This window comes from Hylobates moloch, unplaced genomic scaffold (genome assembly GCF_009828535.3).
Source record: "Hylobates moloch isolate HMO894 unplaced genomic scaffold, HMol_V3 SCAFFOLD_7, whole genome shotgun sequence".
In the NCBI taxonomy this organism is placed as follows: Eukaryota; Metazoa; Chordata; class Mammalia; order Primates; family Hylobatidae; genus Hylobates; species Hylobates moloch.
In genome coordinates, this window is record NW_026652282.1 from 48,076,610 (window position 1) to 48,130,875 (window position 54,266).

Genomic DNA, 54,266 nt, shown 5'->3' on the forward strand with positions numbered 1-54,266 from the left:
TTTTTTTTTTTTTTTTTTTTCTGAGACGGAGTCTCATTCTGTCACCCAGGCTGGAGTGTGCTGGTGTGATCTCAGTTCACTGCAACCTCCGCCTCCCAGGTTCAAGTGATTTTCCTGCTTCAGCCTCCTGAGTAGCTGGGATCACAGGCATGCACCACCACGCCCAGCTAATTTTTGTATTTGTAGTAGAGACGAGGTTTCACCATGTTGGCCAGGCTGGTGTCGAACTCCTGACCTCAAGTGATCTGCCTGCCTCAGCCTCCAAACCTGCTGGGTGTGAGGCACCGAACCCTGCCTGTTTCTAAATTTCTATGTGTTCCAGAATTTCTGTCTTTTCTGTTTTCCTTTCAATTTCCCTTGGCTCCTTGGCCTCTTTTATGTCTTTCCAGAAGTCTCCATCACTCTGTCCCAATTTATCCTATTTCTGGCTGTCTCTCTCAGTCCTCATCTCTTTGTGTTGCTGCATTCATCTGTCTCTGCTTCCCGCTACCACTGTCTTTCTCTATTCTCACCTTTCTGTTCCAATCTCTGTATCTCTGTCTTCATTTTTTCCCTCTTAACATTTACATTCTTGTTTCTGTCTTTCCCTCTCTCACACACACCCCTATGTTGGTCTTCTTGCCTCCTTCTCCCTGTCTGATTCTCTCTCATCACTCTATATCCAATTTTTACCTCTATTTCTCTGTCACCATCTCTCTTGTTGGGCTGTTTTCCTCATGTGTCTGACTCTTGTCCCCATCTCTCTGTCGCTAGGTGTGCTTCATCTGCTATCTTGTCCCCAGCTCCATGTCCTTTTGTCTCTACCTGTGTCACTGACAAAGTAGTCAAGAGTATGGACTCTGGTATTTGACTATTTATTTGGATTCCAGTCCTAGATGTGCCATTGACTTGCTGTGCCTCAGTGTCCTCATCTGTAAAATAGGGCTGATAATAGTACCTGTGCTTCATAGTGTTATTGTGAGGATTAAATGAGTTAACACATGTACACCTCTTAGAAGATGTTTCAGACAGAACAAACGCTCAAACATGTAGACTTTGACATCATTGACATTTTCCTCCCCATTGTCATCACCATTTCTGTTTCCATCTTTGTTTATCTAATCCTAGTCATTCCCCCTCCATCTACCTGGCTATTACTATTGCTTTGTTTTTCTCTCTGCCCACAATTGTTTTGTTTATAATTAATTTTATTTATTTATTTATTTAGAGATGGAGCCTCATTCTGTTGCCCAGGCTGGAGTGCGGTGGTGCGAGCTTGGTTCACTGCAACCTCTGCCTCCTGGGTTCAAGTGATTCTCCTGCCTCAGCCTCCCAGGTAGCTGGGATTACAGACACACACCACCATGCCAGGCTAATTTTTTTTATTTTTAGTAGAGATGGGGTTTCACCATGTTGGCCAGGCTGGTCTTGAACTCCTGACCTCAGGCGATCTGCCCACCTCGGCCTCCCAAAGTGCTGGGATTACAGGCGTGAGTCACCGTACCCAGCCTAATTAATTTTATTTTAAAACAATTTTTAATTGAGGCATAATACATGTACATATTTTGGGGATACATATGATTTTTTTTCTTTTTTTTTTTTGAGACGGAGTCTCGCTCTGTCACCCAGGCTGGAGTGCAGTGGCGCGATCTCGGCTCACTGCAAGCTCCACCTCCCAGGTTCACGCCATTCTCCTGCCTCAGCCTCCCAAGTAGCTGGGACTACAGGCAGCCGCCACCATGCCCAGCTAATTTTTTGTATTTTTTAGTAGAGATGGGGTTTCACCATGTTAGCCAGGATGGTCTCGATCTCCTGACCTCATGATTCACCCGCCTTGGCCTCCCAAAGTGCTGGGATTACAGGACTGAGCCACCGTGCCCGGCCTGATTTTTCTTTTTAAGATGGAGTTTCACTCTGTCCCCCAGGCTGGAGTGCAGTGCTGTGTTCTCCACTCACTGCAACCCCTCTGCCTCCCAGGTTCAAGCGATTCTCATGCCTCAGCCTCCAGAGAAGCTGGGATTACAAGTGCGTCACCATGCCTGGCTAATTCTGTTTTTTTTTTTTTTTTTTTTTTTTTTTTTTTTCCTGAGACTGAGTCTTGCTCTATCACCCAGGCTGGAGTACAGTGGCGCGATCTTGGCTCACTGAAACTTCTGCCTCCCTGGTTCAAGCGATTCTACTGCCTCAGCCTCCCAGGTAGCTGGGATTACAGGCGCCCGCCACCATGCCCAGTTAATTTTTGTATTTTTAGTAGAGAAGGGGTTTCACCATGTTGGCCAGGCTGGTCTCAAACTCCTGACCTTGTTGATCCACTTGCCTCGGCTCCCAAAGTGCAGGGATTACAGGCATGAGCCACCGTGCCCAGCCTAATTTTTGTATTTTTAGTAAAGATGGTATTTCACCATGTTGGGCAGGCTGATCTCGAACTCCTGACCTCAAGTGATCCATCCACCTTGGTGTCCCAAAGTGGTGGGATTACAGGTGTCAGCCACCACGCCTGGCTGGGGTACATATGATTTTTAACAATGTTTATTATTTTTTCAGATAGGGTCTCACTCTTTTGCCCAGGCTGGAGTGCAGTGGCGTGATCTTGGCTCCTACAGCCTCTACCTCCTAGGCTCACGCCTTCCTCCCACCTCAGTCTACCAAGTAGCTGGGACTATAGGTGGGCACCACCATGTCTGGCTAATTTTTTGTTATTTATTGTGGAGATAGGGTCTTGCTACGTTGCCCTTGCTGGACTCCAACTCCTGGACTCAAGCAATCTACCCACCTTGGCCTCGGCCTTCCAAAGTAGTGGGATTACAGGCCTGTGCCACTGCGCCCATTCACATATGATATTTTAATACATTTATACAATTTGTAAAAATCAATCAGTGTGATTGGGATATCCATCACCTTAAATATTTGTCTTTATGCTAGAAACATTTGAATTATTCTCTTCTAGCTATTTTGAAATGTGTAATAGGTTACTGTAAGCTATAGTCACCCTACTGATCTATCGAACACTAGGTCTTATTTCTTCTATCAAATAGTATATTTGTACCCATTAATCTCTCCCTCATTTTTAATGTAGCTGCTTCTCTGAACCCAATCTCTTTCTCTGTCCTCATCTCTTTATATCTCTCCCTACATTCCTGCCTCATTTCAGCCAGTCCCTCGTTCTCCATTTTGCTCACTTCATCTTTCCGTATATCTGTCTCCATCCTTCTGTTTCTTCATATTTATACAAAGAAATATTTGAGACAGGGTCTTACTCTGTTGCCCAGGTGGGAGTGCAGTGGCACAATCTCGGCTGACTGCAGCCTCAACCTCCCAGGCTCAAGTGATCCTCCTACATCAGCCTCACAAGTAGCTGGGGCTACAGGCATGTGCCACCACACCCAGCTAAGTTTGTCTTTATTTTTGTAGAGACAAAGTCTCACTATGTTGCCCAGGCTGGTCTTGAACTCCTGGGATCAAGTGATCTTTCCACCTTGGCCTCCAAAAGTGCTGGGATTACAGGCGTGAGCCACTGTGCCTGGCTTATTTTTAAAAAAATTTTTTGAGAGATGTGGTCTCATTATGTTGCCCAGCTTGGTCTCAAACTCCTAGGCTCAAGCGATCCTCCCACCTCAGCCTTCAGCCTCCCAAAGTGCTGGGATTACAAGCGTGAGCTACAGCACCCAGCCTCCTTCTATTTTTTTTTTTTTTTTTTTGACCCAAGGTCTAACTTTGTCACCCAGGCTGGAGTGCAGTGGCGTGGTCGTGGCTCACTGCAGCCTGGACCTCCTGGGCTCAAGTGATCCTCCTGCCTCAGCCCTCTTAAGTAGCTGGGAACTACAGGTGCACACAAACACGCCTGTCTAATTTTTTGTATTTTGTAGAAATGGGTTTTGCCATGTTGCTGAGGCTGGTCTCGAACTCCTGGGTTCAAGTGATCTGCCCACCTTGGCTTCCTAAAATGTTGGGATTGCAGGCATGAGCCACTGCACCTGGCCCTCCTTCTGTTTCTTTATTCTCACCCTTCAAACCCTATTTCTTGGTCTCTGTTTGTCTTTCTGTCCCTCTATATATCTTTATTTATTTACTTAATCTTATGCTGTTTCTTTGTCCCCATCTCCTTGTGTTTTCCTCTGGCTGCTCTGGACAATTTAGATTGGAATTGTTTTGGTAGATAATGTGGAGCTATAAAAGGGTTCAAGAGGAAGAAGTAGGCCTGGCAAGAGGTGAGTGGCAGGGTGTGGAATTTCATGGGTCTGCCAAATCCTCCTGAAAGACATGGCCTCTGAGGTCAAGGTTAGCATAAACCCCCTCAACTCAGTCTCTTGAAAGACAAAGAATGCTTGCATTTATTGGGAAGACCAGGAAGGGGTACTTTTCTGAGTGAAATTCCATCCGGAAGCTGGAATCCAGAGCATTTCCTGTTGTAATGTTTCTTCCAGACTTGGAGAGTCTGAACTTACCACGTAGCATGTGCACTCCATGCATATGCTTCTACAGCAAAAGACAGGGATGCATACAGAATCCTCTACCCTTAGAGACCCAGATGTGTGCAGAGACATAGAGACACACATAGAATCAGACTCTCACAGATGCAGATACTCAGAGACATGGAAAAGCGCACAGAATGAATCACCCGCTGGCAGAGATGGAGACATACATAAGGACATTGAGAGACCCACGGAATTACCCCCTCTCAGCTCAGGGACCTGTGTGAACAGATACAGAAGAATAGCTACACAGAGGATAATTTAACTAATTCCCTTTCGAAAAATTGTTCTTGCCGGGCGTGGTGGCTCATGCCTGTAATCCCAGCACTTTGAGAGGCAGAGGTGGGTGAATCACCCAAAGTCAGGAGTTTGAGACCAGCCTGACCAACATGGTGAAACCCTGTCTCTACTAAATATACAAAATTAGCCGGGCGTGGTGGCACATGCCTGTAATCCCAGCTACTAGGGAGGCTGAGGCAGGAGAATCACTTGAACCCGGGAGGCGGAGTTTGCAGTGAGCCAAGATCGCGCCATTGCACTCCAGCCTGGGCAATAAGAGCAAAGCTCCGTCTGAAAAAAAAATTGTTCTCTTTCAGTCTTATATTTTCATATAAACAGAAGCACAGTAGAGCATCATGTACAAACATACACATTCCTTGAAGTATGCACAATCACATACAGTCACAAATATCCAAAGTCACAGAGAATCCCATTCCTTTGCTGGAAGTACAAATGTAGGCAAACTCCCTCTGTTCCCCAAATGACAGGCATGCTGCTCCTCTGCTGCCCTCCTCTCTGTGAAGCCACCATCAGACACTCAAGTCAGAAACCTGACCATTAGGAACTAGACGGGCTGGGTGCGGTGGCTCACGCCTGTAATCCTAGCACTTTGGGAGGCCAAGGAGATGGGGGATCACTTAAGGTCAGGAGTTCAAGACCAGCCTGGCCAACGTGGTAAAACCCTGTCTACTAAAAATACAAAAATTAGCTGGGCGTGGTGGTGCTGTAGTCCCAGCTACTTGGGAGGCTGAGGCAGGAGAATTGCTTGAACCCAGGAGGAGGAGGTTGCAGTGAGCCGAGATTGTGCCACTGTACTCCAGCCTGGGTGACAGAGTGAGAGTATGTCTGAGAAAAAAAAAAAAAGAGAGAGAGAAATATAAAATAAGAAAAATGGGATCTGAAGAAATAGAGAATTTGAATAGACTGCTAAGTATTAATGAAATTAAAATCGGCTGAGCATGGTGGCTCATGCCTGAAATCCCAGCATTTTGGGAGGCTGAGGCAGGTGGATCACCTGAGGTCAGGAGTTTGAGACCAGTATGGCCAATATGGCGAAACCCCATCTCTACTAAAATTACAGCAAATTAGCTGGGCGTGGTGGTGCTTGTCTGTAGTCCAAGATACTTGAGAGGCTGAGGCAGGAAAATTGCTTGAGCCCAGGAGGCAGAGGTTGCAGTGAGCCGAGATTGCACCATTGCACTCCAGCCTCTGTGACAGAGCTCCATTTAAAAAAAAAGAAAAAAGAAAGAAAATAAATGAAAATGGTAGACAAGGATGTCCCCCCAAATTCAGGCCCAGATGGTTTACAGGTGTATTGTGCCAGATTCTTAAGAGAACCATTAATTCTCTTCTTGCAGAAATTATTCCAGAAAATAGAAAAGGAGAGAAAGCTTCCTGGCTCACTTTATCAGTTTAGTACAATCTTGAAATCTTGATTCTAAAACCCGATAAGGACAACAGAAGAAAAGAAAATTTTAGGCTCATTTCACTTATACATATAGATGCACAACTTTTTTTTTTTTTTTTTTTTGAGACGGAGTCTCGCTCTGTCGCCCAGGCTGGAGTGCAGTGGCACAGTCTCGGCTCACTGCAAGCTCTGCCTCCTGGGTTCACACCATTCTCCTGTCTCAGCCTCCCGAGTAGCTGGAACTACAGGCGCCCGCCACCACAGCCGGCTAATTTCTGTATTTTTAGTAGAGACGGGGCTTCACCATGTTAGCCAGGATGGTCTCGATCTCCTGACCTGGTGATCTACCTGCCTCGGACTCCCAAAGTGCTGGGATTACAGGCGTGAGCCACCATGCCGGGCCAGATGCACAACTCTTAACTGCCTGGGCAACATGGTGAAACCCCACCTCTACAAAAAATAATAATAAGGCTGGGCACAGTGGCTCACGCCTGTAATCCCAGCACTTTGGGAGGCCAAGGCGGGCGGATGATCAAGTCAGGAGATTGAGACCACGGTGAAACCCTGTCTCTACTAAAAATACAAAAAATTAGCCGGGTGCGGGGGTGGGCACCTGTAGTCCCAGTTACTTGGGAGGCTGAGGCAGGAGAATGGCGTGAACTTGGGAGTCGCAGCTTGCAGTGAGCCGAGATTACACCACTGTACTCCAGCCTGGGCGACAGAGCGAGACTCCGTCTCAAAAAAAAAAACAAAAAACAAAAAAAACAAAAATTAGCCAGGTGTGGTAGTGGGCACTTGTAATCCCAGCTACTCGGGAGGCTGAGGCATGATAATTGTTTGAACCTGGGAAGCAAAGGTTGCAGTGAGCTGAGATTGCACCACTGCACTCCAGCCTGGGCAACGGAGCAAGACTCTGTCTTAAAATAATAATAATAATAATAATAAAAATTAGCCAGGCATGGTTGTGTCTACAGTCCCAGCTACTTAGGAGGCTGAGGTGGGAGGATCATTTGAGCCCAGGAGGTCAAGGCTGCAGTGAGCCGAGGTGATGCCACTGTACTCCGACCTGGGAGACAAGAGTGAGACCCTGTCTCAAAAACCAAAACAAAACAAAACAAAAACAAAAACAAAAACAAAAACAAACAAACAAAAAAAGAAAATACAGGCCAGGAACAGTGGCTAACACTTGTAACCCCAGCACTTTGGGATGCTGAAGTGGGAGGATCACTTGAGCCCATGAGTTCAAGAGCAGCCTGGGCAACAAAGCGAGACTCTGTCTCTATAAAAAAAAAACAAAAAATTAGCCAGGCGTGGTGGCATGCCTCTGCAGTCCCAGCTACTCCAGAGGCTGAAGTGGGAAGATTCCTTGAGCCCAGGAGGTCAAGGTTGCAGTGAGTTGTGATCATGCCACTGCACTCTAGCCTGGGTGACAGAGTGGAAACCTTGTCTCAAAAAAATAAAAAAGAAAAAGGTAATTAAAAAAAGATACTTAAAATTAATCAGCAGACCAAAATATAAGCTTTTCTAAATGTCAGGATAATTACAAAAACAAGCAAACAAAACAGACTATATAGTGAAATGCTTTTAATATATAAACATATAGAAAGACATTAAAATAATATGACAGGCCGGGTGCTGTGGCTCACGCCTGTAATCCCAGCACTTTGGGAGGCCGAGGCGGGCAGATCACGAGGTCAGGAGTTTGAGGCCAGCCTGGCCAACATGGTGCAACCCCATCTCTATTAAAAATACAAAAATTAGCCAGCTGTGGTGGCAGGCACCTGTAATCCCAGTTACTCAGGAGGCTGAGGCAGGAGAATTGCTTGAATCAGGGAGGTGGAGGTTGCGGTGAGCCAAGATCATGCCACCGCACTCCAGCCTGGGTGAAAGAGCAAGACTCCGTCTCGAAAAAGTAAAATAAAATAAAATAAAATAATATGGCAATACTAACACTAAACATCTTTCATATATATAAATACAAACTGACTTAGCTCAAGTGTTTAAGGAAAAATATTTTTATATTGGATCACTGAGCAAAACTCAACGCTATATTCAAGAGAGTCAACTAAAACAAATTGACTCAGAAAGGCTAAAAATACAAGAAAGGGCAAAGGCATACCAATAAAAGGCAAATAAGCAAAAATGTTGCATCTTAATTTTCGACAAGTTAGGAACTCATAACAAAAAGCATCGACAAGGTCATTAGAAACAAGGGAAGACTGGGAAACTGTCACAGATTGGAGGAGATATGGTGACTAAATGCAATGTCATATCTGAATTGAAGTCTAGGATAGACAAAGGATATCTAGTGGAAAACTGGTGAAATCTGAATAAAGTTTGGATGTTAGTTAATAGTAACATACCAATGTTAATCTCTCAGTTAGCTCAGACGAAGGTAGTCATACAAGATGTTAACATGAGGGGCAACTAGGTAAAGGGTGTATGGAAAACCTGTACTATCTTTGCAACCTTTCTGTGAATCCAAAATTAATAAAAAATAAAAAGTTTATTACAAAGAAGCATTAATTGAGACAAAAAAGGCCACTGATATGGTTTGGCTGTGTCCCCACCCAAATCTCAACTTGAATTGTATCTCTCAGAATTCCCATGTGTTGTGGCTGGGACCCGGGGGAGGTAATTGAATCAAGGGGGCCGGTAGTTCCAGTGCTATTCTTGTGACAGTGAATAAGTTTCACAAGATCTGATGGGTTTATCAGGGGTTTCCACTTTTGCTTCTTCCTCATTTTCTCTTGCCGCTGCCATGTAAGAAATAAATGCCTTTTGCCTCCTGCCGTGATTCTGAGGCCTCCCCAGCCATGTGCAACTGTAAGTCCAATTAAACCTCTTTTTCTCCCCAGTTTCAGGTATGTCTTTATCAGCAGCGTGAAAATGGACTAATACAGCCACAATTCACAATGAAGATATACAGTTACTAATATTTTTGTACCACACGAAATAGCAATTTTCACAAAGCTGAAATAATGAGATACAAGGAGAAATAGATTATAAATTGAAACACACTAAGAACAGGAGAAATTAAACTTACCTTTCTCATTCCAGAACAGAGCAAAGGATCAAAAAACCTTGTAAGAACCAGAAAACCTAAACAGCACACTCAATATTAGGACAAGAAGAGAATCTCAATAAATCCCAAAAAGTAAAACTAATATAGACAATGTTCTCTGATCACAACTGGATAAAACTAGAGATCAGTGTAAAATGGATCTGAATACTTGAAAACTCTCAAACTGTTACTCTTGGGTCAAGGGGAAACTCGAGCTGGTTTCAGTGGCTCATGCCTGTAGTCTCAGCACTTTGAGAAGCTGAGATGGGGGGATCACTTGAGGCCAGGAGTTTGAGACCAGCCTGGGTAACACAGTGAGATCCCTGTCTCTACAAAAAATAAAAAAGTAGCTGGGTGTCGTGATGTATGTCTGTAGTCCCAGCTACTTGGGAGGTTGAGGTAGGAGGATCCCTTGAACCCAGGAGCTTGAGGCTACAGTGAGCTGCGACTGCACCACTGCACTCTAGCTAGGGCAATAGAACAAGACCCTGTCTCAAAACAAACAAATAAACAAACAAAAAACAAACCAAAATTGCTGAATTTCTAGACAATAATGGCAATAAAAACATTCCGTATCAGAATCTATGGATACAGCTAAAGCAGTGGTCAGTGGAAAGTTCATAGCCTTAAAATACTTACATTACAAACAAAAAAACTAAATGAATAAGCATCAGATTGAAAAAGTTAGAGAAGGCTGGGCGCGGTGGCTCACGCTTGTAATCCTAGCACTTTGGGAGGCTGAGGCGGGCGGATCACGAGGTCAGGAGATCGAGACCACAGTGAAACCCCGTCTCTACTAAAAATACAAAAAATTAGCCGGGCGTGGTGGCGGGCGCCTGTAGTCCCAGCTACTCGGAGAGGCTGAGGCAGGAGAATGGCGTGAACCCGGGAGGTGGAGCTTGCAGTGAGCCGAGATTGCGCCACTGCACTCCAGCCTGGGCAACAGAGCGAGACTCCGTCTCAAAAAAAAAAAAAAAAAAAAAAGAAAAAGTTAGAGAAAGACAAAACAAATACAGGGAAGCAGAAGGAATGAATTAACAAAAATAAAAGTTAAAATAAAGGAGTTAGAAAATAGATAACAGTAGGACTAATAAATGAGTGGGTTGATTCTGTAAAAAAGAATTATATAAGCTATTAGATAACATAATCAGGAAAAGGAGAAAGCACAAATATACAAAATAAATGAAAAGTTGCACATAACTATAGTAAGAAGACGTTTTAAAAATCACAAAACACAACTCTATAGAAATTGTTTAAAAAACTGGAAGAAATGGATAATGTCCTACGAAAATATAATTTACAAACTGACCCTAAAAGATAAGTCCATGTAGATCAATTTTCTTTTCTTTCTTTTTTTTTTTTTTTTGAGATGGCATTTCACTCTTGTTGCCCAGGCTGGAGTGCAATGGCACGATCTCGGCTCACCGCAACCCCCGCCTCCTGGATTCAAGCGATTCTCCTGCCTCAGCTTCCTGAGTAGCTGGGATTATAGGCATGCGCCACCAAGCCTGGATAATTTTGTATTTTTAATAGAGACAGGGTTTCTCCATGTTGGTCAGGCTGGTCTCGAACTCCTGACCTCAGGTGATCCACTAGCCTCAGCCTCCGAAAGTTCTGGGATTACAGGCGTAAGCCACCGCGCCTGGCCTTGTAGATCAACTTTCACGGAAATAGAGAAAGTTATAAAGAGCTCCCCAATTCCTCAAAGCACCAGATAGACCAAGATCCTTTCACAACGGGAAGTCTTTTCACACTAAAAAGTAGATAATTCAAATACTATTCTTTATTTTCCTGAGCCTAAGGAAGGAACACTTTAAAAATGTTTTTATCAAGTGAATAATAACACTGATACCAAGATCTGACAAAGATTCCACAAGAAAAAGAAAACCATATAGACTAATTCTCACTTAGGAATATCGGCACAATATCCTAATTATTAACAAATAGAATCCATGACTGTGTGGGTTTTATTGCAGGAATGCAAGAATTGTTCAATATTAGGAAATCCATTAATATAATCTAACCTATTATTAGATCTAAGTAAAAAAATCCTATCGTTTTATTCAGAGATACCAAAGAGTTGTTTGTCAAAACTCAATACCCATTCTTTTATTTTTCTTCTCCTTCAGTAACTTTGGTATCAATACCCATTCTTTATAAAAACATTCAATAAAAGAGGAATATGTGGTTTCTTCCCTGATATATTTTTTATCTCATTCTCTATAGATAGATAGATCCCCCAAATCCAGCATTTCACTTAACCAGGAAATACCACCAGTATTTATATGCTAAAATCAGAAACCAACTAAGGGTACCTACTCTCTCCACTACAATTTAGCATTTTATTGGAGGTTGTCTGGGCACTGTGGCTCACACCTGTAGTCCTAGCACTTTGGCAGGCCAAGGCAGGTGGATTGCTTGAGGCCAGGAGTTTGAGACCAGCCTGGCCAACATGGTAAAACCCCATCTCTACTAAAGTTACAAAAATTAGCTGGGTGTGGTAGTGCACACCTGTAATCCCAGCTACTCAGGAGGCTGGGGCATGAGAATCACTTGAGCCTGGGAAGTGCAGGTTGCAGTAAGCCAAGATCCTGTCACTGCCCTGTGGCCTGGGTGAGAGAGGGAGACTCTGTCTTAAAAACAAAAAACAAAAAAAAATTGCATTGCAGGTAGTAATCATTACAATTAGAAAAGAGAAATAAATTATGTATACAATTGAAATGGAAGAAGTAAAACTATCACCATTTATAGATGATCAGATTGTATAGCCACAAAACCCAAACAAACCAATAGAGAAACTACTACAAACAAGAGAATTCCATAAGGTAGCAGGATATAAAATTAATATATAGAAATCATTCAGTTGGAAGATATATGGAAGAGAAGGCTCCATTTATTAGAGCAACAAAAAAGATAAAATACCTACAAACAACCTTCACAAGCAATGTCTAAAACCTTAATGAGAAACATTCATAACACTCTGAACTAATGGAAAGACATGCCATGTTCTCAGATGGGAAGACTTAAAATCACAAAGATGTCAAATTAATTTATAAATTTAGTATAAGCCCATTATCATTTTTTGGCTGTGCACGGTGGCTCACGCCTGTAATTCCAGCACTTTGGGAGGCTGAGGTGGGCAGATCACGTGGTCAGGAGTTCGAGACCAGCCTGGCCAATATGGTGAAACCCTGCATGTATTAAAAATACAAAAATTAGCTGGGTGTGGTGGTGGGCGCCTGTAATCCCAGCTACTTGGGAGGCTGAGGCAGAAGAATCGCTTGAAGCCGGCAGGTGGAGGTTGCAGAGAGCCGAGATCGCACCACTGCACTCCAGCCTGGGCGACAGAGCGAGACTCTGTTTCAAAAAAAAGCATATCATTTTTTTTTCTTTTTCTGAAGCTAGACAAGCTGATTCTAAGTTCATATGGAAAAATAACAAGCAAGCATAGCCAGCATATCTCTGAAAACAAAGAACGATGATGGGGGACTACTGCCACAATAATGCTCTGTTGTAAACCAAAGCGAATAATTATGTACCAAAACTTAGAGTCTATGGATCAGCTGGGAGGTTCTATGATCTGGACTAGGCTGTGTTAATCTCAACTGGGCTAGCTTATGTGTCTGCACCCAGTTGGTGGCTTGGCTGGAGGTTGGTTGGCTGCTATAGGACACATTGGCTGGGATGACCAAGCTCATTTCTACTTGTCTCTCACATCTCTCCAGGAGGCTAGTCTGAATATGTTCTCACAGCTGTGGCAGGGGTCCAAGAGAGGAAGCAGAATATGCAAGAGCTTTTTCAAGTCTCTGCTTATATCAAGTTTGCTACTATCCCATCGATTAAAGCAAGTTGTATGGCTAAACTCAAGAGTCAGTGTGGGAAGGTACTACCTTTACCAAAGTTAGATAAAGAGACACATGAAAAATTGGGGTCATTAATGCAATCTATCACAAAACTATGACTCAGTATCTAGAATCCATGAAAGAAAACATATATTTATATAAATATAAAATTTGCAGCTGGGTGCGGTGGCTAAGGCCTGTAAGTTCCAGCACTTTGGGAGGCCAAGGTAGGCAGATCACCTGAGGTCAGGAGTTCGAGACCAGCCTGGCTAACATGACGAAACCCCATCTCTACTAAAAATACAGAGGCCAGATGCGGTGGCTCACGCCTGTAATCCCTGCACTTTGGGAGGCAGAGGCGGGCGGATTGCCTGAGGTCAGGAGTTCTAGACCAGCCTGGCCAATATAGTGAAGCTCCATCTCTACTAAAAATACAAAAAATTAGTCGGGCATGGTGGCAGGCATTTGTAATCCCAGCTACTCGGGAGGCTGAGGCAGGAGAATGGCGTGAACCCAGGAGGCGGAGCTTGCAGTGAGCCGAGATTGCGCCACTGCACTCCAGCCTGGGCGACAGAGTGAGACTCTGTCTCAAAAAAAAGCAAAAAAGCAAAAAACCAAAAAAAACAAAAACAGAAATTAGCTGGGCGTGGTGGCAGGCACCTGTAATCCCAGCTACTTGGGAGGCTGAGGCAGGATAATCGTTAGAACCCAAGAGGCAGAGGTTGCAGTGACCTGAGATTGCACCACTGCACTCCAGCCTGGGCGACAGAGTGAGACTCCACCTCAAAAAATAATAAATAAATAAATAAATAAAATAAAATAAAAAATAAAATAAAATTTGCTTTGGAAAAAAGTCCATTAGCGAAGTCTGAAGAATGATGAACTGGGGAAAAAATTGACAGCTGAGATCATTGACAAAGGTCTATCTCTCTATTTAGTTTTTTTTTTGAGACGGAGTCTCGCTCTGTCGCCCAGGCTGGAGTGCAGTGGCGCAATCTTGGCTCACTGCAAGCTCCGACCCCCCAGGTTCACGCCATTCTCCTGCCTCAGCCTCCTGAGTAGCTGGGACTACGGCGCCCGCCACCACGCCTGGCTAATTTTTTGTATTTTTAGTAGAGACAGGGTTTCACTGTGTTAGCCAGGATGGTCTCGATCTCCTGACCTTGTGATCCACCCGCCTCGGCCTCCCAAAGTGTTGGGATTACAGGCGTGAGCCATTGTGCCCGGCCTATTTATTTAATTTTTAAAACTTGTATTTAAAGGAGTAGAGTTTATGACCTCTCTAATTATATAACAAAGTTCTGAAATGAATGAAAGGCCAGAGACCAAACAGAAAAAGAGACAGAGGATATAAATAGACAATTAATAGAAAAACACATAAAAAGTCCCTTAAACACATGAAAAAATTATCATCACTCATAATAAATGAAAAGCAAAACTACACTGAGATACCATTTTTTTTCTTTTTTTCCTTTTTTTTTTTTTTTTTTTTTTGAGATGGTTTTACTCTTGTTACCCAGGCTGGAGTGTAGTGGCTCTATCTCAGCTCACTGCAACCTCTCCCTCCTGGTTCAAGCAATTCTCCTGCCTCAGCCTCCCAAGTAGCTGGGATTACAGGCATTCACCACCACGCCTAGCTAATTTTGTATTTTTAGTAGAGACGGGGTTTTGCCATGTTGGCCAGGGTGGTCTTGAACTCCTGACTTCAGGCGATCTGCCTGCCTCGGCCTCCCAAAGTGCAGGGATTCCAGACGTGAGCCACCATGCCTGGCCTGATACCATTTCTATCCTATCATTGTCAAAAATCCGAGAGTCTCACAATACACTCCGTTGTTTGTGAGGCTGTGGTGAAACAGATACAATCACATTTGGCTGGTAGAAATGCAAAATGATACAACACCTGTGGAGGCAATTTTGGCAATATCTCCCAAAGTTACAAATGTAATTCCTGGAATTTATCCTACAGAAATATTTGCATATGTATGAACTATCTATCCTTTCTGGCACAGTCATTAAATAAATGTGCACATAACATACATTCACATTACCTAATACTTTGAGGTAGCAGTCCTATGTGCTTTCATACAGAAAGCTTTCTACTTTCATGCTTTCTACTTACCAGAAACTCTCTAGTGCTCTGATAGGGAAAGACCTCCAGGATGTATTAATTAATTAATTAATCTATTTATTTTGAGACGGATTCTAGCTCTGTCACCCAGGCTGGAGTGCAGTGGTGCAAACTCGGCTCACTGCAGCCTCTGTCTACTGCGTTAAAGCGATTCTCCTGCCTCAGCCTCCTGAGTAGCTGGGATTACAGGCGTGTGCCACTACGCCTGGCTAATTTTTGTATTTTTAGTAGAGTCTGGGTTTCACCATGTTGGCCAGGCTGGTTTTGAACTCTTGACCTCAGGTGATCCGCCCACCTTGGCCTCTCAAAGTGCTGAAATTACAGGTGTCAGCCACCGCACCTGGCCTCCAGGATGTATTAAGTGAAAAAAGCAATATGTATAACAATATACATAGTATGGCACCTTCTGTGTAAGGCGGAAGGTGGAATACGCTATACATTTATATTTGTTTGCATCTGTATAAAGAAACACTAGAAGAAGACAAAATAAACTAACAAAACTGATACCTGTGGGGGTGCAGGGGAACTGGGTGGACTAGATGGGGATAAGAAATCTCAAAGTATAATTTTTAAATAGTTTCAATATTCAAAATGTGTGTTTTTTCTATTACAAATGACATATTCAGGCTGGGCGCGGTGGCTCATGCCTGTAACCCCAGCACTTTGGGAGGCTGAGGAGGGTGGATCACTTGAGGCCTGGAGTTCAAGACCACAGTGGCCCACATTCTGACCCCCGCCCTCCAGCCTGTGTGACAGAGCGAGACTTGATCTCAAAAAAAAAAAAAAAAAAAGTTCACAAAGTAACAAAACTCGAAGGCAATTAGAAATTTAAGAAATATACAATTCTTTTTTAAAACTTACTTGTTAATGTATTTTAATGCATAAGTAATGCCTGAATACATCTGGAGGATTTTTTTGTGTGTTTTTTTGAGACGAAGTCTTGCTCTGTTGCCCAGGCTGAAGTACAATGACGCCATCTAGGCTCACTGCAACCTCTGCCTCCTGGGTTCAAGTGATTCTCTTGCCTCAGCCTCCTGAGCAGCTGGGATTACAGGCGCCTGCCACCAAGCCCAGGTAATTTTTGTATTTTTAGTAGAGATAGGGTTTCACCATGTTGGTCAGGCTGGTCTTGAACTCCTGACCTCAGATGATCCCCCTGCCTCTGCCTTCCAAAGTGCTGGGATTACAGGCATGAGCCACCGTGCCCAGCCCTGGAGTATTTTATCGCAAATTCCAGACCTGAGGTAATCTCACACATAAAAACCATGTTTCTCTAACACACTTTTTTTTTTTAAAAAGCATAATTACAATAATGTTGACATACCCAACAGTTTTTTTTGTGTGTGAGACATTGTCTAGCTCTGTCGCCCAGGCCTGAGTGCAGTGGTACGATCTGGGCACACTGCAACCTCCGCCTCCCGGGTTCAAGCAACTCTCCTGCCAAACCCTCAGGAGTAGTTGGGATTACAGGTGTGCACCACCACGCTTGGCTAATTTTTGTATTTTTTTTTTTTTTGAGACAGAGTCTTGCTGTGTGGCCCAGGCTGGAGTGCAGTGGCGCGATCTTGGCTCACTGCAAGCTCTGACCCCTGAGGTTCACGCCATTCTCCTGCCTCAGCCTCCCAAGTAGCTGGGACTACAGGTGCCCACCACTATGCCTGGCTAATTTTTTTGTATTTTTAGTAGAGACAGGGTTTCACCGTGTTAACCAGGATGGTCTCAATCTCCTGACCTCGTGATCCACCCGCCTTGGCCTCCTGAAGTGCTGGGATTACAGGCGTGAGCCACTGTGCCCGGCCTAATTTTTGTATTTTTAGTACAGACAGAGTTTCACCATGTTGGCCAGGCTGGTTTCAAACTCCTGACCTCAGGTGATCCACCCGCCTCAGCATCCCAAAGTGCTGGGATTACAGGCATCAGCCACTGTGCCCAGTCTAACGTACCCAACATATTTAACATTTATTCCTGAATATCATCTAACACCCAGTCCATGTTCTACTGTCCTTCATTATCTCAAAAATACCTTTTTTAGCCTGGCCAACATGGTGAAACCCTGTCTCTACTAAAAATGCAAAAATTAGCTGGGCATGGTGGTGCACCCCTATAATCCCAGCTACTCGGAAGGCTGAGGTGGGAGAATCGCTTGAATCTGGGAGGCGGAGGCTGCAGTGAGCTGAGATCTTGCCACTGCACCCCAGCCTGGGTGACAGAACAAGACCTCATCTCAAAAAAAAAAAAATTTTTATACTTCATTGGAATCTGGTTGTTAACAAGATCCACACATTGCATTTGTTTGCTTTATCTCTGAAATTTCCTTACCTTTTTCTTTTTAATCTTTTTTTTTTTTTTTTTTTTTTCGAGACGAGGTCTCGTTCTGTCCGTCAGGCTGGAGTGCAGTGGTGCGATCTCGGCTCACTGCAAACTCTGCCTTCTGGGTTCAAGTGATTCTCCTGCCTCAGCCTCCCCAGTAGCTGGGATTACAGGCATGTGCCATGATGCCTAGCTAATTTTTGTATTTTTAGTAGAGATGGGGTTTCACCATGTTGGCCAGGCTGGTCTTGAACTCCTGACCTCAAGTGATCCACCCACCTTGGCCTCCCAAAGTGCAGGGATTACAGGCATGAGCCACCATGCCCAGCCTTATTTTCTTTTTAATCTGTAATTTTCCCTCTTTTCTTCCTTCCATTTATTTGTTGAATATACTGGCTCATTTGTCCTGTAAAATTTCCCAAGTTCTTGCTTTGGTGTATTGTTTCTCCCGGTATCATTTAACATGTTTCTCTTCCTATATTCCCTGAATTTTTTGTAAATGAAGTTAAATAGAGATGCTTGATTAAACTGTTTCCTTTTTCCTTCTTGTTTAAAAGTATACTTCATGAATAGCACTGTATACTTCTTATTGCACAACATAAGAAGGTGCATATATCTTGTTTTCTGTCTTTGATGATAAGTTTGATGAGTAGGGTCAGATGGTATCAGCCTAATTCCTCTGTTATAATTCCCCAAATTCACCTATGGTTTTAGCAGCCATATTTTTTCTTAAATCCATTATCTCATTAGGGATTGAATTGTAACACTGCCATTTCTCTTGCATTTGTAAGTTGTGAGTCTCCCATAAAGAAGCTCTTTCCCTAATTATCTATTTGATTAACCTGCAATATGATTCATGTGGGAAGGCAGGAATAATGTCAGATTTTTTCCATTTGTTGATTAATTATCAGCAGAATGAGCCGATGCCTTAGCAACATCCAAGGTAACCAATTCATTTTTATTTTAATTTTTTTTTTTTGAGACAGAGTCTCACTGTCACCCAGGCTGGAGTGCAGTGGCACAATCGGCTCACTGCAACTTCTGCATCCTGGGTTCAAGCGATTCTCCTGTCTCAGCCTCCCAAGTAGCTGGGACTACAGGTGCCTACCACCACACCCAGCTAATTTTTGTATTTTATTAGAGACGGGGTTTCACTATGTTGGCCAGGCTGGTCTTGAACTTCTGACCTCGTGATCTGCCCACCTCGGCCTCCCAAAATCCTGGGATTACAGGTGTGAGCCACTGTGCCTGACCTCATTTTTATTTTTTAAAATATACAATTCTTAAGAGAAAACTTTAATAAAGAACACAGAAGATGATGAACTGAAGAAATGAGGGTATATTCCATGTTGTTGGATGGAATGAGTAATTATTACAATGATGGCAGTTTCTCCAAATTAATCTATAAATTTAGTGTGATCCCAATCAAAATCCCAGTTGGATTTTTGAAGACTTTGATAGACTCATTTTAAAATTTATGTGGCAATAGATCTAAGACACCTAAAAAGAAGACTAAAGAAGAGGAAATGCTCCACGTGATATTCAGACACATTACAACATACTAAAACCAAGGTGGTATTGGCCCAAGGACAGAAAAAGACGTATGTGTATGTGTGTTTATGTGTGTATGGATAATAACATATGATAATGGTGGCATGGCAAATCAATGGGAAAAGGAGGAATTGTTCAGTATTTGATGGTGGGAAATCTGGCTCACCATGTGGAGAATAATAAAACTATATCCCCACGTATTAACACATATGAGGGTGGAATCTAGATGGATTAAAACCTATTCCACCTATTAGACTGGCAAAAATTAGCCATCTTGGCTGGGCGTGCTGACTCATGCCAGTAATCCCAGCACTTTGGGAATCTGAGGTGGGTGGATTGCTTGAGGTCAGGTGAAACCCCATCTCTACTGAAATACAAAAATTAGCAGGGCATGGTGGCGGGCACCTGTAATCCCAGCTACTAGGGAGGCTGAGGCAGCAGAATTGCTTGAACCCGGGAGGTGGAAGTAGCAGTGAGCCAAGATCGCACTACTGCATTAAGACTCTGTCTTAATATATGTGCTGCCGAGGAGAGCACAAGAGAGATCCTGTCTTAAAAACAAAAAATAGCAAGCTAGAAAATGTCGAGTGTTAGTGAAGATGTGGGGATACAGAAATCCTCACACATGGTGAAAGTGTGAACTGGTACTGCCATCCCAGAGAACCATCTAGAAGTATTGGTGTTCTTAAGTCAAACTAAGTATATGCATACTTTAGAATGTAATCATGTGGCTCTTGAGTGTATGTTCCAAAAGAAATCCTCACACAGGTCAATAAGGGAAGTACAAGGATGTTCACTGAAGTATTACCAGAGAGCTGGAGGCAATCTATGCAGTGAAGGCACAGTATGGTTACCATGAGCAGATAGAAGCAATGGATGAGGTCAGGTTGGGCACAGTGGCTCATGCCTGTAATCCCAGCACTTTGGAAAGCCGAGGTGGGTGGATCACCTGAGGCCAGGAATTCAAGACCAGCCTGGCCAATATGGCAAAACCCCGTCTCAACTAAAAATGGTGGTGGGCGCCTGTAATTCCAGCTACTCGGGACGCTGAGGCAGGAACCTGGGGGGCAGAGTTTGCAGTAAGCCCAGATAGCGCTACTGCACTCCAGCCTGGGCAACAGAGTGAGATGCCAGCTCAAAAAAAAAAAAATAAATAAAAGCAATAGATTAGATGTACACACAGCAATATGGATAGACCTTAAAAACACTAGGCTGAATGAAAAACAGAATGAGCTTTGTTTGTTTGTTTTTTTTTAGACAGAGTCTTACTCCATCACCCAGGCTGGAGTGCAGTGGTGTGATCTCAGCTCACTACAACCTCTACCTCCCAGGTTCAAGCGATTCTCGTGCTTCAGCCTCCCCAGTAGCTGGGATTACAGGTGTGCACCACCACACCCAGCTAATTTTTGCATTTTTAGTAGAGACAGGGTTTCGCCATGTTGGCCAGGCTGGTCTTGAACTCCTGGCCTCAAACAATCTGCCTGCTTTGGCCTCCCAAAGTGCTGGGATTACAGGCATGAGCCACCGCACCTGGCCAGAATGAGATATTTATGTAAAAGAAAAACAACAAATACAAAGTATGCTCAATAGTGGGACAATCTGATATCATGTGCCTCTTGAGGTGACACAATACAAAATAAAGGATATCCCCTATGTACTGTTCTTGCTAAAAATATTTATTCTGAATCTATTCATGTGAAAAGAACAAATGAATCCAGAATATGGGACATATTACAAGACAATTGGCCTGGACTCTTCAAAAACATAAATGTCATTTGAAACACAAAAAATACAGGGGTATTATTCTAGATTAAAAGAGGTTAAAGGGATATAACAACCAAATGTAATACATAAACGTCAGGCGTGGTGGCTCATGCCTGTAATCCCTGCACTTTGGGAGGCCAAGGTGGATGGATCACTTGAGGTCAGGAGTTTGAGTCCAGCCTGGCCAATGTGCAGAAATCCTGTCTCTACTAGGAATACAAAAATTAGCCGGGCATGGTGGCCAGCGCCTATAGTCCCAGCTACTCGGGAGGTGGAGGCAGGAGAATTACTTGAACCCAGGAGGTAGAGGTTGCAGTGAGCCAAGATTGTGCCACTGCAATCGAGCCCGGGCAACAGAGCGAGACTTCGCCTCAAAAAAAAAAAAAAAAAAAAAAAAGAAACGTAATACATAAACCTTGATTAGATCCTGGAATCAAAAAATGAAAGCTGCATTTTGGGGATAATTGGGTGGAAATGTGAATATGGGCTATACTTGATGGCATTATTGAATTATAGTTAAATCTTCTTAGGTTTGATAATGGTATTGTGGTTATGTAGGATGATATTTGGTGAAGTATAAGGGTATATGAGCTTTCATTACACCATTCTTTCAACTGTTCTGATTTTGGAAACAATATAAAATAAAAATTTGGCCGGGGCAGTGGCTCACACCCACAATCCCATCACTTTAGGAAGCTGAGGCAAGCAGATTGCTTGAGCCCCGAGTTCAAGACCAGTAAAAAAATCTTTTTTTTTTTTTAGAGAAGTCTCGTGCTTGTCCCCCAGGTTTGAGTGCAATGGCTTGATCTTGGCTCACTGCAACCTCCACCTCCCGGGTTCAAACGATTCTCCTGCCTCTGCCTCCCAAGTAGCTGGGATTAAGGCGCTTGCCACCACGCCCAGCTAATTTTTTTTTTCCCCTGCTTTTTTTTTTAATAAATTTTTTTTTTTTGCACACAAAACAATAAACATTTTCTAAAAATACATACAAACAAAAAGATGCATATCAAACATATTAGGAAGGTTGCACATGGGAAGATGGGGAATAGAAATGGGGGGCGGGAATTAAAGAAAATAAATGAGAGAGGGACTTTGTATGGATCAATGATAATAACTCAATCCTCTATTTGACAAAGAAGAAGGAGAAGGAAGAGGAAGAAAAAGAAAGTGGGATAAAGGATCAGAAAGGGAGGAAAATAGAAAGAGTATGACTCCAGGGTAGACCTGTTTTGTTGTTGCTGGGTTGGTTGGTTGGTTTGTCTGTTGTATTTTTCGTATGTTTCACCATGTTGGCCAGGCTGGTCTCGAACTCCTAGCCTCAAGTGATCAACTCGCCTCGGCCTCCTAGAGTGCTGGGACTACAGGCGTGAGCCACCACGTCCAGCCCCCACATTGTGTCTGGCGTCCGTGGTACACCTCCCAGACGGGGCGGCCAGGCAGAAGCGCTCCTCACTTCTTCCCAGATGGGGCGGCCGGGCAGAGACGCTCCTCACTTCTTCCCAGACGGGGCGGCCAGGCAGAGGTGCTCCTCACTTCCCAGACGATGGGCAGCCGGGCAGAGGTGCTCCTCACATCCCAGACGATGGGCGGCCGGGCAGAGGCGCTCCTCGCTTCCCAGATGATGGGCGGCCAGGCAGAGGTGCTCCTCACTTCCCAGACGGGGCGGCCGGGCAGAGGCGCTCCTCACTTCTTCCCAGATGGGGCGGCCGGGCAGAGACGCTCCTCACTTCTTCCTAGACGGGGCGGCCGGGCAGAGGTGCTCCTCACTTCCCAGACGGGGCGGCCGGGGAGAGGCACTCCTCACATCCCAGACGATGGGCAGCCAGGCAGAGGTGCTCCTCACTTCCCAGATGGGGCGGCCGGGCAGAGACTCTCCTCACTTCTTCCCAGACGGGGCGGCTGGGAGAGACGCTCCTCACTTCTTCCCAGACGGGGCCAGACAGGGCGGCTGGGCACAGGCGCTCCTCACTTCTTCCCAGACGGGGCGGCCGGGCAGAGGCGCTCCTCACATCCCAGACGATGGGCGGCTGGGCAGAGGCGCTCCTCACATCCCAGATGATGGGCGGCCGGGCAGAGGTGCTCCTCACTTCCCAGACGGGGCGGCCGGGCAGAGGCGCTCCTCACTTTCCAGATGATGGGCGGCCAGGCAGAGACGCTCCTCACTTCCTAGATGGGGTGGCGGCTGGGCAGAGGCGCTCCTCACCTCCCAGACGGGCGGCCGGGCAGAGGCCCTCCTCACATCCCAGACGGGGCGGTGGCCGGGCAGAGGCTGCAATCCTAGCACCCTGAGAGGCCAAGGCAGGCGGCTGGGAGGCAGAGGCTGCAGCGAGCCAAGACCACGCCACCGCACTCCAGCCTGGGCAACACCGAGCACCGAGTGAGCGAGACTCTGTCTGCAGTCCCAGCACCTTGGGAGGCCGAGGCGGGCAGACCACTCGAGGTCAGGAGCTGGAGACCAGGCTGGCTGACATGGCGAAACCGCGCCTCCAGCCAAAGGACAAAAACCAGGCAGGGGTGGTGGCGCGCGCCCGCAATCCCAGGCAGGCCGCAGGCCGAGGCAGGAGAATCACGGGAGCTGGAGGCAGGGAGTCTGCAGTGAGCTGACTATACTCCAGCCTGGGCCACAGAGGGAAAAAAAGAAAGAAAGAAGAAGGGAAGGAGGGAAGGAGGGAAGGAAGGAAGGCAGGCAGGCAGGCAGGCAGGCAGGCAGGCGCCCAGCTAATTTTTTGTATTTTTCTTTGTAGTAGAGACAGGGTTTCACCATGTTGGCCAGGCTGGTCTCGAACTCCTGACCTCAGGTGATCCGCCCGCCTTGGCCTCCCAAAGTGCTGGGATTACAGGTGTGAGCCACCGTGCGCAGCCGAGACCAGTAAAAACATCTTTAAAAATTAGCTGGGCATGGTGACGTGCGCCTGTAGTTCCCCAGCTACTTGGGAGGGTGAGGTGGGAGGATCCCTTGAGCCCAGGAGGCAGAGGTTGCAGTGAGTGGAGGTCATGCCACCGCACTCCAGCCTGGGCGACAGAGCAAGACTCTGGTTCAAAAAAAAAAAAAAGGAGGAAATACGCATAAAGCAATAATACGTATTTTGCAAGAATGCATATATGCAAAAATATGCATAAAACACCTTTGAATGGCTGCCTATAGGAGGGAAATGAAAGTGGGAAGTAGAGATGAAAGAGATTTTAAAAAACACAATCTCTCAATAAAGTAATATATATTCATCAAATACATGGAAAACACAGAAAAGTACAAGGAAGAAAATTAAATTCACTGATAATGTCACTTTGATTTGTTAGAAATGCAAATCCTGGGCCCTAAATCAGACTTACTGAATCAAAACTCTGGGCATGAGGCCCAGTAATTGGTGTTCTAACAAGCCCTCCCAGTGATTCTGATGCTGGGGAAAGTTAGAGAACCACTAATCTAGATTTAACTATTATTAACATTTTGTTTCAGATCCTTGTAGTCTTTTAAAAAATATGAAATATTTCAGACATACAAATAAATATAGAGAATATAACAAAAACCCACGTACCTACCACCTAGCTTAGAAAGTAAAATATTAGACAAACAGTTGAAGTTCCCTGAGTATCTCTGTCTCATTCTGTTCTTTTGTTTTCTTCCCCAGAGGTAATCAGTATTCTGGATTTGGTATTTCTCCTTAAAAATTATTGTTGACTGGGGGTGGTGGCTCACACCTGTAATCCCAGCACCTTGCGAGGTCAAGATGTGGTTAGATCACTTGAGCTCAGGAATTCGAGATTAGCCTGGGCAACACGGCGAAACCCTGTCTCTACAAAAAATACAAAAATTAGCCAGGTGTGGTGGTACATGCCTGTAGTCCCAGGTACTTGGGAGGCTGAGGTGGGAGGATGGCTTGAGTCAGGGAGGTGGAGGCTGCAGGGAGAGGAAATCAAGCCACTGCACTGCAGCCTGGATGACAGAGCAAGATCTTGTCTCAAAAAAAATTATTGTTTATATATCTATATAATCTATAAGCAACATTGTTTTCTGTTTTCTAGATTTTAAAACTTTATATAAATGGTTTCATACTTTATGTGTCCTTCTGCAATTTGTATTTTATCTCAGTATTGTGTTTTTGAAATTTAGCTGGGTCAATGCATGCAACATGATTCATTCTTTTTCATTATAGTATTCTGCATAGTATTCTGTCATATGGCTATACCATAATTTACTTATTCATTCTCCTGTTGGTGGAATTTTGGGCTGTTCACATTTTTTTCTCTATTACAAACAGTTCTGCAATGAACATTCTTCCACATGCTCATTGAGCAAATGTGTAAGAATTTCTCTAGGAGTTAAAGTTTAGGGGTGATCTCTATCTACCTACCTATCTATTAATCAATCATCTCCAATACTAGAACTGCTGGGTCCCAGGGTCATCTTCAGCTATTGTGGATACTTCCTAATTGTTTTCCAAAGTCGTAATAACTAGTTTCTACAAGATTTCATTGTATTTTTTCCCATATATCTTGTGCATTTGGGATTTTGTTTAAAAAGTCCTTCCCCCGTCACAAGTCACAAAGATATTCTCCTGCATTTATTAACTTCATAGTTTTATCTTTCACATTCACAGTCTACCCTCTTAGGTGGAATAAATAGATATCCAGTTTTATATTTCTTTTCATGGAGAGCCAAATTTCCCAATGCCATCTACTAAACAGCCCATTTCCCATTTTTTGTGGTGCAGGCCTGTAAACTCACCCATTTAACAAACATTTGTTGAAGCCTGCCTCGTACCAGTCTTGTGCTGGGTGTTGTTGAAAGCTTGAGATACATGGCCCCTGCTCTCAGGGAGTTCATCCTCCTGTGGAGACACAGTCACATAAACAACTACAGTATTGTGATAAGTGCTAGCTTAGCTGTATAGGTAAGGTGCTCTGGGTTTCTAACTCATCTGGGAAAGTCAGGGAAGGTTTCATCGAAGTGACAAGAGTTAGGTCTTAGAGAAACAGCAAAAAAATTGCAAATGCAGGGGCAAAGGTGAAAGTGGTCAGGGCTGGTTTGGGGTCCAGAGGAATTTCATGTGTCTCTAGGATGAGAGGTTAGAAGCCCTCCAACGATGTAGAGAGGTAGTGAGTCCTGTTTATGTAAGGAATAAAGGGACAGAGGGAGTCATTTTCAGCCCGTCTGTGCTTGAAGTGGAGAAACAAACCCACCCTCGGAGGCACAGAGTTCCACCTACTCTGTGCCCCACCCCAGGGTTTAGGCTTGAGGAAGAGGAGGGGCTGGAATTAAACCATCAAGAAGAAAACATTTGCAGACTAGTATTTACTATTTTGTGGGGGGAGACCTCACTTCCCAGCCAGCTCCTTGAGATGGCTTCAGAAACCCCTACTTGCCCCACTCCAGAGATATAAATTCATTCCCTTCTGCAGACGCTGCTCCGGGATTGAGGGAAGGATGGAGTAGGAGGGGAAGAAGGCAAAAGGGTGGGAGAGGCTTCTAGTTGTTCTGGCTCCTGCTCTAGCTGGGGTTGGGTATGGCCATAGATCTAAACGTATGCAGAAAAAGCTCGGAGTGCTCAGGGATGGTCTGGGGCTCAAGGACCCGGGAAGGTGGTTGGGAACAGCTAACCAATTCACTTCAGGTGGGGAATACTCGGCCAGACATGTGACCCAGGCGGCCATTTTCTCACACCCTGCTGTCGCCATCTTCCAGGCAAACAAAGACACCATCCCCCACCCTTGTCTGACTGGGCGTGGTCACTGCCTGGTTATGAGCACGCATATTTAACCCCAGACAGATGCCCGCAGACAAAATTTTGGCTTGCAAGTAAGGTATATGGCCGCACCAGTCGACCCGCCGCTTTTTCCCGGTCACTTCGCCGTCCTCCTTCTCCCTCCTCCGCTATTTCCTTACCTACGGGGCAGCCAAGAGGCGGGGCCAGCGTGGTCGCGAGGAAGGGACGGGCGGGCGCGAGCTGTCAGTCAGAAGCTCCGCCCCCCCGCGGAGACCGCACGGTGGGCGGAGACGGGCGGAGTCGGGCGCTGCCAGCCTGGGATCCGGAAGTCGGAGCCTAGCTGCGCGAGAGTTTGTGCTCGCCCAGCCGAGTTGTCGTGTTGCCCTCGCTTCTCAGATCCCCGCCGGAAGTGTGGGTAAGAAACTTCTCTCTTCTTTTCTTACAGTGTGCGCTCACCTAGACGGCCGGGCAGTTAGGATCGTCTATTGGATGTGAAACCAGAGATGCCCGCCAGCCTGGAATAGAGAGGTAAACAGCCGGATCCCTTCCTGGGTAGAAGGGCCCGGAAGAGGGACAGGGATCGCGGCACACGTGGAGAAGCGCCGAATTGCCTTTTCGCGGAGTGGAGTTTGCCGGGAGAGGAGCATTGCCCCATCCCACCTAGAAAGGTGTAGACCCGGGACACACTGTGTAGAGAGGCACAAACTTCACTTGTGTGGTGAAGCGTTGATCGTCCTCAAGATAGTGAGGCTCCATTCTGCATTCACTCTGTAGAAACAGGAGTCGACCCACCAAAGGCATGGGGGGACATCCACCCCAACCGTGTAGAGACATCTCCCTCCACCCAGATGAGCAGCGCAGACTTCTCCCGACTTAAGGCACTTCCTTGGCTTGGCTTTAGACAGCCGCCTCGAGGCACCTCCTCAGGACAGACAGAGGCTTTGATGTATCTGCTCCCATACCATTATAGAGGAGCTTGGAAACATTTAATATACAGAGGGAGGGCATCTCCTCCCCATTCGCGTAGACCTGTATCGCTCCCCAACTCACCCGTCCCCAAAGTGGTTGCAGTTACAGGCCTCAGCCTATGGACAACTAAGCCGATTGCCCCCTCCTCTTAGGTTAGAGTGAGTCCCCATTGTGGAGAATCAGACCTGATCCCTACTTCCGTAGCCCCCGTTTTACCGAATGTGTAATTTTTCGAAGCACCCAACGTGCTTCGAAGCAAACAGGAACAGACCTTAATCCATGAAGAGACAGTCAGGTCTGCCCCTTGAGGGGCCGTGGGGGTAGAGGGGCTCAGATGTGTTCCTCTCCCTTTGAGGTAGACACAGATCATCCCCCTACCTCCCCTACCTCCCCCAAATATTTAGAATCACTAAATGTAGCAAGGGAGATACCCCACAGGAGCAGATATGCAGGTCTCCCTCCCTGTAATGTTGAGAGGGAGTGACATTGCTGATTACCTGGCAGTTCAGTGCGTATGGTCTCTCCCCTTTACCCAAGGTAGTGAAGCTCAGATGTGTTTCTCTCCACCCAGGGTAGAATCACAGACGCCCCCACCCCCAAGTATTAGGGCTGATCTATTAATTTATAGCTGCATTGCGTGCCCCCTCCACACACCACCCATGCAGAGAACCAGAGCCCCTATTTCTTTCAGTGTTAGTGTGCTGCTGACTTCAACCAGCATAAAAGATGAAAGTTGTCACAGTCCACCTCCCATAGAAGGGTCCAGAATAACTCACTGCAGGTAAGGTGCAGACCCGCTTATTCAAAGCTGCATAGTTGTGGAATCAGGCATATCGATCCTGTACCACAGCCCTCTCCAGGGTAAAGAGATGCAGGACCCATCCCCACAATCTAGAGATAAACAGATCTGTGATTCTTTTCCCATGCAGCAGAGATGCACACAGCCACTTTGTGGGTTTCCCCAGTTTCTTTGCACCCCAGAGTAGAGGGACAGATGGCAATCCCCCCAACTGAAATCACCAAGGTATAGACCCCAGGCATATGCAGGCACAGATTTTTACCCCCTCCTCCAAGATTTTGTACTTATCTCAGTCCATACAGACACTCAGGTAAGAATCCCTGTTCTCAGGCCCCCTTTTCCCAGGGTAGACTCCTGGGATCTTATTTACACCCTTCCCCACCACCTCTCCCAGGGTAGATGAGATGTAGAATCCCCTACTTGGGAAAAGAGACACTATTATCACCCCATATAGAAATAGACCATCCTTGCATGTCCCTTTCCCCTCAGTGTGGCGTTGAGCACTAGTCCCCTACCTAGAATATAACACTACAGTGTGGAGGAATAAGGACCAAAGACCCCATCTGACCCCATTTGACCCCACTGGGCTCAAAGCCCAGTGGCTTTGAGCCACTTACTCCACCCGGAATGAGGTTGAGATCTATTCCTCCCTTTGGGTAGTATGACACTGCCTTCTCTGTGTGGACTCAGCCATATGAGGCTTTAGCTCCAGCTTCTCCCAGTTTTCCTAATTATTATGCCTTCCTCATAATGTTCTTTAACATTTTACCTTTAGGGGACTTAGGAGGGGGCTTGTGGCATTGTGGTTCCCAGCTGTCTTCAAATTGCTTCTTCTACCATTCTGACAGGAAGAGAGCAAGCAGATTTGAACCTATCTGCTTTCAAGCTGGTCATCACGATGAAACTTAGACACAGTGAGTTTCCTTTACCACCCCTCCCAATCCTGTGCTTTTAATGAATATTCATAGAATTTCACAGCAACTTTTTGTTTTTTTTGGTTTTTGTTTTGAGTTGGAGTCTCACTCTGTCACCTAGGCTGGAGTGCAGTGGTGCAATCTCAGTTCACTGCAACCTCCGCCTCCCAGGTTTAAGCATTTCCTGCCTCAGCCTACTGAGTAGCTGGGATTATAGGTGTGTGCCACCATGCCAGGCTACTTTTTGTATTTTTAGTAGAGATAGAGGTTCACCATGTTGGCCAGGCTGGTCTCGAACTCCTGACTGCAAGTGATCTGCCCGCGTTGGCCTCCCAAAGTGCTAGGATTATAGGCGTGAGCCACTGTGCCCGGCCTTCACAGCAACTTTTAAAAACTGTTGAATATGTTTCAGATCACTCAGTCTGGATCTTTTTCATATGGTATCATTGCTGTCCTCCTGACTTCCTTGTAAGAGAATATTTCCATTATGCCCCATTCTCAGTTTACAGATGAGGAAACTGAGGCTTAGCAAGGTTAAGTGACATGATCTGAGGTGAATTGCGGTAAACAACATATCACACTGCCTGTAACCCCGACATGTCCTAACATTTTTCTCTATCAGTTGGTACCATAAGTTGCACTAGTGGTTAAGAGTGTGCCTATAATCCCAGCTGCTTGGGAGGCTGAGGCAGAAGAATCGCTTGAGCCTGGGAAGCAGAGGTTGTGGTGAGCCAAGATCATGCCACTGCACTCCAGTCTGGGCGACAGAGTGAGACACCGTCTCAAAAAAAAAAAAAACAAAAAAAGAAAAGAAAATGATAACATTTGGATAGCACACTGGCACTGGGCAGGCTGGATGAGGATTGTGCAACCCAGTGGCTCTGTTTTCTTTGTGAATGCTGACCCTGCCAGTGGACAGCTTGGTGGGAAAAAAATACATTTTTTATATAATCATAAAAATGTCATCAAGAATCATACTGTTAATACCAAAAGCAAATAATCACACTTTTATTTTATTTTTTATGTTTTTTTGAGATGGACTCTTGCTTTGTTACCAGTAGAGACGGGGTTTTGCCATGTTGGCCAGGCTGGTCTCGAACTCCTGACCTCAAGTGATCTGCCTGCCTTGGCCTCCCAAAATGCTAGAATTGCAGGCGTGAACCACCATGCCCGACCAAATAATCATATTTATAAGTAACACAAGAAAGGTGGTAATTATACTTTATTTAGGAACATCTAATACTAGATGATAAAAATATTGATAGTGATGGAAAAGACAAAAATTACCTGGTTAAATAAAGTAGGATATATGCATCCTTAAGAATTCTGGCTGTTTAAAAGATAAAGAAGTATTCTATAGAAAGATTATATGGAAAAACTGTATTGTGTGGGAAGACTATTAGATGGAAAGATCTTCAGATTTGCTAACTGAAAGAAGTTGGCCAACAGGACTATAGTATGTTATCTTTTATGGAAGAAAATGGGAGGAAATAAGAATATATATTGGTATTTACATAAAGAAAATGATGCACAATAAACTAACAAAGTGGTTTCTTGTGGCAGTGAGGGGACTGCAATGGATAGGGACAAGCATGGGAGGGAGACCTCAAAATAACACCTTTTTGTTCTGGAATCATATGAATCTATTACCTGTTAAAAATAAAGAATAATTCTATACATCTACATTAGTGAGGAAAATGGTGAAAATTAAATAGAAAAACTTCCTTTGTGCACACAAAACCAAGACCTTCACTGGTAAATTGCAATTAATGATCAGACTAACTGGGATGATTGCTGGGAAAGTTGGGGGGAGGTAACGTGTGGTGCAGCTGTCTGCACTCTGGGCTAGGGGTATCTTGGACCCAAATGATAATGATTAAGTCTGGGAACGTTTTCTTTTTTTTTTTTTTTTTTTTTTTGAGACGGAGTCTCGCTCTGTCGACCAGGCTGGAGTGCAGTGGCGCGATCTCGGCTCACTGCAAGCTCCGCCTCCCGGGTTCACGCCATTCTCCTGCCTCAGCCTCTCCGAGTAGCTGGGACTACAGGCGCCCGCCACCACGCCCGGCTAATTTTTTGTATTTTTACTAGAGACGGGGTTTCACCGTGGTCTCGATCTCCTGACCTCGTGATCCGCCCGCCTCGGCCTCCCAAAGTGCTGGGATTACAAGCGTGAGCCACCGCGCCCGGCCAAGTCTGGGAACGTTTTCGAGGAGTGCTAAAGAGCGTTCAAATGCAGTTTTAACTGTTGTGCATTCTTTTAAATTTTTAATTTTTTTCGAGACCGAGTCTCGCTCTGTCGCCCAGGCTGGAGTACAGTGGTATGATCTGAGCTCACTGCAACCTCCGCCTCCTGGGCTCAAGTGATTTTCCAGCCTCAGCCTCCTGAGTAGCTGGGATTACAGGTGCGTACCACCACGCCTGGCCAATTTTTTTGTATTTTTAGTAGAGATGGGGTTTCGCCATGTTTGCCAGCCTGGTCTCCAACTCTTGACCTCAAGGGATCCACCCACCTTGGCCTCCCAAAGTGCTGGGATTGCAGGCATGAGCCACTGTGCCTGGCCGCTGTTGTTCATGTTTGAGTGGTTATTTTTTAAGGGGGGAGTGTTCTATCACTTAAAAAGTTTACAACTGGCTGGGCGAGGTGGCTCATGCCTGTAATCCCAGCACTTTGGGAGGCCAAGGCGGGCGGATCACGAGGTCAGGAGTTTGAGAGCAGTCTGGCCAACGTAGTGAAACCCCGTCTCTACTAAAAATACAAAAATTTAGCTGAGTGTGGTGGTGTGTGCCTGTAATCCCAGCTACTTGGGAGGCTGAGGCAGGAGAATCGCGTGAACCCGGAAGATGGAGGCTGTAGTGAGCCGAGATCACGCCATTGCACTCCAGCCTGGGTGACAGTGCGAGACTTTGTCTCAAAAAAAAAAAAAATATTGGTGTTGGTGGCACAGGTGTATACTCCATGGAACTTGCCTGCCTGCCTCCCTTGTCTGCCTGCTGGTCAGTTACCAAACACTGATAAAGATGTCATAGTAGGGCAATGGAGGGGCAAAGGAATTGCGGCTTTTTGCAGGAGCGCAATTGTAATAACAGACTGTGGGATGCTAGCTGGACAGGAAGGGAAGAAGGATGGCTGACAAATAAGGAACTGAGTAGAACATTCAAGTCTCTAGGAGGTTGGACAAATGAGCTTGAAGATAGGAGAGAGGGGTGTCGAGACTACTTTCAGAAGTCCAAGCAGTTGCAAGTGGTTCCCCCATAGGTGTAACCATAGGAATGAGTGGGTGAGTGACTATGATTGAATGGAGATCCTTGGAGATGAAGATGTCAAGGAAGTGGGAAACCTAGATTGTTGGAAGGGTTGCCCAGTGATCTCCAAAGTCACCCAGGTTGTTGGTGGCAGGAGTTGGGTCAAAAGAAAAGCAATGAACCAGGTGCTTCAATAGATGAGGAAAAGTAAGTCATAGATGACAGGCATAGCAGCCTAGTTGGGGCCTCAAAAAGAGCAGGGTTTTTTTTTTTTTTTTTTTTCTTGAGACGGAGTCTCGCTCTGTCGCCCAGGCTGGAGTGCAGTGGCGCAATCTCGGCTCACTGCAAGCTCCGCTTCCCGGGTTCACGCCATTCTCCTGCCTCAGCCTCTCCAAGTAGCTGGGACTACAGGCGCCCGCCACCACGCCCGGCTAATTTTTTGTATTTTTTAGTAGAGACGAGGTTTCACCGCGGTCTCGATCTCCTGACCTCGTGATCCGCCCGCCTCGGCCTCCCAAAGTGCTGGGATTACAAGCGTGAGCCACCGCGCCCGGCCAAGAGCAGGGTTTTTATCCTATCCCCCTCCACACATTTTTGAGATGGAGTCTCACTCTGTCACCCAGGCTGGAGTATAGTGGCGCTGTCATAGCTCATTGCAGTCTCAACCTCCTGGGCTCAAGCGATCCTCCTGCCTCAACCTTCTGAGTAGCTGGGACTACAGGCATTTGCCACTATGCCCCACTAATTTTTTTTTTCAGTAGAGATGAGGGTCTTTCTATGTTGTCCAGGCTGGTCTTGAACTGCTGAGCTCAAACAATCCTCCCATCTTGGCTTCCCAAAGTGCTGGGATTACAGGTGTGAGCTACCACACCTGGGTTTTTTTTTTTTTTTTCTTTTTAACAAGAGGGAAAAATAGTCTCAGCTTGGCACTGGTGAGTCTGGAGGACTACGTACTCTACCTACTGACCCCAGGATAAATATGTGCCAGTGAAAACAACAACCACCTTTTGAGAGGCCTGCAAGTGAAGCATTGTCCTTGGGAGAGCCAAGTATCAAGGCAAGAGCTTGGAGAATTGATCCCAGAGAGAGGTTGTTAGGGGAGTGCTGATCACCCAGGTGGGAGTTTCAGAGAATGTTGTGGGAAATTTGATGCTATGGCAGAGGAAGGATGAGGGGAATGAAGTCAGTGGGTGTACTGGGACATCTGTGGGTGACAGTATGGGAGATGAGGGATTAACGAATACAGAGATCTGCTTTTGCGTACTGATGAATTGGTGATTTTAGGCCTAGATGATGTTGGTGGATGCATTGAGGCTCAGAGAGGTTTTGAAAAATTCTTCAAGGTCATATAGCTAGGTAGTTGTTGAGCCAGAGTAAGAATATCTGCTGGTTATAAAATGGTAGCTGTTTTCTCTCTGGAGTTGTTGAAAAACCTATGAGCAGAGGCTCCTGAGTGCTGAGAGGGATGACTGACTGCACCCCCTTCTCCTTTTTCCCTCCCCCCTTCTCTTCTCCCCTCTGAAGCACATTCTTTTTCTCTCCAAGTGGTGTATTTTCTTTCATTGTGTGCTTGTATCCATTGCAGGCACTCAGTTTCCAGGGAAGTTAGGCAGATGGAAATTGTTGAGTAAAATGTCCAGACCTGGTTCATTCCAAACCTCACATTTTTTTTTGTTATTGTTGCAACATGAGTACTTTAGAAGAAAGGAGACTGGGGGTCTGTTTCGTGTTTATTTAAACTGTGTTTATTTAAATTCAACCCATTCACATTTGTTATGAGGCGTTTATGTCTGGTCAGATTTCTACCGTCTTATTTTTTATTTATTTATTTTTTGAGATGCAGTCTCGCCCTGTCACCAGGCTGGAGTGCAGTGGCGCGATCTCAGCTTACTGCAACCTCCGCCTCCTGGGTTCAAGCGATTCTCTTGCCTCAGCCTCCCGAGTAGCTGGGATTACAGGTGCCTGCCACCATACCCAGCTAATTTTTGTATTTTTAGTGGAGACGGGGTTTCACCATGTTGGCCAGGTTGGTCTCGAACTCCTGACCTCGTGATCCGCCCACCTCAGCCTCCCAAAGTGCTGGGATTACAGGTGTGAGCCACCGTGCATGGCTCTCTACCATCTTATTTTATATTTATTATTTATTTTGTTTTCTTTTATTCCCTTATTTATGTTTTGCTAACTTGATGAAGTTTTTAAACAATCCTCCATTGGTAATTAAAGTTATGTTGGTAATTGTATTCATATTTACATCAAACATAATTAATTCTGTATTTATCACTTTATCAAAGTTAAATAATGACTATTTTGTAACCTACCCTTTCAAAATGAAACCTTTAGCATGCTTTCATGCTTTTGCTTTTCCAACCCCCATTACTTGATTCCTGGATTTTGTTGAAATAATTTGATATTTCAGTTCTGAGCTATTTCCTTATGATATGCTTCTTGGATTTTAAGAATCCTTTTTTTGAGACAGGGTCTCACTCTGTTGGCCAGGCTAGAGTGCAGGTGTGATCATGGCTCACTGCAACCTCCGCCTCCTGGGCTCAAGTGGTCTTCCTGCCTCAGCCTCCTGAGTAGCTGGGACAACAGGCATGTGCCATCACACCTGGCTTTTTTTTTTTTTTTTTTGGAGACAGAGTCTTGCTATGTTGCTCAGGCTAGAGTGCAGTGGTGCGATCTTGGCTCACTGCAACCTCCACCTCCTGGGTTCAAGCAATTTTCCTGCCTCAGCCTCTTGAGTAGCTGGGATTACAGGTGCGTGCCAACACGCCCGGCTAATTTTTGTATTTTTAGTAGAGACGGGATTTCACCATGTTGGGCAGGCTGGTCTCAAACTCCTGACCTCAAGTCAGGCAGCCGGCTAATTTTTGTATTTTTAGTAGAGACGGGGTTTCACCACGTTGGGCAGGCTGGTCTCAAACTCCTAATTTTTGTATTTTTAGTAGAGATGGGGTTTCACCATGATGGCCAGGCTGGTCTTGAACTTCTGACCTCAAGTGATCCACCCGCCTTGGCCTCCCAAAGTGCAGGGATTATAGCTGTGAGCCATCGCTCCTGGCCTCAGTGATAAGTTTTAGTAGATTTCCTGCCCACCACTATTTGTTTCCTTTAGCTTGGGATCTTTATTCTGATTTAATTTTTATTTTGCCAGTAGTTTTATCCAAAAGGAAACACAGGGCCAGGCGTGGTGGCTCATGCCTGTAATCCCAGCACTTTGGGAGGCCAAGGCGAGCCAATGACTTGAGGCCAGGGGTTTGAGACCAGCCTGGCCAACATGGCGAAACCCTGTCTCTACTAAAAATAAAAAAATTAGCCAGGCACAGTGGTGCACGCCTGTAATCCCAGCTACTCCAGAGGCTGAGGCAGGAGATTTCCTTGAACCCGGGAGGTGGAGGTTGTAGTGAGCTCAGGTGGCACCACTGCACTCCAGCCTGGGCGACAGAGCGAGACTCTGTCTCAAAAAAAAAAAAGAGAGAGAAAGAGGGAGGGAGGGAGGGACGAAAGGAAGGAAGGAAGGAAAGGAAGGAAAGGAAGGAAAGGAAAGAAAGGAAAGAAAGACAGGTGGTAATCTTTGCTCACCTGAAAATGTCTTTTTCTTACCTTCACATAGTAAGAGTGATCTATTGGTTAGAATTTTCTCTCTTTATCTTTGGAGTTCAGAAATTTCATCAGGATATGTCCAGGGTATGTCTTTTTGGTTGTTAATCATTTTTTTTTTTTTTTTTTTTTTTTTGAGACAGGGTCTCTGTTGTCCAGGCTGGAGTGCAGTGGTGCCATCATAGCTCACTATAACTTTGAACTCCTGGGATCAACCAGTCCTCCCGCCTCAGCTTCCTGAGAGCTAGGACTACAGGTGCGCGCCACCACACCTGGTTAATTAAACTTTTTTTTTGTATAGACAAGGTCTCACTATGTTGCCTGGATTAGTCCCAAACTCCTAGTGTCAGGCGATCCTCCCACCTCAGCCTCCCAAAATGCTGGGATGACAGGGTGAGCCATGGCACCCGGCCTTGGTTGTTAATCTTGCTGCTGCCTGTGTCTTTCCAATCTGAAACCTCAAGCCTATGTTCAACTTAAGGAACTTTCGTCTGTTATTTCAGAAAATTATTGCTTCTCCATTTGTACCCTTTTCTCAGGAACTCCTGTTGTTTAGATTTTAGTTCTCTTGGCTCTATTGTCCATTTTTTCTTTTATATTTTTGCTCATCATTTCCATTTCTTTGAATTTTTGCTCCCTCCTTTGGTCTTCTAGCTTATTAATTTGGTTGTTAGTGATGTGTTTTTTGTTTTTCACTATTTCTATTGAATTTTTTTAAGAGACAGAGTCTCACTATGTTGCCTAGGCTGTTCTCGAACTCCTAGGGTCAAGTGATCCTCTTGCCTCAGCCTCCCAGCTAGCAACAGGCAGGTGCTACTGTGCCCAGCTTAAGTTTGGACTGTTAAAGCAGTCTGTGTTTGTGTATTTTTTTAAGAGATGGGGTCTTGCTATGTTGCCCAGGCTGGATTAGAACTCCTGGGCTCAAGGGATCCTTCTACCTTAACCTCCCATGTAGCTGGGGCTACAGGCATGCGCCACGGCACCTGGCTTTTGAATTTTTATTCAATGTCAAGTTTTGGGAAATCTTTTCTCACACAGTTCCTTTGAAGTATCTTCTTGATTCTCCTTAGGAATTTGCAGTAGCTCGAGACTAGCCTGGCTAACATGGCAAAACCCCATCTCTACTAAAAATACAAAAATTTGTATTTTTGTATACGAATACAGGAGGCTGAGGCAGGAGAATCGCTTGAACCCTGGAGGCAGAGGTTGCAGTGAGCCCAGATCACACCACTGCACTCCATCCTGGGTAGTAGAGCAAGAGTCGGTCTCAAAATAAAAAGAATTTGCAGTAGAACTTAAGTTCTGCTTCCTACATTAACTCTGCAGTGGGAGCCAACTGATGTGATTGTGGAGCCTATTCTCTGTGTGGTATTCTTGAGCTGCTCATATAATATATTTGTTTGTATATATCCTGACCTTCCAGAAACTCCTGTCTCTCTAGGAATTCCTTGAGCCCCTGTGAAGGTGGTAAGAATTAAAGGGAGCCATTCTTCCCAATAGGCCAACTGTGAACGGGATGAGAGATGGGACTTCTTATTGAAGAAGGGGAGAGGCCTCATAAGTTCCTGGGCTTTGCTAAGTCATGACTGGAGAAGTGGTAGATCTCTCCTTTTTGTATCTGAGGGAGGCGGCAGCATTTTGGCTGAGTAGGTCAAGTCCTTTTGGAGGCAATGGCCTGAGCAGGATCAGCAGGAAGGATAGTTCTTTCCCCACATACTGAGGGCATCTGCCCAGGCTTAGTGGGCTGGGACTCCTTAGATTACCTTCTCATGCTGCCAGCTCCCTCACCTCAGCCTGGCACTTAAATTGTTGAGTTTCCCCCAGTAGGAAGTTCTGGGGGAAAGAGGAGTCACAAGCACATATTCAGGTTACTCTCTGTACAGAATTCCTCTCAGAATTATTTGAATTTGCAATGAAATAATGTTGCAAATATATCCAGTACTTCCTCTGATACTATTGCTGGCATCCGCATCTCTTGTCTTGTGCTGGATCTAGACAGACATGGCATCTGAGGCTTCCTAGCTAGGTTCCCAGTGTGGCCTGGCCTTGATTCAGGTGTCAACAAATATCGCGTAGATGGATGATGGCTCTTTTCTTTCTTTTTTTTCTTTTGTAGAAAATAAAAAGCCAGGTGAAGGTTCCAAGGGCCACAAGAAGATAAGTTGGCCCTACCCTCAGGTAAGGTATGCCTGTTGTTGAGGGTAAGGTCAAGAACAGGTTGCTTGTCCTGGGAGAGGCCCACTAAACCCAGTAAATATTGGGTGACTCTGGACAGAGCGCCACATTGGAGTCAGTGGATCTGGCTTTCCCTCCCTCTCTGGGTGGCTGCAGCAGAGAATCAGCAGCATTTTTCCCAAGCCACATGCAGCTTTGTGCTTGATTTACCTTGGTAGGGATTATCATTATCCCTGTGTTTTGGTTGAGGAAACTGTCAGTGAGAAAGTTCCTAGGTTCAAGATAACACAACTGGGATTTGAGACTGTCTGATTCTCAAGTCCCTGTTTCTTATGGAGAAGAGGGAGGCCAAAACATCATCTTTGGTTCCTGGATCTCCTGGTCCTGCTGGGAAAGGTGTGGGTAAGTAAGGCTTGGGAAAGAGCAATGAGAAGAAGGTATAGGCCAGAGAAGGCTTGGGTTCTCACAATTTAGCATGGGTGAAGCTCTCAAACTTTAACCAGTCCTCTAGAATCACCTGGAGGATGGGGGAAAACATCGATTGCTGGGCCCCACCTCAGAGTTTCTGATTCAGTAGGTCTGGCATGGCATCCGATGATTTGTATTTCTAGCAAGTTCCCAGGTGCTGCTGCTACTGCTGGTCTGAGGACCACTCTTTTGAGAGTCACTTATCTAGAAAGGTTATCCCTGGGCCTTGGGAAACCTTCCCAGCTGCCCTTCCCCTCTGAGAGGTCTCCTGTCAGTCCCTGCCTGGCTATGGGAGAGAGGACCTCTACCCAGCCAGATGGGCAGATCTTTGGGGATGGAGCCCTTTTTGCCTCTCTCCTTTCTTTGTCCCCACAACTACACTTATCTGAGAAGCTTTAATTCCTGCTGCTCACCTTGGGAGTGAGAGGATGAGAGGATGAGAGGATTGAGAGATACAAGGGGCATTTATGAGGGGATGTTGTCTTCCTTCTAGGGCTTCTTGCTGCCTTTTTGAGGTGATTTCCATGGGTTCATTACCTCTGTTTTTTTTCTCTTATGTGGTGGCCAGCCTGCAAAGCAAAATGGGAAGAAAGCAACCTCCAAAGTGCCCTCTGCACCTCATTTTGTTCACCCCAATGATCATGCCAATCGAGAGACTGAATTAAAGAAGAAGAGGGTAAGCTTTTTGCCTTGGTGGGGAGAGAGAGGGCCTGCCTTGAATGCCAGGTCCTCAGAAGTGTTGAATGGAAGGGCAAAGGCAAGAGTTGTTAGGGTTGTTGAGGCTATTTGTGGAAGCCAGGAGAGAGGGAGGTTACCATGATACTGGATTTATGTCTGCATTTGCTCACCACCCAGTCCATTGCTGTCTGGCTTATGCTTCCACTGCTCTGCTGACACTACGCCTGCTGGCCTCATCAGCGCCTTCCCTGACATCACATTCATGAATAGTGTTCTTCCCTCATCTTATCAGAATGCTCAGCATTTGAGGCTATGCTTTCTTTGAAGCACGTGGACTTTCTTGTCATCTCACTCTCCTGGATGTCCTTCTTTTTCTTTGACTAGCCACTGACAGTCTCTTTTGCCGCTTTTTCCTCTTTCTTTTTTTTTTTTTTTTTTTTTTTTGAGATGGAGTTTCACTTCGTTGCCCCGGCTGGAGTGCAATGGTGTGATCTCGGTTCACTGCAACCTCTTCCTTCCGGGTTCAAGTGATTCTCCTGCCTCAGCCTCCTGAATAGCTGGGATTACAGGCGTGCACCACCACGCCCAGCTAATTTTGTATTTTTAGTAGAGACGGGGTATACCATGTTGGTCAGGGTGGTCTTGAACTTCTGACCTCACGTGATCCACCTGCCTCAGCATCCCAAAGTGTTGAGATTACAGGCGTGAGTCCCCCTGCCCGGCCTTCTTCCTTATCTTTAAATGATGAAGCATCCCAGGACCTTGGCTTCTTTCCATCCTAGGCAGGCTTCGTTCCGCCTGCCTAGGATACGTTCTCTCTCTGCTTTTTGTACCCTCTTTTTATTTTTCTCTGCAACTCTTTCTTCCCTTCATCTCTCTTTTTCTTCTTCTCAAACCCTCATCTCCTGATGTCATATCCTCCCTCTCCCTGGACCCTGCTCCTCCCACCTCTGCCATGTCGTGCCATTTCCTCTGCCTGTCACCCATCCCTCCCTTAGGCTGCAGACCCAGTCAGCTCCAGTACCAGGGTGTGTTCACTTGTTAGGTTGAGGAGATGAGGGAGAAGCAGCAAGCTGCCCGGGAGCAAGAAAGACAAAAACGCAGGACCATCGAGAGCTACTGTCAGGATGTCCTAAGACGCCAGGAGGAGTTTGAGCATAAGGTAAGAGTGTAGCCCTTGCCCCTGGGTAGGTTTGCTCAAAGCATCTTTTGCCGTTTTTCTGTGAAAGGGAAGACGGAAGGGTGTGAAGTCGTTGGAGGGGAACAAGGGAATCAGTGTGAAGAGGATAGAAAACTGTGGGGACGGACGAAGGGAGGGAGGGAGGGATAGAGGGAGATAAAGGGCCATTTTGAGCCTTACCCGTGACTGGACACCCCTGGAGAGCTCCTCTCTCCCAAGGTTGAGCCTAAAGACTGGGGCTGGTGGCTGGGAGAGTTACATGTGACCAGGGGATGGGGTTGGGGGAGAGGGAGCGAGAGTATGAGGAGAGGATTGAGAGACAGAGAGGAGCATATGTGAGGGGATGTTGTCTTCCTTCTAGGGCTTCTTGCTGCCTTTTTGGCAGATGTTCTTGTCTCACACACAGAATACACACTTGCCAGCTCATACTCCCTTTTCTGACATGCAGTGTGTATGCCTCCCCCATCCTGTGTCCCTCATAGATTTTTTTCACACCTCCCTCCTCCATCCCTCCCTTTCACACCCATGTGCACACTCAGGTCTCCACCTGGTGCTCGAGCACACACATACACATAGGTGCACACATGAACCATGGAGTTCTGTCCATTTTTCTTCCAGTTCCCAGCTTTATTGGTTGGCCAAAGCTACTTTTTGGTGGCTTGAGACTCACATGATTTTTTTTAAAATTATTATTTTACTTTAAGTTCTAGGGTACATGTACACAACGTGCAGGTTTGTTACATATGTATCCATGTGCCATGTTGGTGTGCTGCACCCATTAACTTGTCATTTACATTAGGTAATATCTCCTAATGCTATCCCTCCCCTCTCCCCCTACCCTACAACAGGCCCCGGTATGTGATGTTCCCCTTCCTGTGTCCAAGTGTTCTCATTGTTCAATTCCCACCTATGAGTGAGAACATGCAGTGTTTGGTTTTTTGTCCTTGCGATAGTTTGCTGAGAATGATGGTTTCCAGCTTCATCCATGTCCCTACAAAGGACATGAACTCATCCTTTTTTATGGCTGCATAGTATTCCATGGTGTATATGTGCCACATTTTCTTAATCCAGTCTATCATTGATGGACATTTGGGTTGGTTCCAAGTCTTTGCTATTGTGAATAGTGCCACAATAAACATACGTGTGCGTGTGTCTTTATAGTAACATGATTTATAATCCTTTGGGTATATACCCAGTAATGGAATGGTTGGGTCAAATGGTATTTCTAGTTCTAGATGCCTGAGGAATTGCCACACTGTCTTCCACAATGGTTGAACTAGTTTACAGTCCCACCAACAGTGTAAAAGTGTTCCTATTTCTCCACATCCTCTCCAGCACCTGTTGATTCCTGACTTTTTAATGATCGCCATTCTAACTGGTGTGAGATGGTATCTCATTGTGGTTTTGATTTGGATTTCTCTGATGGCCAGGACTCACATGATTTTTAAAGCCTCCTATAGTTTCCAAAGCCCTGCTTCTCTTTCTCGCTCTCTCCCCCTCCTCCCCTGGACCATTCTCTTTTTTTCTTCTCCTTTAGGAGGAAGTTTTGCAGGAATTAAATATGTTTCCTCAGCTGGATGACGAGGCCACAAGGAAGGCTTATTACAAGGAGTTCCGTAAGGTACAGGGTTCCATTTCTTCAGGCTTTTCGGGGAGGGTTCCAGTCCAGCCCCTTTTCCTCTCCATTTCTGTTTTTTCCTGACTGAGAAGGAGATTTTTGTTTCACAGGCCTGTGTCACTGCTACCCTATCCTTTCCCTGCCCTCATCCCCTGGTCCTCTGCCCTGCAGGTGGTGGAATACTCTGATGTGATTCTGGAAGTCCTGGATGCCAGAGACCCATTAGGCTGCCGCTGCTTCCAAATGGAGGAGGCTGTCCTGCGAGCACAAGGCAACAAGAAGCTGGTCCTGGTCTTGAACAAGATTGGTGGGTGTTAGGCAGGATTGGGTGTGACAGGGAAGGTGGGCAGGCCATCTTTAACGTCTAGCTTGGACCAGACACTGAACCCAGCAACTCAGTGATACTCATAATAGTCATGCAAAGTAGAAATTTTTGTTCTGATTTTCAAAGCCTATATCACAGAGTATGGTACAAGTTAGGTGTGGAGTCCAAGGCTGTCTGCCTTTCAGTCCCCTGTTCTTGCCATTTTGAGCCTTCTCTGTTTTTGGACAACCCTGGAGAGTTCCTCCTCCCTCAACTCAAAGACTGGGGCAGAGGAGCACATGGGCTCAGGAGTCACTCAGGTCTGGGGTTCAGCCCCCCACCTGTCCTGATTCTTTTCTCTGAGACACTGGATAAGTCATGCCACCTCCAAGAGCTCCTGTTTCTCTAGCTGTAAAATGGGCCACGGGTATCCCAACCTCACAGATTTGTTATAAGAATTAATGATAAAATGCTTGGTACATGGTGGTCAGTACTTCACACATGATAGCCATTCTTGTTAGGGTTATCTTTGACATTTGGCCCAACCTAGAATGATCCAGAGAGGGGATGGGAAACACAATATTTGGGAGGTCTCTGATGCTCCTGGCGCTGTTTTGGAAAGAGAACATTTGGGACCAGATAGCTAGTTTGTCCATTTTCCCTGAGGGAACAGAGGCCTCCTCAGGGAGGGCTAATGCATCCCATAGACCAGACTGTCCTTTCTAACTCCAGCCTGCGGACTGGATGGGAATGACAGGGCCAGTTGAGAGACCTGTTGATGGTAGGTGGGCCTAGCTTTGGGTATGGGTGGAGGTGTCTTTGGAGGGAACCATGGAGGTGTTGTTCTGCTTACCAGCCCCATCTGTTCCTATATTTACCACAGACCTGGTCCCCAAGGAGGTTGTGGAGAAATGGCTGGATTACCTTCGGAATGAGTTGCCAACCGTGGCTTTCAAGGCCAGTACCCAGCATCAGGTCAAAAACCTGGTAAGCCTGGGGCTAGGGTCATCTAGCCACTTTCAGGGTAGTTTGGGGCCAGAGCTGGGGGGGTGGTGACTTGGACTGGGACCTCCAGCCCTTTAGTAATTGAACTGAGCCTTCAACTTTGAGCTTTTTGCTCCACCGAGTGACTTTTTTTTTTCTGAGACGGAGTTTCACTCTTATTGCCCAGGTTGGAATGCAATGGTGCGATCCCGGCTCGCTGCAACTTCCACCTCCTGGGTTCAAATGGTTCTCCTGCCTCAGCCTCCCAAGTAGCTGGGATTACAGGCACGCGTCACCATGCCCTGCTAATTTTTGTATTTTTAGTAGAGATGGGTTTCGCCATGTTGACCAGGCTGGTCTCGAACTCCTGACTTCAGGTGATCTACCCGTCTCGGCCTCCCAATGTGCTGGGATTACAGGCATAAGCCACCATGCCTGGCCAGTGACTTCTTAATATTAGTTTCACTTGATTTCTTCCTGTATTATCACTCTTCAGGAACCATTTCTTTTTTTTCAGTTGTAAGGATAAAGCATGTCTATAGGGAATTTGTAAAATACGGTTAACTACTTGTTTGTTTGTTTATTTATTTATTTATTTGAGACAGAGTCTCACTCTGTTGCCCAGGCTGGAGTGTAATGGCGTGATCTTGGCTCACCGCAACCACTGCCCCCCAGGTTCAAGCAATTCTCCTGCCTCAGCCTCCCGAGTAGCTGGGACTACAGGCATGTGCCACCATGCCTGGCTAATTTTTGTATTTTTAGTAGAGATGGGGTTTCGTCATGTTGGCCAGGCTGGTCTCAAGCTCCTGACCTCAGGTGATCCATCCGCCTTGGCCTCCCAAAGTGCTGGGATTACAGGCGTGAGCCAGCACTCCCGGTCTAACTTTATTTTTTATTTTTTGAGACAGAGTCTCACTTTGGCACCCAGGCTAGAGTGCAGTGGCACCGTCTCGGCTCACTGCAATCTCTGCTTCCTGGGTTCAAGTGATTCTTGTGCCTCAGCCTCTAGAGTAGCCAGGATTGTGGCTAAGTTTTGTATTTTTTTTTTTTTTTTTTTTTTAGTAGAGATGGGGTTTCACCATGTTGGCCAGGCTGGTCTCGAACTCCTGACCTCAGGTGATCTATCAGCCTCGGCTTCCCAAAATGCTAGGATTATAAGTGTGAGCCACTGTGCACAACCAACTACTTGTTAACTTTAAAAAATACGTATACCTCCAATCATTTTTCTCTTTGAAACAAATCACAGTTCTTCCCAATTATATCATTAATAGAGAAATATGTATGCTTTGTAAAATATTAATACAGAAACTGTTTCTGGGAGAGAAATTGGATACTAAGGGACATTTTTTTTCAATTTTGCATTGGATGTTAAACTTATTTAAAAATAAAGTAGAAAAAATAAAATTAACTACAGATAAAGCTTAAATACCCTTTCACCAGTCTCCCTAATTCTAGTCTCCTTTATTCATACCCAGAGGTAACTACCATTGACAGTTCTGTGTGTATTCTTCCAGACTTTATTTATTTTAGATGCAGGGTCTCAATTGGTCATCCAGGCCTCAGTGCAGTGGCGTGATGATAGCTCATTGCAGCCTCAAACTGCTGGGCTCAAGCCATCCCCCTGCCTCAGCCTCCTGAGTACCTTGGACTATAAGTGCATGCCACCATGCCAGGCTAATTTTTATCTTTTTTATTTTCGTAGAGATGGCGGTGGGGAGGGGGGGGGCTTGCTTGTTGCCCGGGCTGGTCTCGAACTCCTGGCCTCAACTGACCCTCCCATCTCAGCCTTCCAAAGTGCGGAGATTACAGGCATAAGCCACTGCACTCGGCCTTCTTCCAAATATTATTCTGTGCTTTGGATATACATAGAAGTGTATATATAAAGAGGGAATACCGTTTGGAAGTATTATGGATATCATTCTGTGGCTTAGTTTTTTTTTTCTCTTGGACATCTTTCTATAGAGATGTGCCTTTTCGATGCTGAATACAATTAGTTTCCAGTTTTTTATTGTTATAACCTGGGCTTCCACAAATACCCTTGCACATGTCTCCTTGGCACATGGGCAAGTGTGTGTTTGTAGGTGAGGTAGAGAAAGGGAGTGGCTGAGTCATAGCCTTTCTGCATTTTACCTTTACCTAGACACTGATGAGTCGCCCTCCATGATGGCTGTACCAATTTATACTCCTACCAGTGGGGTAGATGAATGTGTGAGAGGGCCTCTTTTGCTGCACCCTTGGCAACATTTGATAGCGTTAAACTTTTAAACCTTTCAGAAACATGATACCTTATTTACATTTTCTTGGCCTTTTTTTAATTTTAATTTTTTTTTGAGACGGAGTTTTGCTCTTGTTGCCCAGGCCAGAGTGGGATGGCATGATCTTGGCTCACTGCAACTTCTGCCTCCCGGGTTCAAGTGATTCTCCTCCCTCAGCCTCCCGAATAGCTGGGATGACAGGCATGCGCTACCACGCCTGGCTAATTTTGTATTTTTAGTAGAGACAGGGTTTTACCATGTTGGTCAGGCTGGTCTTGAACGCCTGACCTCAAGTGATCCACCTGCTTTAGCTTCCCAACCAAAGTACTGGGATTACAGGTGTGAGCCACTGTGCCCAGCTTCTTGGCCTTTTTGATGGCAAAAATAGAAGCCGCCTTTTCTTTTCTTTTCCTTTTTTTTTTGAGATGACGTCTCACTCTGTCACCCAGGCTAGGGTGCACTGGTGCAATCTTGGGTCACTGCAACCTCTGCCTCCCGGGTTCAAGCGATTCTGCTGCCTCAGCCTCCCGAGTAGCTGGAATTACAGGTGCGTGCCACCACACCCAGCTAATTTTTGTATTTTTAGTAGAGACGTGGTTTTGCCGTGTTGGCCAGGCTGGTCTTAAACTTGTGACCTCAAGTGATCTGCCTGCCTTGGCCTCCCAAAGTGCTGGATTACAGGCATGAGCCACAGCACCCGGCCAGAAGCCACCTTTTCTAACAGCTGTATTTCATTTGTATTCCACGTTAAGGCTACAGCTTTTTAACCTGTTTCTTATTGATGGATATATGGGCTAATTCCAATTTTGTGATATTGGAAACAATGCTGTGGCTGGGCGTGGTGGCTCACGCCTGTAATCCCAGCCCTTTGGGAGGCCAAGGTGGGCAGATTGCTTGATGCCAGGAGTTTGAGACCAGCCTGACCAACATGGCGAAACTCTGTCTCTACTAAAAATACAAAAGTTAGCCGGGTGCGGTGGTGCATGCCTGTAGTCCCAGCTACTTGGGATGTTGAGGCATGAGAATCGTTTGAACCCAGGAGGTGGAGGTTGCAGTGAGCCAAGGTTGCGCCACCACACTCCTGCCTGGGTGACAGAGTAAGACTCTGTCTCAAAGAAAAAAAGTAAGGGAAGAGGAGGGAGGGAATTCTGGGCAGAGGAGGTGGCATCAGGAGTAAAGGTTGGGATGGCCTTGTCCTGTGTGAGGAATTGAGGGAGGGTAGGCTGTGGGCCAGGCTCCCTCTCATCCTTGCGCAGGCAGGGAGGGTGGGCATCCCTGTTGTGTACACAGGGCACTGAGGCCTGGAGAAGGGAAGCAGGCTTTGCTGGACATAGGCCTGTGAGAAGTAGACCTGGAGCTCAAACCTGGCCTATTTAGAGCCAGGATGCCATCCTGCCACTGCCGAGGGAGGCAAGTGACATGTGTCGAAGCAGAGGCAGGAGCAGAGAAGACTGGAGACACAAAGACAGTGGAGGGGAATGGGGAAGTGACACGTGTTCAAGATCTGTGTGAGAAGCCTTCCGTTTCAGGCTGAGGAGCTCAGTGATCATAGGGAGGCCCTGAAAGTTGGAAATCTGGGCTCAGACCTCATCTGCTACCTGACGTCTCTTCTGTAATATTCATTTTTTTTCCTCCAGAATCGTTGCAGCATGCCAGTAGATCAGGCCTCTGAGTCACTGCTGAAAAGCAAAGCCTGCTTTGGAGCTGAAAACCTCATGAGGGTTCTGGGGAACTATTGCCGCCTTGGTGAAGTGCGCACCCACATTCGTGTGGGTGTTGTGGGTAAGACCTGCTGGGTGGTCATGGGGCTCAGGCTTCTTTCTTGGGTGGACACTTCACTGGGTGAAAGGATCCTGGGAGCTTCATTGTCTTTTGGAGGAAGAGAGGAGTGGTTCAGGAAGGGTTTCGTGATTTGTAACTTGGATGGATGGGCATCACTGTGTATTGAGTATTAGATCCATGGAGCAAATGCAGGGTGCTAGGCTTGGAGTTGGTACCATCTCATCCTATCAGAGCTATGGGAGGGTGGGGTGACCATCTACCTTTTACAGATGAGAATTCTGAGTGAGGCCCAGAGAAGGGCAAAGGGACTTTTGGAGCCCAGCCCTGTGCAAGACAAGGCAGAGCTGAGGATCAAACCTGGGCCTTTCTGGAACACAGGTTCCTGAGGGAGGGATGATGGGAATGGAGTAGGGAAATTGAGAGAGGCAGAGATAGATCACCAGAGAGAGAATGTGAAGCCACGTGAGAAAGACATTGGAGAGAGAGCTAGACACTGAGAAGGTATAGGTACACATACCGGGATAGATACAGAAGAAGACACAGAGAACGCACTGGGAAGCCAGATGGCAGGATTGGTGGGGAATGGAAAGAGGAGACAAATTTACATGATGGAGGCACGTAAAGAGGGAGATACAATCAGAAACACCAAAAAGGACATAGAACAGACATGCATACCGAGATCTGTCAAGGGAGACATAGGAAGGGTAGAGATAACCCATGTATGTAGAGAGGCAGACATGTGTTCCCAAAGAAAGAATGAGAGAGACAAACACACTGCAGGGATAGAGACAGATTCAGAGAGAGATATACATGGAAGCAGACTGGACAAGGCTGTACATACAGAGGAACACATACACATAGCTCTTAAGTACACATACAGATCCACAAACACATACGCAGACCCACACTACAGACCCAGAGATCCAGAGGAGGCACATCTAGAGAGATAGAACCAGAGTCAAAATGCATGTAGACCAAGCCCTTCCCACACACACCCACCCCAATGCTGCTCCCCCAACGCGCATAGAACCACAAGGAGGGCTGGATGTAGCAGCTCATTCATGCCTGTAGCCGCAGCACTTTGGGAGGCTGAGGCGCACAGATCATTTGAGGTCAGGAGTTTGAGATCAGCATGGCGAAACCCCATGTCTACTAAAAATACAAAAATTAGCTGTGTGTGGTGGCGGGCATCTGTAATCCCAGGTACTCGGGAGGCCGAGGCAGAAGAATCGCTTGAATCTGGGAGGTGGAGGTTACAGTGAGTTGAGATCGTGCCACTGTTGAGATCCAGCCTGGGCAACAGAGCGAGACTCCGTCTCAAAAAAAAGAAGACACGCATGTGCCCATATACACTTTGACCCTCGAACATAATCACATACTCAGAGTCACAGAGGGACACAAATACACAGACATGTCACAATGAGGCAGGTATGTGTACCTGTACAGAGAGAAATAGAGACATACAGAGAGGAGGTTAAGGAGGCGCAGACAGGGAGAGAGTAGAAGAGACACTGTGAGACACATACAGAGAGGCATCCACGAAGTGACCAGCCCACAGAGACGAGGAGCATGGACAGAGGCTGACAGGAGTTGGCATGGAGGGAATTACAAATAGAGGCAGGATTGGTGGGGTGGAGAGAATCAGAGAGAAAAGAACAATGGCCAGAATGAGAGACAGACAAATTGGCAGAGAAAGAGGTGCTTAGATACAGAGACACAGAGAGAAACAAAGATAAGATAGAGAAAGAGACTGAGTGGGAGAGAGACAAGAAAAGGAAAAAGTGGTGATACTGAGAATGGGAATGACCGAAAGAGAGAGAGAGAGATGTGTAGAGACTTTCATGCATGGTGATATTTAGAATGAGAATGACCTAGAGAGAGGGAGGGGGGAGAGAGGTGTGCAGAGGCTTCATGCACGAGAGGTATACTTAGACATACGCTTCTTTTTTCTTTAGGCAATCAGCTTTCTCAGGTTGAAACAAGCATATGCTTGAGACAGTAGTACACACATGTAAATTGAGCACATACAGAAAGAGAACGGTGAGAATGAGGCCCAGTGAGGGGAAACACAAAGACATCCACAGGCTGAGAATGGCTGACAGATGCCCAAACAGCAAAATACATACCTCAGGTAGACAGCTGCACAGAGAGACTGGCATTTGGAGATGACCTCCATCCCCATCCATGGAATGATACACCCAGACAGGTTGTTCTCTGTTTCTTAGACATTTCTCGATGTCCACCTTCTGTTGGACTGTGCCACTGAGGCATTGCATTGAGGACCTCTGCCTGGCTGATTGTGGGTGGGAGGTTGGTGTCACATCTAGAAAGAGGGACATACCTATCTAGCATGCTCACAAATGGAGGGGAGAGGTAGAAAGGCCCTGTAGGGGCTTTGTCAGGGCCTGGGGTGGGAAGGGAGGAGGCCAAGCTCCATGTTTTGGCTTCCGCATGGCCTGGTTACTGCCCCTGGCTAGGCCTCCCTCACACAGGCTGGCCTGAGTGTTCCTGAGGGCCTCTTCTGCCCTGAGACATCTGCTGCTACTTTGTAGGTCTTCCCAATGTTGGGAAGAGCAGCCTGATCAATAGCCTGAAGCGCAGCCGCGCATGCAGCGTGGGAGCTGTTCCTGGAATTACCAAGTAAGCACCTGCCTGCTCCTCCACTCCACAATTCCTTGACCCTACCATTTTCCCCCAACTCCTATGCCTTCAGCCCCTGTCCCTTTCCTTATCGTGGACCATCCCCTGATGCTTTCCCCAGGCATGGGAGTCTCATAGTCCTCATTTTCCTGATACACCCTAGGTGTAGGCCAGGTCCCTACATGGGTGGTTCCCATTAGCGCCTTGAAGCTTCTGAATAACGATGCAAGATTGGGCTACTAATGGGAGCTCTGTTGACTGGATGAAGCAGCTGAGGCTTGGAGAGTTAAGCTTGCCCAAGGTCCTGCAGCTCAGTCCCCAGTGGCAGAGGCTAGATTAGAATCAGCCTCAAGTCTGTAGAGCCCCAGTCACCCCTCCTCCAGCTCTACATCTCTCCACCTTCGTCCCTAATACACCCTCCCCTCACTCCTTTACACCCCCACATCCCAGGCCCACCTTCATGATTGGGGCCTCTACGATGCCAGACATATCCGGGCTTTCTTCTTCCCCACCCCAGATTCATGCAGGAGGTCTACCTGGACAAGTTCATCCGGCTGTTGGATGCTCCAGGCATTGTCCCAGGGCCCAACTCAGAGGTGGGCACCATCCTGCGTAACTGCGTCCACGTGCAGAAGCTGGCAGACCCTGTGACCCCAGTGGAGACCATCCTGCAGCGCTGCAACCTGGAGGAGGTCTGCAGCAGAGCCCTGGCTGATGCCCTGCCTTACTCCAAGGGCCCTTCATTCCTCCTCATGACTTTTCTCCTTCCTCCCTTCACCAGATTTCCAACTATTATGGCATCTCTGGGTTCCAGACCACTGAGCACTTTCTGACGGCAGTGGCCCACCGTTTGGGGAAGAAGAAGAAGGGAGGCTTATACAGTCAGGAACAGGCGGCCAAAGCTGTCCTAGCTGACTGGGTGAGGTGAGGAGGGGGTTAGGGGTAAGGGTGAGGCCCGCTGGGAGCCTGGCTCCCCAAAGGGGCTCATCTGTGCTCATTGCCACTGGGGCAGCTTGACTTCCTGGGTCTTGGGGCAGAGGATGGCCAAGGTGCCAGGTCATGTCCTGCTCGAGACTTTATGCCCGGTGATTATCCAGCAACTCAACTTCTTCTTGTTCAGAAGCCACTGGGTTTTCTTGTTCCGTTGCTGTTTCTGGCCTGCAAACTCATTGTCTCTTGGATTGTCATTGGTTCTCTCAGTGACAGCACCACTAATCTCCCCTATCTTCCAATGCAGCGGGAAGATCAGCTTCTATATACCACCACCAGCCACTCACACTCTGCCCACCCATCTCAGTGCTGAGATCGTTAAGGAAATGACCGAGGTCTTTGACATTGAGGATACTGAACAGGCCAATGAAGACACCATGGAATGTAAGTGTGGGCAGAGTGGGTGCACTTGGTCTTGCACTAGTGGGGCCACACAGACCTGACAGCAAATGCCACGTTTGACCTTCCGCTTCCTTGGCCCTACTTGGGCTTTGGGCAAGTTGCTTAAGCAGCTTGAGGCCTAATATTTCTTTTCTTGCAAGGTGGGGAATTCTAATCTGGCCCTGGCAGCGCAGGTTGGGGGAGGGTGGTTGCGAGCTTTTGGTAAATACGAAAGAAAAAGTGCCTGGTACCCATTGAGGTGCTCTGGAAATGTGAGGCTCCATTCCTGTCTCTTGAGACCTGGAATGGACTGAGACGTTCTCTCAAAAACTCTCTAATGTTGCCTTAGGCTTTTTCACAACCATTTCAGGTCCATTTCTAGATTTTCCTTCTTACCCCTATCGGTGAGTAAGGTACCCAAGTCACAGAAAGCTGATATTTGCCAAAAAGATGTCAGCAGAGGTGGCCTTTGACCCAGTTCTCCTGCCCTGTTGAAGACTCTTCCAGCTCAGAGGAGCTGGGTGTCCAAAAGTATAGACTGCCTGGATTCAAATCCGAGCTTTGTTTCCTTTTTACTGTGTGATGCTAAACAAATTACTTCACTTCTTTGTCTCAATGATGTCATCTGTAAAATGGGGACAGTAAGTCCACCCGATAAGGTAGTTATGAGGATTTATTTAATAATGTAAAAGACATTTAGAACAACAGTGCCTGGCATATAGTAAATAGATGCTCAGTAAATGTCAGTTTTTATTAAGATGATTATTTGCTGGGGAACAGAGATGTGACTCTCAGAAACTCCTGAGAATGTTTGCTGTCCTCAGATATTACTCTCTGCAGCCCTGGCTTGTGGCTCCCTGCTTCATTCTCTACACTGCCTAAGAAAGGTATCCAGTGCCCTCTGGGCTTGTCTGTAGACATTATAGGGTAGTTGAGGAAGCCCTGGCTAGCCTGGCTTCTAGATTCTCTGTTTTTTCTCTTGAGGTCCAGTAGTTTTCCTTCTCTGGGTCTTTTAGTGTCCTTGTATTACACACGAGGTTAAGAGGACTTGTCTGCTTTCTAGTTTGTATTCCATGTGGCTTTGGGCCACAAATTCAGCCCCCTTTCTGAATTTGTTTCCTCTTTTTTTTTTTTTGAGGCAGAATCTTGCTTTGTTGCCCAGGCTGGAGTGCAGTGGTATGATCTTGGCTTACTGCAATCTCTGCCTCCTGGGGTCAGGTGATTCTTGTGCCTCAGCCGCCTGAGTAGCTGGGACTATAGGTGTGCACCACCATGCCTGGCTAATTTTTTTTATTTTTAGTAGAGATGGGGTTTTGCCATGTTGGCCAGGCTGGTCTCGAACTCCTGGCTTCAAGCAATCTGCCTGCCTTGGCCTCCCAAAGTGCTGGGATTACAGACATGAGCCACTGTATCTGGCCTTAGTTTCCTCTTCTGTTAAGTAGGGCAGTTGAGAGGGGTTTGAGTTTATGTTCTTATGATGATGCTTGACCCTGGCTGGATGTGGGGGCAAGAGGTGCTCCATCACTGAGAATACATTTTGGCAAAAGACTGAGGTCTGAGAAATTGAGAAGACAGTGAGGAACAGGTTTAGTGGTGAGGGTTTCCTGGAGGAGTTGGCCCTAGTGCTGGATCTTGAAGGGTGAGTAGGGATTAGAAGGCCAAGGGTAGGGAATGGGGCAAAATTATAGAAGCAGGCATGAGGGTAGTGGGGCACTGGGCAGTGGGCACATCTGAGGGCTGCAGTAGAGGCCAGCTCCAGGCAAGGGGCCAGAGAGAGGAGGAGAAAGTCTGGTCCTGGGGAGGGAATCCCAGTGCCTGCCATTTGCAGAGCAGCATCTTGGGCCAGAGCATTACAGACATCTGCCATGTCTCACAGCAGCCCAGTGTGAAGAGGGCTTGTGGAATTCCTATTTTCCAAATGAGGAAGCTGAAGCTCTGAGTCCAGCTCCCAGCAAGTGAATATCCTACTGCAAAACCCATGCTTTTAATTCTTGGTGATGTGGCCTCTCAGCAGGAGTGAAAAAGTTCCTGCACCTGACTCCCCTGGGAAGCATCCATGTATCCTTTTCACTAAGGCCTGACCAGGGGGCTGGCAACAGAGGGGAGCCAGGGCCCTGACAGTGGTGTTGGTTGTGTTAAAGGCTTGGCCACTGGAGAATCTGATGAGCTGTTGGGTGACACGGACCCACTTGAAATGGAGATCAAGTTGCTGCATTCTCCGATGACGAAAATAGCAGATGCCATTGAAAATAAAACCACCGTGTATAAGGTACCTGTCATCTTTGTTCATGGCAACCCTCTTCTCTCCCCAGGGCTCCGGGAAGTGGTCAGTCCCTTTTACCTGCCTTTCATGTGGTGAGATGTGGGTGGTTCACTCGCTCCCTGTGGGCTTCTGGATGCCTGGCCTAGTGCATCCTTTACCAAGCAATGACAGGTCCAGGAAGCAGGCATGCTCTCTAAGGCAGCTTTCCCAGCCCTGGTTCTAGCCCATAGAACAGGTATCACTATCTAGCCACCCAGTTGTCCAACTTGCAAACGACTCTTTCTTCTCCCTAACTAGTACCAGGGTTTTATTTTATTTTATTTTTTATTTATTTTTATTTTTTTTTGAGACAGAGTCTCACTCTGTCACCCAGGCTGCAGTGGCATGATCTTGGCTCACTGCAACCTCCACCGCCCAGGTTCACGTGATTCTCCTGCCTCAGCCTCCCAATTAGCTGGGATTACAGGCATGCGCCATGACACCCGGCTTAATTTTTGTATTTTTAGTAGAGACAGGGTTTT

At 46.3% G+C, this 54,266-nt stretch overlaps 1 protein-coding gene across 1 annotated transcript; it reads left to right on the top strand.

Annotated features, from left to right (window-relative positions):
• Positions 1-26,836: 26,836 nt before the first annotated feature.
• On the top strand, positions 26,837-53,841 carry GNL3L (G protein nucleolar 3 like). The gene is made up of 14 exons (XM_032757009.2): positions 26,837-26,917; positions 29,119-29,184; positions 38,144-38,205; positions 39,239-39,346; positions 40,394-40,510; positions 42,066-42,149; positions 42,318-42,453; positions 43,334-43,437; positions 47,327-47,471; positions 50,024-50,111; positions 50,629-50,803; positions 50,893-51,035; positions 51,349-51,485; positions 53,624-53,841. Exons 2-14 carry the CDS (start codon positions 29,169-29,171, stop codon positions 53,839-53,841), a joined length of 1,533 nt encoding a protein of 510 aa, XP_032612900.2. The 5' UTR covers positions 26,837-26,917; positions 29,119-29,168.
• The last annotated feature ends 425 nt before the right edge of the window (positions 53,842-54,266 follow it).

What these genes read in the sequence shown, in the direction of transcription:
- GNL3L (XM_032757009.2), top strand. An exon ending in AGCATCAGGTCAAAAACCTG is followed by an intron (nt 43,438 to 47,326) that starts GTAAGCCTGGGG and finishes TTTTTCCTCCAG; the next exon opens with AATCGTTGCAGCATGCCAGT. An exon ending in AGCGCTGCAACCTGGAGGAG is followed by an intron (nt 50,804 to 50,892) that starts GTCTGCAGCAGA and finishes TCCCTTCACCAG; the next exon opens with ATTTCCAACTATTATGGCAT.